General features: G+C 45.7%; 1 protein-coding gene and 1 pseudogene across 5 annotated transcripts; one reads left to right on the top strand and one right to left on the bottom strand.

Annotated features, from left to right (window-relative positions):
- Window positions 1-24,535: 24,535 nt before the first annotated feature.
- Window positions 24,536-25,153, top strand: LOC140221606 (uncharacterized; annotated as a pseudogene).
- Window positions 25,154-27,846: 2,693 nt separating this feature from the next.
- LOC117860712 (uncharacterized) lies at window positions 27,847-39,142 on the bottom strand. Of its 5 annotated transcripts, XM_072292752.1 has the most exons (10): window positions 38,775-39,139; window positions 38,286-38,413; window positions 31,427-31,484; window positions 30,892-31,001; window positions 30,035-30,103; window positions 29,887-29,967; window positions 28,891-29,016; window positions 28,429-28,587; window positions 28,215-28,295; window positions 27,847-28,123 (listed from the first exon to the last, which is right to left on the bottom strand). In XM_072292752.1, exons 1-10 carry the CDS (start codon window positions 39,037-39,039, stop codon window positions 28,049-28,051), a joined length of 1,152 nt encoding a protein of 383 aa, XP_072148853.1. In that variant the 5' UTR covers window positions 39,040-39,139; the 3' UTR covers window positions 27,847-28,048. The 5 variants fall into 5 exon arrangements, with proteins under 5 accessions (XP_072148853.1, XP_072148858.1, XP_072148862.1 ...); XM_072292757.1 differs by lacking the exon at window positions 30,035-30,103 and having other exon boundaries at window positions 38,775-39,141; XM_072292761.1 differs by lacking the exon at window positions 28,891-29,016 and having other exon boundaries at window positions 38,775-39,140.
- Between the last annotated feature and the right edge of the window lie 27,565 nt (window positions 39,143-66,707).

Raw genomic sequence — 66,707 nt, forward strand, 5'->3', positions numbered from 1 at the left:
TCAGCAGCAGGCACCGCGGTCGACCCTACCATTGCCGCCTCGACCTGCCAATGGAAACCGCTGCTTCACTTGTGGTCTTACGGGACACTTCACCAAGGACTACCCTAGAAACAAAGATCAGCGCCCAGGACAGAGCAATGCGATGATCAACAAGGGGAAGAAGCCCAAGGTGTAGTTTCGCCAGGGTCGGCTGAACTTCACCAACGCAGTAGAGCTTTCCAAAGGTCCACCAGTGATGACGGGCACTGTAAAGACTTGCATTTCGCCACCAGGTGAGAAAATCTGTAGGATCCACCTTTGTTTGATATCAACTGGACCTTATGCGAGAGCTGGTAACACTTTCGATATGAGTTCGGTTGGTATATTGATTAATATACCATTCCCTCGTTGTAGTGAAGTGAGGGAAGGAATTATGCCCTAGCCCCAAACAAAAGTACTTGTTTTGACCGACCTTTGCTTCTTCTTTCGATTGGATAGAAGCTCATACTCGACTTCAACAACTGGTTTCTTATCCACAATCACTCAGCTTTGATTTTGTTTGACTCAGGAGCATCACATAGTTTTATTGGAAGAAAAACTAGTGACAAATATGGGTTGAAAGAATGTCAAACAAAATGGTCTTTTATGATATCTACCTTGGGTGGGAAAATCATATCAGATGAGATGAAGGTCAATGTGCCTATTATGCTAGGCAAAACCCTCTTTAAGGAAAATCTCATCATCCTTGGTCTAGAAGGGATTGATGTTATCTTGGGTATGGATTGGAAGACTAGACACCAAGTCATGCTAGACGTCTCAGCCTGAGCTGTCCATATTAACTCACCTCACCAGGGCAACTCTATTGTCCAATTACCTCGCCAAGAATGTGTAAGTTCTTGTGCGTATCCTGCAGTTGAGACACGGCTAGAGGACATCCCTATAGTCTATGAGTATCCCAATGTGTTTCCTGATGACTTGCCAGGCATGCCGCCCGACAGAGATGTGGAGTTTTCTATAGAGTTGATCCCCGGCACAACCCCTATTTCCAAGAGACCTTATAGAATGCCACCGGCAAAACTGATTGAGTTAAAAACCCAATTGCGTGAGTTATTGGAGAAAGGTTTCATAGACCCAAGTACTTCATCTTGGGGTTGTCCAGCCTTGTTTGTGAAAAAGAAGGATGAGAGTCTACGAATGTGTGTGGATTACCAACCTCTCAATGCGATGGCTATCAAGAATAAGTATCCTCTTCCCCGCATTGATGTCCTGTTTGATCTGTTGGCTGGAGCTAAAGTGTTCGCAAAGATTGATCTTCGCTCCGGTTACCATCAAATCAAGATCCGACCTTGTGATATTCCTAAAACTGCTTTCTCCACACGGTACGAACTATACGAGTATCTAGTTATGTCATTTGGGCTCACGAATGCACCTGCTTACTTCATGTATCTCATGAATTTGGTGTTCATGCCCGAGCTCAACAATTTTGTCGTGGTCTTCATCGACGACATTCTAATCTACTCGAAGGATGAGAAGGAACATGCAGAACATCTTCGCATCGTTCTCCAATGCTTACGAGACCATCAGCTGTATGTGCTCTCTAAGTGTGACTTTTGGTTGGAGAGTGTGAAATTTTTAGGACACACTATTTCTCGAGACGGCATCACGGTTGACCAAAGCAAAGTGCAAGAAGTCATGGACTGGAAGCCACCTACTTCAGTCCATTAGATTCGAAGTTTTCTCGGTCTAGCAGGCTACTATCGCTGATTTATTCCGGATTTCTCCAAGATAGCAAAACCTATGACTGAATTGCTGAAGAAAGGAGTTAAGTTTGTGTGGAGTGACAAGTGTGAAGAAGCTTTTCACACCTTGAGACAACTTCTGACTTCCGTCCTGATTCTAGCTCAACCCGACACTAACCAGCCATTTGATGTTTATTGTGACGCCTCTAGCACTGGACTTGGATGTGTTCTTATGCAAGATAACCGAGTCATTGCCTATGCCTCCCGAGCATTACGGCCGCACGAGCAGAATTATCCTACACATGATCTTGAGTTGACAGCAGTGATTCACGCTCTGAAGATGTGGAGACACTATTTGATGGGCACTCATTGCAATGTCCATACTGATCATAAGAGCCTCAAGTATATCTTCACTCAGTCAGATCTGAATATGCGTCAGAGAAGGTGGTTGGAGCTAATCAAGGATTATGACTTGGAAGTGCACTATCACCCCGGCAAGGCAAATGTAGTTGCGGATGCTCTTAGCCGCAAGGCCCATTGCAATTGCTTGTCGTCAGTCAATTTCGAGGAAACTCTATTTCACGAGATGGCTAAGCTCAACTTAGAGATTATTCCTCAAAGTACCCTAAGTAACCTAAGCCTCGAGCCCACCTTAAGGGATCAAATTATTCTAGCACAAAGGGAAGATGAAGAGCTGAAACTCACTAGGACAAAGATTGCTTGGAAATAGATGGATTTAAACACTTCCGACAGGATGAAAAGGGAATCATATATTATAAGAATTGATTGGTTGTTCCTAACGACCCTGAGCTTAAGAAGCAAATTTTGACTGAAGCACACATGTCTAAGTTCTCTATTCACCCCAGCAGTAACAAGATGTACCATGACCTTAGACAAAACTTTTGGTGGAATGGCATGAAGCCAGAGATTGCACGTGATGTTTCGGAATGTGACACATGCCAAAGAGTTAAAGCCAGTCACTTGAAGTCAGCAGGCACTCTACAACCCCTACCTATTCCATCATGGAAATGGGAGGATATAAGTATAGACTTCATTGTTAGATTGCCCCTACCTCTCAGTGACATGATTCTATTTAGGTTATCGTGGACCGCCTCACCAAATTTGCACACTTTCTTCCTGTTCACACCACCTACATAGCCAAGAAATATGTAGAGTTGTATCTCGACCGCATAGTTTCCCTGCACGGTGTACTAAGGACGATCATGTCTGATCGAGGTGTTTAGTTTGTAGCACATTTTTGGGAACAGGTACAAACTTCACTTGGCACCAAGCTAATCCATAGCTCAACATATCACCCTCAAACATATGGTCAGACAGCGAGAGTGAATCAAATCCTAGAAGATATACTACGAGCTTGTGTCATCCATTATGACAAAAACTGGGACAAGTGCCTGCCGTTAGCAGAGTTTTCTTATAATAACAGCTACCGGGCTAGCTTGAAGATGGTACCATTCAAGGCCTTGTATGGTCGAAGGTGTCGGACACCCTTAAATTGGTCACAAGTTGGGGAAAGACAAACTTATGGTCCTAATCTAGTAGTAGAAGCCGAAGAGCAAGTTAAGGTGATTCAAGCCAATCTTAAGGCAGCCCATTCTCGACAAAAGAGCTATTTTGACAGAAGAAGACGACCCCTAAAGTTTGATATTGGTGATCATGTCTACCTCCGAGTCTCGCTGACCAAAGGTGTGCAACGATTTGGGATCAAAGGGAAATTAGCTCCCTGATATATTGGCAAGTATGAGATATTGGAAATATGCGGACCCGTCGCATATAAAGTCAGCTTTCCCGAAGCCTTGCAGCAATGCATGATGTCTTTCATGTATCTCAGCTCAAGAAATGTGTCCAAGTTCCCACGGACGTCATCGCACAAGAAGTGACATTGGACATGGATCTTTCTTACGCCGAGCATCCGGTTAAGATTCTTGACCGTAAGGATCGAAAGACCTGGAATTAGAACATCAAAATCTTTAAAATTCAGTGGAATCACCACACTGAGGATGAAGCCACATGGGAAATAGAAGAGTACCTTAACACTCATTTCCGAGGTTTTGTTTTCGAGCAAGGAGGTATGTTGCATAGAATCACCCCAATCTTTTCATCTGAATCTCGGGACGAGATTCTTTTTAAGGGGGGTAGACTGTAACGATTGAGCTCTCTAATGAACATCATTAAGATCAGCAAGATCATTAGAGTCTTATTGAGCTAATGAATTAGCAGCTTTCACAGCAAAAAAAAAGACCACAATGACCTTAAGGAGTTAAACTACTATTTACATCCTAAACCATGTTTTTGCACAACAACTTTAAGTTTCACCAACAAGAAAGTTGTCCAACTACTTAAATACTAGCAATCTTGGTTCTCAGCTTTTGTTTTTCCTTAGCCTGCCAGAGCTCTAAATCTATCAGACAAGTTCAACCTTGGAGCCTTTTTACTCCAATCCGTTGCGATCTTGATCTAACTTCTTTTGGCAAAGTTGTGCACGGGTTAAAGGACAGAAACTTGTTAAAGGGTTCCATTGGCGCGCGGTTCAAATTTTTGGAGAAGAGTTGCAAAGCAAGTAACTGCTCTGTTCTCTTCGTGCCCCAAACGACCTTGGATAATCAGCTGAGTTAATCTTCAACTGAAGTCCCTAATCCCGCTGACTCAGCTTTCCTGAGCTTAAGCGCCCAAGGTCCGGTTCTCAGTCCCGACCCCTGAAAAACCCAACCAAAACCGCCGGTTCATCTCTAAGATTCAGAGGCAGTGTTCCTTCCAATCTTGAAGCAGTGGGGAACCCGAGACTGACTGGTGGACCCACAATCTTTTTCCCCGGTTCTCTCGAGACAGACGCGCCTAAGCAGCATGCACCGTTTCAGAGCTCCCCCGCCGCGTGGCTTGATCTCTCCGACGCCTGCCGCCTCGCCCAGTCACCGGTCGCGACAGGATAGATCAACGCGCCCTCCTCCCCAATCGCAGCGGAAGCCCCCTTCAACCCCTTCTGCCTCGCCTCGTCTCGCTCGCGCCCTCGCCAGCCGCGCCAAGGTGCCCCGTCGCCGCTGTGGCAGAGTTTTGCCGCTGCTGCGTCAGACTGCCTCGCGACCCGCGCCCATCATCTCGCCCGGATCCCCGGCTGCAAGCCCCGATGCCTTCTGGTTTTTTCGCCTCTCCTTAGTCGCGCCGCCCATGAGCTCGCTCCATGACGATACCTTCCTCGCCAACCCCGACTCCGGCCGCGACAGCTCCTTTTTTCCGCCTCGCCAGTAATATGCCCCGGCAAGCCGCTGTTTCGCGCTCGCCCGCGTCGCCGCTCGTCCTGTCACTTTGCCTACTGCAACCTCACTGATAGCACCTTCCTCCTTGTCACACGCCAGTCAAATCCGCCGCTCGACGTGACCAGACCACGCCCGCCTCTGCCAAATCTAAATCCCGGCAAAGCCGCGCCTGCGCCGGCCTTGTCTCCAGTGCCCAATGGCCGAAGACCCTGTCTCCAAGGCTCTGTTCTGCCGCCCATCGCCGCTCAATTGCCACCATGGCAACACACTTCATCCTTTTCTTCCCGGTATTCGTGCTGCTCGAAAATCTCTCTTTCGCGCAGCTATAAAAAGGCATACGAGAGTCCCACCGGAGTTCCTTCGCCACCGCTGTTTCGCCACCCCAACTCTGAGCGCACTTGAGCACTCCCGCTGAGCTCTTGAGAAGTTCCCTTCTCCGCTCAAACCCGCTTCTCCTCAATCCACCAAGCAGTCTGCTCCTCCACGCTGTGCTAGAGCTTTCTTGTTACCCACAAGAAGCACCGCCGCTGCCGGAGCACCGTCAAACCTCGCCGCCGCCCAAGCCTTAGTGCTTTAGTCTTTCCGCCCAAGTTTGTTCCTTCTCGACCCCAAAACCTTCACCAGTAAACCTGAAGGTAAGCTGCCAACCCTTTTCCGGTTCGCTCGATCCCTTTCTCCGTCTCGCCCAACCCTATCTGTTCACCGACCCTTATCCACCTCGTCCGAGGGCTCGGCTCTATCTTTTTCCTTGACCTGAGGGTATCTGTGTAAAATATCAGGGACTTCTCTGTGTTAGGTCTGAGGACCCCAGCTCAGTTATTCCTTAACTTTAAGGGTCAGATCACAAGTTTACCCCCCATCCGACCCTTTTATACTGTTCTCCACCAACTAAAGTTGAACTCCCCCACCTTTTCTGTAGCTTTGCTACAAGTGTCTGAGCTTTAACTTGCAAGTGTTGTTGAAATAACCGTCTATACGCTAACTCCTGCATTTGCATTTGTGTAGAGTTACATCTCACCGACGGCACCTACGAGCTACACCCAGCGCCTCAAGACGGAGCTGTAGCAGAGCCACCAATCCCAGAAGCCGAAGCAGCAACCGCTGAAGATCAGTTTCCCTCCACCCCGCTTGAAGGCAAGCCCCGGAGCATGCACCCAACTTTCTAAACTTGCACATGCCTTCCTTCTCATGAATGTGCATTTACGTATAGGAGTTGTTTCAAACCATAGATGCATGACTCAGTTCCTTTGATCTGAACACTAGTCTGTTGGGTCGAGTAGTGGCAATGCTTAATAGGACTCGGTAAAAGTCGAGTGATTTCCTGTCACTCGCAAGTTATAGGAGTTGGTTGTTTCTCTTCTGTTTACAACTATAAGGACAATGGACGGGGCAGGGTTTTGGTGAACTCTTTTGGTGGTCGGCTGATCGCCCCGTCTGTTTATGGAATCTGTTAAGGCCCGACAGTGGTGGTGTTCGTGATCAAGTGTTTGAAAGTACTAATCTCATGCCCATTATGGGATGGGGAAGCCTAGTACCTGATTGAACCTAGACGTGAGTGGTTCGATCCACTGTCTCTGGAACAAAGTTCCCCTGCGGCCGCACGTGGTGGCAAGTGTGATCACAGAATGGCAGAGGCCAGGTCTGTGGAACCTTGCACCAAGGGAAGTGGGCTCGACATGGGTTAGGGGATTGATGGGGAAGGCCGACACAGGAAGCGACCCTCGGTGGTGCGTGGATGTCGTGAGGTTAGGTTCACCATGCATGGTTAAAGAACTCGAATCGATTCATCTGCCTCTCATAGTTTGAGACTGCTTGATCGCTATGCTACACTGAGTAATGAAGGAGTCTGATGATGACATGGCTTTGATGTTAAGCTTATATACACAATGTTGGATCTATGCTTGCTTAGTGTAAGTTGCAAATGTAGACTGGTTAATGAACTTAGAATCTGAGCTAAAACTTTGGAAGTAAGAACCAACATAGTTGCGTTTGGCAAACAAAACCCCTCAGTGAAAGAGCCTTGCATGTCTAGACGTGGTAGAGTAGTTTTTCCCACCGGTCGGTTAAGTCTTGTTGAGCTTAGCAGCTCAACCTTGTTTGTGGCTTTTCTTTTCAGATGAAGTTGAAACTTCAGAACTTGCTGTTGGCACTTGGCTGCCCCAGCTTCCTCCTGGGTGGACGGTCGAGTGGGATCCTTCCTCGGACGGCGGGGAATAGGATCATTGATGTCCTTTCTGGCCTCACCAGGGACATCCGACCCCGACGCTAGCTTCCGCGATGCTTTTACCTTTTGTTGTTTCCTTCAGAACTTGTAAAACTCTGATTTTTAACCATTGTGTCATGAATTGTTAATCAAATGGTGGATCTGTTGTATTCTCTGAAACCACTCACCTTCGTGTGAGCTATGCTAACTCGGTCCTATTAAGTGGTTAAATTGGATGAAATCCGACGGCAAATCAAGTTAACTTGATTAAGGCATGAGTATCGCGTGTCAAGCGACTTAACCGTGCTTTAGTTAAGTTAATCTGAGGTATTCCGCCACAGCTGGTACCAGAGCTGGTTTAGCAGGACAGAGAACACAATGGGTCCCAAAAAGCGTTCTTTTTGAATAAAAATTTGCAAGAAAAAGGTTGAAAAATCTCGTACGATCGTTAAGGATGACTTTAGTACGAGAGGCCCTAGGGGATTTTGGGGTTATTTTAGGTGGCTATTACTTATTGGTTATTTTGCTAACCCCCAGCACTTCGCCACGTGTATCATACGTGTGTCGAGTTCCGCATCACGAGTATGCGAGGGTTGATAGGGAGTTCTATGCAAAGGACCCTATCATCGTGGTTCTTTCGCCCACGTTTATCATACATGCACAGGTTCCGTATGTTAATTCATACGAAGGGTGGTATGGTTCGATTCCAACGAGCCTATCATCACGGTTGTTCGCCCACGTCTATTATACGTGCGCAGATTCTGCATCTCGAGTATGCGAAGGGTTATATGGTTTCATTCAAAGGGGACCTATTTCCACGGTTGTTGTGCTGTCCATGCAGCATTAAACGTATGGGTGCCGTTTCTATAGTGAACGGTAATGCTTGGGGACACTTTCGTGGGTGCTGGCATGAAAGGTTCAGGTGGCTGTGTTTTCTGCAGGTACACTAACCGCGTTCGCTTAGGGAGACGCTGTTAGAAATCGACTAGCTACTATAGGAAGAGACGTACTGGTTGCCTTGCCACTGGCACTGACTGTGTAAGACCAAAGTTTTGGCAGTTGTTTTGGTTAAGAGGACAAAGCAAGTCGTGCATGTGTCATAAACTAAAATCTGTGAAACCACCTCCCTAAAACAACCTTGCCATGGGAAAGCTCCTCTTCGCTTTAAGGATTTCTAGCTACCTTTCCAGTTTGTGCTCTGGTGAAAGTCCGAGTGCTTTTCCTACCCGATCTATTCTTCTTTTGGGGTTTCTATCTCACATTGTTTCGGTTCTTGGTTCCAGATGGCTGCCCCCGGACACGTGTTTTACGGTGCTGACGGCACTTCCCACTCTACAGGACTACACTTTGAGGGTTTTCCTGCTATTTTGTGGGATACCCTTAGATGGTTTGGGTATCAGTCCCCGCCTCTGTATGTGGGATGGGAGTACCAGGAGCACGGAGTGCAGAGATGCAACGTGCAGGTGGTTGTACCTCCACCCCCTGTACAACCCGAGTGGCCCCCGCTCGAGGTCTTGACCTATGGTCATGCTTTGGAGGACACCTGGGAGTCAGCTGCCCTGCAGGCCCTCACCCAGTTTTGCCGGCTACACCCGCTTGAGGTCACTTTGGACCCAATGGGCTTGTTTCCCGCCAGGGATCGGCTGGACCCGGCCTGGCTTGACCGCGTCAACAACATGGAGGTGTTGGCAACCTCCCACTCGTTGGTCACCCTCTCTACCACCACCAGGTGCATGTCAGCCCTGTATGGGCTGATTGAGCTTCAAGGCCGAGCTATGGCTGTTTTGGCTCGGATAGCCATAGACACCCAAGGGCATTTCAACGCCGCCAAGAGAGATTTTGTGGAGCGGTCATATCAGCTCATCCAAAGAGGCATACAGATCCATGACATGCAGGCCAGGATTTCTGAGCTGGAAGAAGAAGTGACAGGCATGGAGGATGACATGATCCACCTTGCCGAAGAAAAGATGGAAGCTGAGATGGAGCTCGCAGTTGCTAATGCTCATTTGGACGAGCACCACGCCGAGCTCGATGCTATCTATGCCATTGAGATGCAGCTGGACGAACAAGAGGATCCTGAGGAGGTAGTAGGAGCGTCCAGTATGGACATTGAAGATGGCAACGCCCCTTCTCTGACTCATAGTGTTCCCTCGGTCGGCAACCTAGCTAACTTTTAGGTTGGAAACTATAGGAAGCTAATCTTTTGTTGTACTCCTCGGCAACCTAAGTTTTGGGTAGTAATGTAATAGGTTAGCCTTGAGTTGAGTATTCCTCTTGTGCTATGAGAACAACAATGAAATGGTCTTGGTGAAATCAGTTCTTGACTTGACTTTTGACCCTGTGTGACACGCCTTGGATGCCAAGTTGTGTGAGTTTTGTGCCGTGACCACACGCAAGTTCCATTATGTGGGTCTGTCCAAAGCTTGGCCGACCCCGAGTCGCAAGGTCGGATGCGCTCGACCCCTTGAGGCAGGTCTCCGCTTCGCCCGACCCCTTGTTGCTCGGTTTCGCTTCGCCCGACCCGAGCGCCTAAGGTCGGATAAAGTGGAACACATGGGATACGATTTTGGTTCGCCCGAGGTTGTGTGCAGAACCAAGCCAGTTGCTAACTAAGATGGCAAGAAGAAGTGTATATCTCCTTAATGAGAAATATTGTTGTGCTGCACTATCGGCAAGAGTCGCATTTGAGGATTTAACGTATACGTTCCCGCATGATTGGAATGCTTTTGAGCTTTTGGAATTAATGGAACGTTGACTCTTGCAGATGGCGCACCACACCTGATCTGGCTCTATGTCCAGTGGCAGTGAGCAGAGGCAGGACCTTCCTCCACCTCCGTCCCCACCTTCGCTGGAAGGCATCTTGGCAGCTCAAACTGAGCTGCTAAGGCACATTGTACAAGGGCAACAATAGCAGCCCCATGGAGGGAGGGCTCCTCAACAACCACAAGTTGCTCGTTATGAGGACTTCTTGAGCACGCAGCCCCCGACCTTCCACAAGACTAAAGACCCGCTCGATGCAGATGCATGGGTTCGTACAATCGAATCCAAGTTCAAACTCCTCACCACCCCGTGCCCCGACCAGAACAAGGCCCGGTTCACGGCTCAACAGCTACGTGGTTCCGCCCGGCTTTGGTGGGACCACTACCATGCCATGCTGCCGGCCGACCATGCTATCAGCTGGAACGAGTTCAAGACCGCTTTCAGAGGGCATCACATTCTAGAAGGTCTTCTGGAACGCAAACTCAATGAGTTCTTGGCCCTAACCCAGGGAAGCCGTGACGTCCTACACTACGCACAAGCCTTCAATGACCTGTGCCGCTACACCGGCTATCACGCGGATACCGACGAGAAGAAGAAGGAAGGTTCCGCCGAGGCTTGAGCCTGGAGCTCAAGGAGAGGTTGAATCCCATCAAGGTGGATACCTATAATGAGTTGGTGAATCTAGCCATCTCTCAAGAAGACTGCATGCAAGCCCTCAAGGCCGACCAGAAGCGGAAGGCCTCAGTGGCATTACCGAGCCCGCCCGCTCGAAGATTCAGGATGGTTCCCCCTCCGGTGCCCCACAGGCCACAGCAATCGGGACGGTGGATTGCTCGCCCTCCACCGCCAGCGGCACCTCGTTTCCCCGGTTTCCAACCACAGGCGCCCTGGTCGACCTTATCGCCACCGCGCCCTGTGAATGGCAACCGCTGTTTCACCTGCGGAAATGAAGGGAACTTTTCCAAGGACTGCCCCAGAAACAAGAATCAGCGGCCTGTCCAAAACACCACGACCAATAGGGGAAGAAGGCCCAAGGTGCAAGTTCACCAAGGTCGGCTCAACTACACCAGCCTGACTGAGCTCCCCGAAGGTGCGCCAGTGATGACGAGTACCTTCCTTGTCCATAATCAAATTGTTGTTGTTTTGTTTGATTCGGGAGCGTCCCATAGCTTCATCGGGAATAAGACTGGTGAGAGATGTAAGCTGAGCGTTGGCCACACTAAAGGGTCATATGTGATCTCTACCCCGGTAGGGAGGATAGCCTCAGACAAGATAGTTAACCTTGTACCTATCCAGCTAGGCCAAACTCTTTTTAGGGAGAATCTCATCATCCTTGACCTGGAAGGAATAGATATCATCTTGGGGATGGATTGGATGACCTGACACCAAGTGGTTCTAGATGTAGCTGCCCGAGCTCTCCACATCAACTCACCCTTGCATGGCAGCTCTACCCTATCCTTGACCCACCCTGAGTACGCAACTCCTTGTGCGTACCCTGCATCAGAAGCCTGGATAGAAAACCTTCCTGTTGTCTGCGAGTACCCGGATGTGTTCCCAGATGACTTACCCAGCATGCTGCCAGATAGAGATATCGAGTTCACCATTGAACTGCAGCCAGGCACTGCCCCGATATCCAAGAGACCCTATCAGATGCCACCCGCCGAGCTGGCCGAGTTAAAAACCCAGTTGCATGATCTGCTGAAGAAAGGCTTCATCCGACCCAGTACTTCACCCTGGGGTTGCCCAGCCCTGTTCGTGAAGAAGAAGGATGAAAGTCTACGCATGTGTGTGGACTACCGACCCCTCAATGTGGTGACTATCAAGAACAAGTATCCACTTCCCCGCATTAATGTTCTGTTTGATCAATTAGCTGGAGCCAGAGTGTTCTCCAAGATTGATCTTCGTTCTGGTTATCATCAAATCAAGGTTAGACCCTGTGACATTTCCAAAATTGCTTTCTCCACAAGATATGGACTCTACGAGTACCTAGTTATGTCTTTTGGACTCACCAATGCACCCGTCTATTTCATGTATCTCATGAATTCGGTGTTCATGCCCGAACTGGACAAGTTCGTGGTGGTGTTCATTGATGATATTCTGGTGTACTCTAAGAGTGAAGAAGAACATGCCGAACATCTTCATGTGGTTCTTCAACGGTTGAGAGATCATCAGCTCTATGCCAAATTCTCCAAGTGTGAATTCTGGTTAGAGAGTGTCAAGTTCTTGGGACACACCATCTCTCAGAATGGCATAGCAAATGACCCCAGCAAGGTACAGGAAGTCATGGACTGGAAGCCACCCACTTCAGTTCACCAGATCCGAAGTTTTCTTGGACTAGCAGGCTACTATCGGCGTTTCATCCCGGATTTCTCCAAGATAGCTAAGCCGATGACTGAACTGCTGAAGAAGGAGGCCAAATTCGTGTGGAGCAACAAGTGTGAAGAAGCTTTCCACGCCTTGAAACACCTGCTGACCTCAGCCCTAGTTTTAGCTCAACCCGACCCTTTCAGGCCGTTTGACGTATACTGCAATGCCTCTAGCACTGGACTTGGGTGTGTTCTTATGCAAGACCACCGAGTCATTGCCTATGCCTCGCGGGCGTTGCGACCTCATGAGCTGAACTATCCAACCCATGATCTTGAGTTGGCAGCAGTGATTCATGCCTTAAAGATATGGAGACACTATCTGATGGGCACCCACTACAACGTCTACACCGATCACAAGAGCCTCAAGTACATTTTCACTCAGGCCGACCTCAACATGCGCCAGAGAAGATGGTTGGAGTTGATAAAGGATTATGATTTGGAAGTGCATTATCACCCCGGCAAAGCCAACGTGGTGGCCGATGCTCTTAGCCGCAAGACCCATTGCAATTGCTTGACGGCAACCAACTTCACAGAGACCCTGTGCCAGGAGATGGGAAAGCTCAGTTTGGAAATTGTTTCCCATGGAACCCTCGGCCATATATCCCTTGAGTCTGTTCTAGAGGACCAAATTGGGTCAGCACAATTAGAGGATGAGGAAGTAAGGCGAATCAAAAGGAAGATTTCATGGAAGGATGAAGGGTACAAGCAATTCCGACAGGATGAGAATGGGAGAGTGTACCATGGAAATCGACTTGTTGTACCATCCGACACCAATTTGAAGAAACAAATTCTAGATGAAGCTCATCTCTCCAAGTTCTCGATCCATCCTAGCAGCAATAAGATGTATCATGATCTCCGTCAAACTTTCTGGTGGAGTGGAATGAAGCCAGAGATTGCACGCTATGTTTCGGAATGTGACACTTGCCAGCGTGTCAAGGCCAACCATTTGAAGGTAGCAAGTACCCTGCAGCCACTACCTATTCCCTCTTGGAAATGGGAGGACATGAGCATGGACTTCATTGTTGGACTGCCCCTTACATCACAGCGACATGACTCTATTTGGGTTATTGTGGATTGTTTTACCAAGTCTGCCCACTTTCTTCTTGTTCACACCACCTACCTGACCAAGAAATATGTGGATTGTATCTGGACCGCATTGTTTCTCTACATGGTGTGCCTAGAACGATCATCTCTAATCGAGGTGTTCAGTTTGTAGCGCGTGTTTGGGAACAGCTACAAGCATCACTTGGCACCAAGCTCATTCGTAGCTCTACCTATCATCCTCAAACCGATGGTCAGACCGAAAGAGTAAATCAGATCCTTGAAGATATGTTGAGAGCTTGTGTCATCCATTATGACAAGAATTGGGATAAGTGCTTACCCTTAGCAGAGTTTTCCTATAACAATAGCTACCAGACTAGCTTGAAGATGGCACCGTTTGAAGCCCTATATGGTCGGAAATGTCGGACACTGTTGAATTGGTCATAAGTTGGCGAAAGACAAACCTATGGTCCTAATTTAGTAGTAGAAGCGGAAGAGCAAGTGAAGGTAATCCAAGCAAATCTCAAGGCCGCCCAATCTCGACAGAAGAGTTACTCCGACAGGAGAAGGAGACCCCTGCAGTTTGACATTGGTGATCACGTATATCTTCGAGTCTCCCCGACCAAAGGAGTGCAACGGTTTGTAGTAAAGGGAAAATTGGCTCCCCGTTACATTGGTCCTTATGAGATTGTGGAAATTTGTGAACCCATTGCTTACCGGATCTAACTCCCAGAATAGCTCTCGGCCATACATGATGTTTTCCATGTATCCCAACTGAAGAAGTGTGTCCAAGTTCCAACTGAGGTCTTGGAACAGGAGCAACTTCAAATCGAGCCCGACCAGACTTACACTGAGTATCCAGCCAAGGTCCTCGACCGAAAAGAGAGACATACCTGACGACAGACTGTGAAAATGTACAAGATACTATGGAACAACCACACAGAGGAAGAAGCAACCTGGGAAACAGAAGAGTATCTGAACAAACACTTCCGAGGTTTTCTTTCCAACCAAGGAGGTAAGGACTGCACACCCCCACTGGTTACCCTTACACCTGAATCTTGGGATGATATTCTTTTTAAGGGGGGTAGGCTGTAACGACCTTGGATAATCAGCTGAGTTAATCTTCAACCGAAGTCCCTAATCCCGCTGACTCAGCTTTCCTGAGCTTAAGCGCCCAAGGTCCGGTTCTCAGTCCCGACCCCTGAAAAACCCAACCAAAACCGCCGGTTCATCTCTAAGATTCAGAGGCAGTGTTCCTTCCAATCTTGAAGCAGTGGGGAACTCGAGACTGACTGGTGGACCCGCAATCTTTTTCCTCGGTTCTCTCGAGACAGACGTTCCTGAGTAGCATGCGCCGTTTCAGAGCTCCCCCGCCGCGTGGCTTGATCTCTCCGACGCCCGTTGCCTCGCCCAGTCGCTGGCCGCGACAGGATAGATCAGCGCGCCCTCCTCCCCAATCGCACCGGAAGCCCCCTTCAACCCCTTCTGCCTTGCCTCATCTCGCTTGCGCCCTCGCCGGTCGCGCCAAGGTGCCCCATCACCGCCGTGGTAGAGTTTTGCCGCTGCTGCGTCAGACCGCCTCGCCCCTGTAGGGATACAAGGTAGGCTACACTAGCGCAATTCAAAAATTCTACCGCGTATAACCAGGAAGAACTGCCGTATAAGGATCACGGGATTACCACTCGACGCACTACTGGTGCGGAAGATGTAGATATGCGTCGATGCAGTGAAGACGATCACGTAGTCGTACGTAGTCGATCAACGTAGTCGTACGTAGTCGATCACGTCACGTCTAGCAGCTCCTCAGCAGCTCGTCCATGTGCAGCAAGATCGCCTCCGGTGCCGCGGCTCGTCGTCGGCTCGTCGTGGCTCGTCGGCGGCTCGTCCAAGTGTTGCAGGCGCAACACCTCCAAGGTATCCACACGTGCAGGGAGGAAGCGTCGCAAGCCGGACTGCTAGATCCACGAGTTGCAACAGGCGAGGATGTGGGAGGCGCGACAGGTGTGTTTCGCAAAAGGTGTCAACCCTAGGGCGCCCCCACCCCTCTATTTATAGAGGTTCCTAACGGGCCTCTAGGTCCGAGGCCCATCAGTACTTCTAAACCTAATCCAACTCGGATCACATCCGAATTGGGCTTCCAGCCCCTTAAGTGTGTGACCCTATGGGTTCGGATACGTATAGACATGGCCCGAGTACTCCTACTCGGCCCAATAGTCGGTAGCGGCCTCTAGCAAGACGTGCCAACTCCTATACGCACACGAAGATCATATCAGATGAACCATCACAACATAATATACATGCTATTCCCTTTGCCTCACGATATTTGGTCTAGCTTCAAGCCGACCGCTCTTTCTCGATCCTGTGATTCGGAATCCCTTTGTAGGTTAACTCTTAACCGTACGTAGCATGGTCATGCATTTTCGGATCCGATCACTCGAGGGGCCCAGAGATATCACTCTCAATCAGAGAGGGGAAAATCCCATCTTGATTGACCATGTCTCATAGCATGCTTCTTGACAAACCCGAAAGCTACCTTTATAACTACCCTGTTACGGTGTAGCGTTTGATAGCCCCTAAGTAGGTCGATCCACATCTAGAATACATGTGACAATCTCAGGTCTAAGGACAAAGCGTATATGTTGTTTAAAGAGAGAACTACTTCTCGTGTTAAGTCAGTCCTAGCACATGTCTCCACATGTGTCCACATTATTAGTTCAACATCTCCATATCCATGACTTGTGAAACATAGTCATCAACTAATGCATGTGCTAGTCTAATATTCATGTGTGTCCTCACATGAACTCCGACTAGGGACAACTTTAGAATAACCATACAAGTAAAGAGTTTCACATACAATTCACATACTTGCAAATCAATTCAAGTAGCCTTTAATGGATATTCAATGAACACAATATACAAATCATGGATACAAATGGAATATCATCATCTCTATGATTGCCTCTAGGGCATACCTCCAACAGCCCCATCATCTCTGGCTCCGCTGCCGGGATAGTGGCGAGCGGCCGGGCGCGCATCGAGGGGCCTCCTTCGGAGGAGCGGCCCTTCGGGCTGCGCAATGCCGTGGCGACTTATGGTCGTCTCCCCGCGCAGCCCATGACCATGCCGCTCGCGAGCAACGAGCTCGTAGGCGTGGCGAGAATAGCCTCCGACACCGGCCCCAACAACGGGAGTCACCACCCCTCGCGCGAGTGCTTCATGGCCTACGTGCACTCCAAGGGATCCAACGACAACGGCGCCGAAGAGAAGCAGCGCACTCCCCCACCGCGTGCCACAACTACGACTGAGGCCCTTGCCAGGGTCCCGGTGTGGCCACGACAGCCAGAGGCGTGCGCGGCGCCCCACCGGGAGGACGAGCACCGCCGCAACGAGGGCGGGGCATGTCATCAGGCCCGCGACGTCCAGCGGCGCATTTGCGGGAACGAGGGTCATCCTCAACTCTTCGCACACACCAGCCAGAACGTCGCCGCCACGGCAGCCCTACTCCGATGACTCCCCAAGCCGGCAACGCCCGAGGAGCGATAGGCCCACCAGGAGGTACGCGACTTGCTTGAGTGTGCAGCAGTCCAGCAGGCAGAAAGCTCCGCGTCCTGACGGCGCACACACGGCGCCAGCAGGGTCACACCCTACACGCCTCTTGAGAGGCGTGGAGGATCTGTCCATCAACCTTCCTCCCACGGGGGAAACCGGGCCTCACCCATTCGACGGACTCCACCACGCGTGGGCGGCAGGGTTCATCCGTCCACCACCGCGTCGGCCCCATCCACGACGCTCGTGACACCTTGGACGCGTGGAGGCCCTCCCATGTGGACAGGGAGGACAGAGCCGACCGCGGCTACCGCGTACACCGTGGTGGGCGCCACGACGGCGGAAAAGATCGGAGCCCGAGCCCCGACCCAGCGGGGCCCAGGGCCTTCTCCGCGCGCATCCTTAGCACGCCGTTCCCAGCGCGCTTTAGACAGCCCACCAATGTGGCCAAATACTCTGGGGAGGCGAACCCTGGGTCTTGGCTCAGCGACTACCAGCTTGCCTGTCAGGCCGGCGGAGCGGATGACAACCTGTTCATCATTTGCAACCTCCCACTGTTCTTGGCCGACTCGGCGCGAGCCTGGCTGGAACAGGTTCCGTCAGGTCAGATCCCTAACTGGAAAGACCTGAAAGAAATCTTTGTAGGGAACTTCCAGGGCACATACATGCACCCCGGGAACTCCTAGGACATCCGAAGCTGCCGCCAGGGGTCGGGTGAGACTCTCCAAGAGTACATCCGACGCTTCTCCAGGAAGCGCATCGAGCTCTCCAACGTCGCCGACACCGACGTCATCGTGGCCTTCCTAGCAGGGACCTCCTGTAGTGTTGGGATACGAGGTAGGCTACACTAGCGCAAAACAAAATTTTCTACCACGTAAACCAGCAAAATTGTCGTATAAGGATCACGGGATTACCACTCGATGCACTACTGGTGCGGAAGATGTAGATTCATGTTGATGCAGCGAAGTGGATCAGCGTAGTCGTATGTAGTCGATCACGTCGACGTCCAGCAGCTCCTCAGCAGCTCGTCCACGTGTAGCAAGATCTCCCTCGTGCCGCGGCTCGTCGGCAGCTCGTCATGGCTCGTCGGCGGCTCATCCAAGTGCTGCAGGCGCAACACCTCTAAGGTATCCACACGTGCATGGAGGAAGCATCACAAGCCAGACTGCTAGATCCGCGAGTTGCAACAGGCGAGAGCGTGGGAGGCGCGGTAGATGTGTTTTGCCAAAAGGTGTAAACCCTATGGCGCCCCCACCCCTCTATTTATAGAGGTTCCTAATGGGCCTCTGGGTCCGAGGCCTATTAGTACTTCTAAACCTAATCCAATTCGGATCACATTCGAATTGGGCTTCCAGCCCCTTAAGTGTGTGACCCTATGAGTTCGGACACGTATGGACATGGCCCGAGTACTCCTACTCAGCCCAATAGTCGGTAGCGCCCTCAAGCAAGACGTGCCAACTCCTATACGCACACGAAGATCATATCAGACGAACCATCACAACATAATATACATGCTATTCCCTTTGCCTCACGATATTTGGTCTAGCTTCAAGCCGACCGCTCTTAGTCTAAACCCCGTGTCTCCCACACCACCATCCGAAGCCTTACGCGCATAAAAGAAATTTACTAGTCTTAGTCTTGATCCACTAATCTTGACAACGAAAGAGGGAATAGTAGAGAATCTTCCGGTGAAAATTTGAGGTTCTTACATCCCCGCAGATTTCGTGGTCCTCGACACGGAAGGTGATCCGGGAATGCCGCTCATTCTTGGGCGACCATTCCTGAATTCCAAGGCAAGGATCGATGTTGGAGCCGGAGTAATCCGACTCCGCATTGGAAAGAGGAATAAGATGTTCAGGTTTCAACCAAGGGAGGAGCATTGCTCCATGATTGATCAAGACATATAGAGTGGCACGGGGACTGGACGGACCCACAGCCCCAATCCAAGAAGCTACCAACCGCACCACTAAAGCCAAAGAAAACCATGAAGGTATGGAGAAGGTAGAATGAGCATCCTCATCCACTTCTCCAGGAATCGACGCCGAGTGGTAAACATGATGGAGAAGAGTCCTGCCACGACGGAGAAGAGTCCTGCTCGTCGGACTCAAAATGGTGAGCCCTTCGCCGACAAGTAAATCGGCCGTTATCTCATATTTGCTTTCCAAAAATTTTTATTTCCCCATCAATTGATTTTTCCCATTGCATATTTGATTTTTCTCAAGCCTCATTTGCATGCTAGAATTTTTTTGGCCATTTTCCCTTTTCACAAAAAAAATCTAAAAATGATCTTGAGATTAAAAATTTCCTTAAAAATTCTTTTGAGCAATTCGGGAGTAAAACTTTGGCCGAGGCACCCAGGCATGACATCATGTAGCCGTTAGGGAACCGTGGCCAAAGAGGGCAGCCAATGGGGCCTACCAGGGGTCAGCCGACCCCTGGGTTTGGCCGAACTAGGGGCAACGGTCCCTAGGTCCCACCAATGCCAATGGCTAGTAGCCATTGGCCACAGTCGGAATCCGACCGTTTGTTCCCCTTGCTCTATAAATAAGAGGTCGAGAAGGGGTGATATTCATCCATTTCACACATTTCATTCACTCATTCCCTCTCTACAATTTGCTCTTGGGTTTTTTTTTGAAGTTTTGATCAAGTGTAGTGCAAGCAACCTCTTTCTCTTGATTTCTTTGCTGCAAGATTGGCCAAGCATTGGAGGAGCAACTTTCAGGTAAGATTTTCATTTGATTATACTAACGTAACCCGTTTCGAGTAGATCTTGTGTTTCCTTTGCTTTGGGGTGGCAAGCATGAAGAAGGAAGCGCGAAAGGTCGTCGGTGTGTTCAGGAGAATGACGGGTTCAAGCTCATCCCGTTTGTGGGATAGCGAGAGCCCTCATCACTCTGCTGAACCTACACCAAGCACAACCTTGATGGACTACGAAGAGGAGCAAGAAGAGCAAGCTGAGGCTATGGAGGTGGATGAAAGTGATGCCCCCTACCTCGACTTGCGTGATGCTTGAGAGAAGCAAGCCTACGCCATCCTCAAGAGCCAGGCCTTTGGTCACACCAAGGCCTACGACTTGGAACTTCTGGAGAAAATAGGTATGGACATTGACTTTGCTCTTGTTTGGCTTGCTATTGGGTGGGATGATTTCGTGCCCGTTGAGGAGGTTGGTTCTTGGCCCCTCACCATCCAATTTTTTTGCACTCTTTGGAAGGTGAAGGATGGTGTTTTTTTTCGACTTTTCGGGAAGGAATACTATTCTACTTGGAAGGACTTTAGCCTTCCCCTCGAGTTTGGTTCTCGCTGCTCTGTTTCTCTTGACAAAACTTGCCGCGGTTTATCTTGACATGATTTTTGGGCTAAAATATCTAGTCAAGTCGTCAATGGAAAGTTTGCACCTCGGTGCAATGAAATTCAAAATCCAACTCTTCATTCGATGCACAAGTGGCTAGCCATCACTCTCTTTCCAAGGAATGATGTTAGGCCTGTGCACAACGATGAGTTGATGATCCTATATGCTATGGTCAACAAGATCAAGATTTTTCCTATTAGAGCTATGGTTAGTCAATGGCTTGAGAATTTTAAGATGACGGGTCCCATTGAGTGCACTTCTTTGATTACTCGCATCGCTTCGAAGATCGGGGCCCTAGATGGGAATGCTATTCCTTTCATTGAGGGCCCTCATCTCATCATCGGCGAAACGTATGGTTTATGGCCACACACTCAAGAAAGGTCCAGATGATTCTTTGGTTTTCTTCTTTCCTAGCTATACAAATGAAATCCCATTACCTAACCCGGAGTTTCATTTGTATAACTGCCAGTCGCTAACCAAACCTCTTGTCCCACAAGAGGAAGATCGTAGAAGCAATGCTTCTGGTGTTCGTGGCAGGATGACATGAAGCATGTCAAGGAGTGCAGCAATGCAATAGCCACCACCACCACAGCCGCAACCACAGCCACAACCTCCCGTGTACCCAGCTCAGGCACGATGGGCCACAGCTAGATATGTGCCTGTGGTAACACCCGAGTACAGTTCTGGTTCAAACCGACCCTCCTATCAGCACGAGGCTAGTGGTTTGGCGTGGCAGAGCGCGGGCAGTGATGAGTGGGCACAACCGATCCATTGGGATCGATCCACTAGTTCCAGCTCAGCTGGTGTTCCTTCCACGTACACCGCTCGACGCTCGTTGTCCGCTCGAGACCACTCCGGTCTTGCTCAGTAGCTGAGTGAGTTCACCGTGTGCACCGACGACATGGAGTAGTCGCTGAACCAGCACATCCAGTCCACTCAGGTTTGGCAGTGCTAGACCGGTGAGAGGATCCCTGCCCTGCAGCAGCTTTAGCAGCAGGAGGAGGAGTTGAGGGCTTACTTTCATTGGACGGGGTACAACCCCAACCAGGGACAGTGAGCCTGAAGCTAGCTTGGTGGAGGACCCCCACGAGAGGTAACTTGTATCTTCATTGCTTTCAGAATATGCATGCTAAAAACAAATAAAAATCTTAAAAAATAAAAAGATCAAAAATATTTACTGCTTTCCTATGCGCGGTAAGAATGCCTTAATTCTTCATGGTTGGAACAATGAATATAGTTGCTCTGTTTATTTCCTCTCATATGTCTAGCTACAACTTAGTATCCTACCAAGTTTTGAGTTTGTTGGCTTGCATGATGAAACCTTAGCTTGAAACTAGTGGGTAGCAAAAAGCATGATCCAAGTCTAGGTTGTTGTGAGATATGATATGGTAGAATAGAGTTGCTATGATCTTATTCTACGTGATGATTGGTATCCGAAGTTTTATTTTTTGAAAATGATAAAATGATAAGTTCCTCAATGATGAAAATTCCCATCCAAGGCCATATGTTGATCCAATTGAATATCCTCCAAATATGCAACTTGTTTTCTCATTGAGCTTTGTCAAATTGTTGTGACCCTTAGTGAAATGCTTTTCATACTCCCATGATCAAGATCACGTACACGCCACCACCACATGCTAAACTTCTACACCAGAAATTAGCAATCATGCCATCCATCCATCCACAAAATAAAGCTCCATGTTGTTTTATGACCTCTCTCTCTCTAAAGTTATCCTTGCAAAAGAGATATGGGCAATGCAGAAAGAAAAAAAAGACATGCTCATGAAAGCATGGTGAAAAAAAGAGAAAAAGGAAAAAGATAGCCCATGTCCTAAAAGAAAAGGCAAAGGAGAAAGATGGATCATACAAAGGGAGTTCATATACCATCCACAATATCCCATCCACACACAAGCACATCTTGATCAGGTTGTATGACTTGCTTCTCCAAATGATCCGGTCTTTGACTTAGCAACAAATGAGAAATAGGCATGCCTTCATCTTGCCCACCTATAGCTCCACATATAAGCCCATTAGGAGTAGGTTGTGAAATAAAGGCAATCATATGCCTTGGTGAGGAATGATACACATTGAGTGATTCGAGAGTATCATTTGAGGAACTTTGATTTCTTTTGAAAAACTTTGCAAAATCTCCAGATTGATAGCTAATCAAGGGATGAGTGAATGGTGCCCTATGAAACTGTTCTATCTCTCAACTGCCCAAGACAAGGTGAAACTACATGTCCCATAGGAGTAAGGTAAGAGATAAGATCAATGCCAACTTATTCAAATCATGGAAGAATACTTTGTTGTAGGCATGGCATAAGTTAGGAATATAGCATAGTAGCAACTCCTGATCAACCAACCTAAGTCTTAGCATTTGCTCAGGATGAGCAAAGGGCTAGCTTGGGGAAGTTGTTGATGGTCGTTAAGTACCAAATATGATCGTCAATATTCTCATGAATAAAGGAGGATTGACATTTCTTACATGCATAATTAGTTAAGAATAATGTAGTTCCACATGTTCTTGGAGATTATTTGAGTGCAAGTGAATAAACACAAAAGGAAGGAGAAAACACACTCCCATGATGAAGAAACACAACTCCAACCAATGAGAGATTGTCACATGGGAAGCACATGCATTGGAGGGCCCATAAACGGTCCCAAACCGCCTCAACACCGTGTCAAACACCGAGCACCGCCTTCAGGACCCACATGTCAGACTCCCAGATGAAGACGGTTGCGAGGGGGGCCACCAGGGATTCAGCCGAACCCTTGGATCGGCCGAACCGCCTCTGTCTCCTCTGGTAATCAGCCTCCACATGGTGATGGTTGATGGTGTCCCTTGGTCAGTTAGGGTACATTTCCCAATTATTCCTTCATGTAACCACCTCTATGGACCTATAAATAGAGGGGTGTGCTCTCTCTTCCAACACACACCACAAGTTGAATCACTCTCTCTCTCTCTCTCTCTCTCTCTCTCTCTCTCTCTCTCTCTCTCTCGTAGTTTCCAAGTTAGTGGAGTTAGGCTAGAGTAGCTCTACTCAAGGTTCCAAGTCTTCTTGGGAGTTCAGGGTATGGCTCTTGTATCTTTTATGCTATTCAAGTTATTCATCTTCTTCATTTAGTGTTGTGCTTGGTTCTTATATGCATGAGTTAGTCTTATACCCTTGCTATGTTGATAACGCTCATATGCTAGTCATGTACCCTTGCTATTGTAGTATAGGCTTATATGCTCTCATGTGTGCCTTTAGACCATGCTATAGTATATACTTTGTGTGCATATATACCATGTATAGGCTAGTTCGTCTATGCCACGGCATCGGTTCAATGGCCATGTCTATGGTAGCTCTAGCCCTGGTCACAATAGCTCAGGATGGTTGGAGTGTTGTTAACAATGCAAGCGTGGTGCTTGGAATGCTTAGCTTCGTTGGATATGAGTTTGTCCCATGGGTTGCTAGGGGTAGACGGCAGGTGGTGACAGTCCTGTCCATCCTTCATAATCCCCCACATTCGGGTACATTGTAGGAGTTCGTAAATTAGCAGCAACTGCGCCAGTAGACCGGTTGGGATGCTGTCTCCCTGTAGTGCCTGTGTGCATAGAACTAAGTCCTATACAATGTGTATGTATGTTATACTTGTATGATCTGTGCAGTATATAGGAAGTACATATGAACCTAGAGCTGACTCTTAGGCCTTCTCCTTAGCTTAGTTATCTTGAGATGATTCTTCTGTGTGTGTCACACTACCTTATCTATCATTATCCTTACCCTGTCTTGTGTAGTGCATCTACTCATCTATTGATATACTCATATGCATAGTAAACTCTTTTGACCTACCCGCCTTCCTTTGGGAAATACGATACCCTTAGGAATACTCTTGGGTGAAATGCTACAATGGTATATCCGTGCACTTGCGGATTTATTCGTGATTGTTAAATATACCAACAGTGATAGTGCACGCCGGGTTGACAATAAAAATGACATTGAAGGGCCTTCGCATGATGTTAGTCCTATTGATTCTCTTATGATGGTGAAAGCTAGGAGAAGATTGCATGGGAATGACATGCCACCTGGGGAGAATGATTATCATCCTAAAAAACCAAGCTATTTAAGAAGGAAAAGTATACCAATCCTACTATGTTTGTGACAGACTTATTTATGGATGATCCTCTCTCCTACAATCTTTTCCACATTGATTACTATAACTCTTCAAAATTGGATCAGACGTAAATGATCTTGATCTCAATCATGCATGCCTTGAGCAATCTTTAGAATGCCAACATGGATAGGGTCATGACATTTAGGTATGATTGGAACAATGAGGCCATTGCTTAATTCTTTACCACTCTTTGGTTTTCTCGGGGTGTTAAAGATTGCTTTAGTTTCATGATTCAAGGTGAATTGTATAGATGCTCCAAGGCAACGTTTGCATGTGTTCTAAGCTATGGTAATGATGATTTTGGCAAGCTGAAGGTACACACCTATCAAATGCCACCTAATGAGTATGTGGAGGATTTGCAGTGGGACACACTATGGTCAATATTGGAAATCTAGCACTTTAGAGTCCTATTACAAGGACATGGGAACATCGTCATGCCAAAAGAAGAAAATGAGACTCAAGTTCAAGTGGTGACCAAGATACTTCTCAATCTTCTTAGTGATTATAATTTTGAGTTTATTGTCTTTGAGATCATTTGGTAAGATATAATCGTTACTTCTTGCATGTCTACCAAGAGTTGCACCCATGCTCCATATATTATGAGGATGATTGAAGTGGTGACCAAGAAGCATTTTGTGAAGGATTTGCCTCAAGCTAGCTATGTTCTTATGAGGGTTGATGTGACAAACCCCACTCATCGCACTTGCAAGCCTAACATCTCGTCATGTTCAAGTTCTTAACTGGTACCTTCTCCACTTATTGATCCTTCATCATCTAGAGTTGCTACTACTAATAGCTCATTTCATCAATCTGATCGTGGCTCTCACGATGTGGCTAACATGCTTAAGAAATGGTTCGCCACTCTCTTTGGCTACATTAAGAATGTTAACTATGATGTCTATGACCAAACCGAGAGCGTAAGGAGAGATCTTCATAGAGTGCAAGAAAATCAAGATCGCTTATCTCAAGAAGCAAATCTTCAGCCTCCCATTCCTCGTGTGCTTCCTTATATGCCACATCCTTGTGCCATCTGCAACACTGATAACATGTTTGATTGGTTAAATGATTATATAGATACTACCAACACACCCGAAGCTAGTATGAGCAATGATGTTGGTGGGAGTAGCAGCATTTATGGAGGTTGATGTTATCGTGGGGGATAACATAGTGGTGGTAGTGGTTATGTGCAAGAAAGGATAGTGGTCGATCATGAGACACTTGATGCTTACTATGAGCAATGGAAGGCACAACAAACTTCCACAAGTCACTGCAATGATGACAACATGGATGAAGACTAGACTTCATAGTTCTTCTCCAATTTTTGGTGCTTGATGCCAAAGGGGAGTGTCAGCATCATAGGATATGGGGTCCCCACACCATCGAAGAAGATAGGAGCGCTTGGCCTCCACATAATATGGGGGTGTGGAACCACGACCGTGGTCCTGCTCTTGAACTCCATGTCACCTGGGGTGCGGGACCCCACTATACTCCAACATGGCTACGTGAAACCAGGGGTGTAGGACCCCACTATAAATACCCCTTCACCCCTTCCTCTCAACTCTCTTGACCATTTCTACCTAACCTGGGATAAAAGCTTCCCTAGCATTTAATCTCCCTCTCCCAACCACACTAGAGCACATCTTTGACTAAGATTTGAGTGGAACTTGTGAGACACCTTGTGAGCATCATCTGCATCTTTGAGCTTTGAAGTCATCAGTCAAGCATCGCCTTGGGTTTATTACTCTTGGATTTCTTGAACTCCTAGATAGATAGGCATCACCATGGAGCACCCAACTCGTGTGGTGTGCCCCAGACATTTGTATCACCCATCCTTGCGGAGAATTTCATAGTAAGTAACTCAATCTCGATCATCATGGTTGATTGAGAGAGGGAAGGATTGAAAGCAACACCGCTCTCTGTGGGCTCATCAACGGAGACGTAGCTCCCTTCATTGGAGTGAACTTCGGATCTAAATCTTGTGTCTCATTGTGTTCTTCACGCTCTTGTCCTTGTGGGAATTGACTTTTGGGTTCCTTCCTCGATCTCTTTAGTCAACATGTTTTGAGCACAAGTCTTCGCTACATCTGCAAGTCTACTCTCCTACTATGCTGTGGTAACCCTTGGATTGACTTTTGCTGGTTAAAATAGCTTGTATTTTGAATTCAAGCTTTAGACCTAGCTAAGCCGACATTCTACTATCCACTGCACTTTAAGTTTGATTTGTAGGAATGCCTATTCACCCCTCCTAAGTGACATCAAGGGACCTTTAAAAAAGCTACAACTAATCTGTATGCTTACGGATCAAGGGACCTTTTGAATGAGAAATGGTTTACTAGCTTATTTCTTTCGGGTTATCCTCAGAATAACTATTGTGAACACAATGGTAACACTATCAACCCACCTTACCATCATAGATGTTGATTGCTAATATGGTTCTTACTAAGTACTCCTTCCGTCCCAAAATACTGTTCATTTTGACTTTTCTAGATATATAACTTCTACTATGTATTTAGACCTTGTATATATCTATGTGCATATCAAAAGCTATATACCTAGAAATGCAAAACGAATAGTAATTTGGGATGGAGGGAGTACCTTACAATAGGGTGAGTGTAGACAAGTAGATGCATGTGGTGATTCACAAACCAAAAGTCCAGATGGGGGTTAAGGGGGTTCAAGACCCGGAGCATGTGGAGTAGGATAAATAGAAGTTAAGGATTGGGACTTGTATGTTATGTTTTTATGACTTCTAATGAGCTTCAACTAAAACGAACCTTTGTACTAGCTCTTTGATGGTCCTTCGCTTATCAAAGTGATGATGACCGTAGACGTGATGTTCCTTCTTAGTATCCAGTTGGATAAATAGGAGTTAAAGGATTGTGACTTGTATCTTAAGTTTTTATGACTTCTAATGAGCTTCAACTAAAACGAACCCTTGTACTAGCACCTTGATGGTCCTTCGCTTATCAAAGTAGTGATGACCGTAGACGTGATGTTCCATCTTAGTATCCAGTAGTTTCTCCAATATGCAATGTGCTTTTCAGTAGCAAAACGGCTATGGCTACTTTAATCACAAGCTGGCAGGCTACACCGGTGCAAAGGCATTTTGGCATGCCAACCAATAATCCAAACTTGGGTAACTCCCCCTTCCATATATATTAACACATAAGTTTTCTGTGTGATTTCTAAGGCTTTAGTCAAGGACATATTAGTCTTTTACATGCAACCTTAATCTTAGAAATCCTTTTATCTAGGGGCGTGTTAGTCTTTTACATGCAACCTTAGCGTATCTATACAGTGGGAGTATGTTGGACAACATGGTTGGGAGGAGCAATCATTAATTCATTAGTAATGGAAAATGTAGAAGTGTACCCCTTTGCGCCTTTCGGTTCCAGGAAACAACCGGCTGCTAGCATATTTTCACACTTTGAACTGTGCTATATGATATGTCCATATTGCAATTGGGTGAAATGGTTTAAATAGTTCTATGACAGTTATAGATATACAAGATATTTTTCACCCCATGATGATTGCATATTTTTTCACATGTTTTTTCTTGGTTACACTCTTCTATACCTTTTGCGTGAAAAATAAAAGAGAACCCAGGACTGCACAATTCTTTTTCTGACAAATTTTCATTTTCTTGAGCCAAATCGCCATGAATAAAGGAACCAAGCGATCCACATTGGTGAAACGACAAGAAGATATGCCTGCAGTTTAACCCAAGGAAACTCTGATGATTTCAGTTCGGTAGAGTTGCAGAGGTAATACCAACAACCATAGAAGTTGAGAAATACCCACCAAGACAAATGTAACAGGCTCATTCGCTAAACATCTGCTGTATGTGTTTGATTCCAGAGCATCATGGAGAAAAACTTGGACCTGCGAAAGTCATCAATGAATTAGTCTCGCATCCATGCATAATTAGTGATGTGAGGTGCGCCATGTCAACTCACAGAAAGACAGCTATGCGGTGATATATTTGTTTGAAGAGATGATAATGCAAGACAGACACCTTATGATGAAACTTTTGTGTTGATGAAATAAAAAGCTTGAATTGGTCATATGGAATAGAAATGCTTGATCTTGAAACGGAACCACCCAAGAAGAAGACGTCAGGCCTGTCTGTGTCAGGAATATATTGGCGACGGATTGCTTTGCGGAATCGATATGCCTACAGAAAGAGGAAAACACTTAAGAAAACCAATAGCCAAAACAGTTTTGTTACTAGACATTGGTTGCTGCCGGAACAGCTGGAGGAACAATAGAAGATATTTTTGACTGCATAAATTAATAAACAAAACAAACGACATCAGAGAGGTGGTTCCGGTTGTTATTTCGTCACCATTCAGTCAATTCAATATACTTTCTATTACTGGTACCATTTTTTCTTTGTTTAATACAATTAGATTCATGATGATGCACTTCATGCTTACAAAAATATTAGTGACATAAGATAGGGAGCAATAGCAGGTACCTCATGATAGTATCTGTTTATTTCTTGTCGAAAACTACTGGACTGTTTATATGTATGAGAAAAACAGGACCATGCATATGATGCCCCTCTAAGAAAAATATCTTTGAGATCGATATCCCCAGCATACTGCAAATGGAAATATCAAGAAATAGTACCGAAAAAACAGACGAAAAATTGTAGGTCATATATAAGGACATAATAAGGGATTAATGATGCGCAGAGTATATATGTGAGCTAGTGAATGTGTTTAGATCCACATTGCCATTCTAAATTCCCATGGAAATTTTCTTTATTCAGTGCAGTGCATTCTGATACAAATGGCCGCATATTTTGACATTTCTAAATTTAAAGCAAAATAATACCAAGTTTTCCTAACTATCATAAGCTCACTACATTACATAACACCTTGAGTGAAAGGCTGACTTTGGTACCAAATGGATTGTCAGGTCCACAGGGTAAGTTCCACAAAAAAAAGGTAACAAAAAATGGCATCAAAGAGACTGGAGAAGTGGAAAAGGGGCCCAGAACTCAGAGCACAAGTTGGAGTGACAGCAGAGAGATTATTTGCTTGATCACCAGGATGCAAAGTGTGCCCTTTTTTGTGGTATGGAGTATGGACTCAGCTAAATAACCCTATCTCTAGTCAATCTAGGTCAATCTTGGACTGGATCAGAGGCATTGCAACCAAATTGGCTATAATAGGACTTGTCTACCTCAATATTGATCTGAGTTCTAGTAAGTGCTCTGTGTAGATGATTTGCAGTAGGTGACAAGTAGGATGGGGGAGGAAAATTCCACCAGAATCAAGGGCAACGGGTATCTATAATCTTGCACCAGATCTCAAAGAGACAAAAGGTTCTAATTTGCTGAACGGCGCATCATTTAATGCAGTACCCTATTTGTACCTAGATATAGCAAGCTTCAACTAAATATTGCAACATGTACAACATTCAGAAACCAATGCTGCTTGCAGTTGGAGGTGCCAAGGTAAGGTACCTTAAGAATTGTTTCTTTTCCAGGCCACTTGAAAACCATCTGCAATGGCCTACTTCTCTCATGAACTTTTGATGCCATCATCTGTGTTCATTTCACTCAATGAAAGAACTGCGTCTGAATAATGTAAAAGATATGCATGATGGATTACCTTAGTTAATACAAATGCTTGTTCAAATTGTCGAATTTGGATCCATTGCTCCGCAATTATATCCTCTATCTGGGAAGTTCCAAAATTAAAATAGTATTCTATTTTATACGATATCTTCATGAAGTCTAGTGGCACAAAAGAACAATGAGTTCAATCAGTAGTGCTGTATGTCTGTTTAATGTCAAGCAGTTGTTTCAAGAGAAAAAAACTGTTATTTTCCGGATTGTCAAGAGTATGGCAATCAATTGACATATTTCGTGTGAGTTTTCCATGTCATTTGAGCTGCCAATTTCCAGTAATTAGGTTGTGCTTTACATTGCAATGAATTTGATGTAGGGGTCTGTGAATAAGATAGGTAGAGGGTCATACTTTTTTTAGTATTACTGGGAACAACTCCATGGTCAGTTAAGGATCAAAATGTAGGAACTCATGGCAAGGATAATGTAATCGATTTTTCCAGGGGTGAAATGAAGAGAGAAAATGGAATACACAGACAGAGATGATAGCAACGGCATGGAGGGAAAGAAGATTGAAAACTGGCCATATGGAAGGAATAAGCATTTCCCTTTCATAGTACATTGCAGAACTCAGTGGAAAAATCCTAGGATTTTCTTTCGCTTCCATGATGTGTACCGGATAACTTTTGTACCTAGCTCCAACAAACCACAATATTTGGCTGCTTTTTAAGACAATCACCACCATCAAACTCATGAAGATGATTTTCTACTTTTCCAAATAGTTCTCAAACATTTTAGCATCTCTAATGCTCCCGTAACAACAGTTAACAATGATCATATGCACAAGTAAGAGTTGTAAAATGCAAATCCAAGGGCACGTGTAAGAGGCTCTGAACATACCTTTTTGACCTCCGAACTCAGAGTTTCCACCCTTCTCTCAGTATCACGTGCTAACGATTCTATCGTGTCAGAATTTTTGTTTATCTTACTGACCTCTTGCTGGAGTTGTTGTACCTATACAGCATCGATAACATGAATTCTATGACATGTGAAATTGATTAAGAACGGCCTCTTATGTATTTTACTAAACATTACACTTTAAAACATGCATGCAGGGGCAGAGCTTCTCACAGGCCAAAATGGGCCATGGCCCGCCCTCAATTTTTGCAAACTCCATTGATGTATACTGTACCAGCTTAGAAAAGTTTTTACACTAAGCACTCCTATTGTTCTTTGCTATTTGCCCCCCTGCTGCATTTAGCTGCAAGCTCCGCCACTGCATGCAGGTGACTTTCACCGCACATGATCCGTAGAATAGATACAGGAACATTTGTTTATAGCACTACTCAAATATCGAGATTAGTTTCTTATATATGACTTGCACATACATGTGTAACAAAAAGAAGAATGACACACACTATGACATAAAGAGGAGGTACCTCATCTTCCATAGATTTAATGTTGCCAGCAGAATATGATTTGCTTTTGGAATCCTGCAAACATAGGAAACAAGTGTTTATGTGCAAGAAAGCTTGTGGACATAATCTATCTGTTGCCAGACAATTATACAACCTCAAAAATAATTCTATAAATGAGAAAATAAAACTGTCAAGTTTAGAAGAATTAGCCCGTCTAATGACTAAAGCTCATAAATTTAGGTCAAAACTGAATAACAAAAGTTGGCATATTACACATTTTGATATAAGTTGGGTCTAAATTCCCAATTGTGATTCAGATTAATATGCCCTTGAAACTGTTAGAGAAGGGAAGAATGACCAGACTGCCCTCGTTCCATTCAGTCTAGGGTTACAAGTATACAAAGTATGGGCCGAATGGGCCATAAGGTCAACATGGGCCAGAAAGGGATAAACATAAATCTGTACATATTAACAGCCCCCCTCAAACTAAAAGTGGCTGAGAAGAATCTAAATTAGACACATTTAGTTTGAGAATATGAAATTGATGTTGATCTCTAGTCTGAGCCTTGGTGAAGAAATTTGCAAGCTGAAGTTCAGAAGGTGTGTACTGAAGATCAACAGTAGATTGTTGACAGTGAGATCGTATGGAGGCATCAACACCAATATGCTTAGTGAGCTCATGCTTGATTGGATTGTTGGCAGTTTGAATAGCACTAGTGTTGTCACAACAGAGAATGGTAGGATCAGCACAAGTAACTCCAAAATCAGCCAACAGCCAACGGAGCCAAATAATTTCTGCTGTTGTTGTGGCTAGAGCTCTTAGTTCAGCTTCAGTGCTAGAACCGGAAACTGCAGTTTGCCTCTTGGACTTCCATGCAATTGGTGAGTCACCAAGGAAGATACAGTAACCAGTCACAGATCTTCGATCAGTATGATCACTAGCCCAAGTAGCATCAGAGTAAGCATGGAGCACAGGCCGACTGGATGCGGCATAAAACAGTCGTTGAGAGATTGTCCCCCGCAGATACCGCAGAACACGAAGCAAATGAGCATAGTGAACTGTGGTAGGTGCACTGACAAACTGTGTGAGAATGTGGACTGCATAAGTAATGTCTGGTCTGGTAGCAGTAAGATAGACCAGGCTACCAACAAGATGGCGATACCGTGTCGGATCTGCAAGAGGAAGACCATCTGATGGCTTTAGATGAAGATGAAGCTCCATAGGAGTAGCAGCACACCGAGTGTCAGTAATGCCAGAACGAGCAAGCAAGTCTTGAATATACTTGGCTTGAGAGAGATAATAGCCATCAGTAGTGGAGGTAATTTCAATGCCCAGAAAATAGCTTAGGGAACCCAGATCAGACATCATAAATTGTTCACAAAGGCGCTCTTTAACAAAGGTAATGTATTCTGAATCATCCCCAGTGATCAACATGTCATCAACATATAGCAGAATTAAAGTGTGACCTCGTGGAGAGGTATGAACAAACAGAGCTGGATCATGGTCACACGGAGTGAAACCTGCAGCAGTAACAACTGAACTGAACCGCTGAAACCAAGCTCTTGGTGCTTGCTTGAGACCATAAAGAGCACGCCTAAGATGACAAACATATCCAGGAGGAACCTCAACTCCCGGCGGTGGATGCATATAGACATTCTCTTGCAGATCACCATGAAGAAAAGCAGTCTTAACATCCATTTGAGAGATAGTCCATGAATGAATGGCAGCCACAGCAATAAGAGTATGGACTGTGGTCATATGAGCAACGGGAGCAAAAGTCTCCTCATAATCATGACCATAGGACTGTTGGAATCCCCGAGCAACTAAGCGAGCCTTGTACCTCTCAATAGAGCCATCAGCTTTGGTTTTAACCTTGTATACCCACTTGCAGGTGATGGGGACAACATCATGAGGCAATGGAACAACCTCCCAAGTACCCGTGCGTTGTAAAGCATGAAGTTCAACAGACATATCATCTTGCCAAACAGGAAGATGGACAGCTTCCTGATAAGAAGAAGGCTCACAAACAGCACCAGCAGTGGGAAAACCAAGTCGATCAGGGACAATAATAGTAGAACGATCCCTAAGGTTATATGGTGGAGAAGAAGGTGGTGTTGGGACAGGAGAAGAAGTATCGTCTAAAGGAGGACTAGAGGTATGAGAAGGAATACGGGCTCGACGAGAATAGTGAAAAGGAAAAGATGTAACAGATGAAGGTAGTGGTTGTGAAGTTGGAACAAACAGCGGAGGTGGAGGTGTTGGATCAAGAGATGGAGCTGGTTCAAGTGAATGGTAGAGGAATCAAGAGAAGATGGAGCCGTGTCAAAAGAGGAAGGACATGATGAACTAGATATAGGTGGCAAGAAAAGGAAGGAGAGGGACTCAACAGATGAGGAGGGTGGAGGAGTAGAAGAGTAAAAATATGGCTTATTTTCAAGAAAAGTGACATCACGAGAAATACGAATACAACGAGCTGAAGGGTCATAACACCGATAACCCTTGTGCTCAAGAATATAACCAAGAAAAACGCACTCAACTGATTGAGCAGTGAGCTTTGAGCATTCATGAGAAGGTAGAAGAACATAACACGGGCAACCAAAAACACAAAGGTGGGTATATTTAGGAGAAGACCCATGCAAGACTTCTCCAGGGCATTTGGCCTGATGACGAGATGATGGCTGAAGATTGATGAGATATATAGCAGTAGATACAGCTTCAGCTCAAAAATGAGAAGGCACAAAAGAGGAAATGAGAAGAGTTCGTGCAGTTTCAATGATATGATGATGCTTACGCTCAGCAACACCATTTTGAGCATGAGCACCAGGACAAGAGAGCTGAGGCAAGGTTCCTTCAGAAGAAAGAAGCTGACGAAAAGCATTAGAAAGATACTCTCCCCCAGAAATGGAACGAAAGATGCGAATGGGAGAAGAAAATTGAGTATGAACCATTTGAACAAAAGACTTGTAAATGGATAACAATTGAGACCGATGCTTCATGAAATAAATCCAGGTGTAGCGAGAATAATCATCAATGAATATGACATAATACTTGTGGCCACCTTTGGAGGCAAAAGGAGCAGGTACCCATACATCAGAATGTACAAGAGCAAAAGGTTGTGTAGTTTTGGAGTCACTAGACGGATAAGGAAGTTGAATCTGTTTCCCTAGTTTACAACCAGTACATTCAAAAGAGCGATCAATTGATACATGACCAAGAACACCCTGCTTGACTGAGGTAGACAGACGTGAGCCACACAAATGACCTAAGCGATGATGCCATTGAGGGAAAGTGGCCGCAATAGAAGCTGATGACGATGATGTTAGTAGCTGAATTGTTACTCTCATTGAGAGGATGACACTAGAGGTTGGGGCGATTTTTCTGGTTTACTTCTCACACAATGCCATGACCAACCAAGGGGTTGGGGATTCATATATATAGGCTGGTGGGCAGCCAAGCATATGCTAGATGCTAGTCTAAGATGCTATCCTAAAAGCTAGTCTAAGATGATGGCCTAGTGCTGCAGCATGCAGGAAGTGCTGCAGCCCCACAAAGAACAAAAGTACAAAGAGCCCCACAAAGACCAGCAGTACAAAGACTTATCCATCAGATGATGCAAAATAAGGTGATGGCGGCAACCGAAGATGATCAAGGATGTGGAGACCTGATGAGCTTTTATGGCGACGGCCAGTACCAAGAAGTGCTCAGGTTTGCCGATCCTGAATAAAACAAGAGGTGGCATCAAACCCAATAACACAATTCATATCAGCTAGTTGGCCAACAGAAATAAGATTCATGGAAAGTTTTGGCACAAGAGAAACATCAAAATCAGAAGTGACAAGATTTCCCTGATGAGTAACTGTGCAAAAGTTACCATCAGCGGTCTGAACAGAACGAGAACGAGTATCAGCGATTGGCTGACAAGAATCCAAATGAGAGGAATCGGAAGTCATATGAAAAGAAGCTCCGGAATCCAACACCCAAAAACTAGTACCTGGGTGCAATGTGGAGGACAAGGAGCTAGCTGACATGTATGCACTAACTGGAGCAGAGGTGGTGCTGCTAGATTGCTGTTGGAACTGAGGTGCTGAGTGAAGTTGGAACTGAGATGCTACTGCTTGTTGGAACTGAGGTGCTGTTGCTTGGAACTGTGGTGCAGCTACTGCTTGGGTGCTAGAAGAAACTGCAAGTGGCCCCCGGCATGAAGCAGCACGCTTTGCTCGCATTTCAGCCAAGAGGTGAGGATACTTCTTGAAACACCATTCATCTGGATGATTCGTCCTGCCACATTGGCTGCAAGGAGTCTTTTGAGAGGTGGCTGGTGCTGCAACCGAAACAGACAGGGAAGGAGCAGCTAGCACTGAATGCTGAGACACTGGTGCAGTAAGAGTTTTAAGGCGCGTCTCCTCAGCCATGAGGGCAGATAGTGCTTCAGACAATGTAGGAAGAGTAGGTCTCCCCAAAAGCTGAACACGAATGGGTTCAAACTCAGACCGCAGACCCATCACAAAGTCAAACATAGTATTCTGCTGATCATACTTGTCTCTGTCAGTCAAAGATGGGACACAATCCTTGCATAAGGGAGAAGGCTTGGGAACCATTGAATCAAGCTGGCGTGATATCTTAGTGAAGGCATTATAATACTCCTCAACCGACATGTCCTGCTGTTGGAGATGATGAAGGTTCTGGCGAAGTGAATAGCGAAGGACCGAGCTGCTTTGTTGATAGCGACCTTTCAGGTAGTCCCACATCTCTTTTGCAGTATTGTGATCCTCAAGACAGGAGCGAATGCTCAGATCAATACTCATGCAGATAGTTGTCATTACCCGATCATCTTCAAGGTTCCAAGCTTTGACCTCTTTATCATTAGTGGCTGGTGGTGGGGCATCAGTGAGATGTGAGGCAAGATCAGCAGATCGCAGCAGCATTTTGAGAGAGAAAGCCCATTCTCTGTAGTTTGATCCATTGAGCTTCACATCCATGACAGGGGCACCAAATGAAACGGGTGCAAGAGTGGTAGAAGGAGCAGCAGATGACCCCATGACAGTAAGAAGAGGGACGAGGCTGACGTTGGAGAGGTGGACGCCACAGCAGCACAAACAGCAGCACGAACTCCCTCTGTTGCTGGTTAGATGGAGAGGAGAGGAGGGGCGGCAACCGAATCGGAGACGTAGACGTACAGGAGATGAGGAGCGGCACCTCAATCGGCACTGCAGAGAGGGAGGGGCACTGCCTCGACCGGCGACGCAGAGGGTGAGGGCGCTACCTCAATCGGCGACGCAGAGGGGAAGGGGCACCGTCTCTACCGGCGACGCAAAGGCCGCGGGAACAGGCGGCGCAACGAAGGGAGAGCCACAATCAGGCAGCAGGGAGGGTGTGCCGCAGGATCCTGTCAGCAGCAGGCTCGCCGGCGAAGAGAAGCTTGCCGGCAGAGAGAGGCTGCAAGCGGTGGCGGCGTTGGGGAGAACCAGGATCTGTTACCATGTTAGAGAAGAAGGGAAGAATAACCAGACTGCCCTCGTTGCATTCAGTCTAGGGTTACAAGTATACAAAGTATGGGTCGAATGGGCCATAAGGCCAACATGGGCCAGAAAGGGATAAACATAAATCTGTACATATTAACAGAAACTATACATAACTTGAGATTGTGAGTCAGGAATTAATGAAGATTCAATATATCATGCAACTTGTATCGTTTACTTTCAAAACGTATATTTCAGAAGAAATCTCCCCTGCAGCATTTCTCTATTTTCTGCTGCTAGCTAATGCAACACCTATGGCTTTCCCCGATAGCCTTATGTTACGCTACTGGAAAAGCAAGTCGAGTTGCTAAAAAATGAAATCTCCAAGAACTTAGCATTTTTTATTTTATTGGGAAAATTATATTGTCATTTATAATCTTGCCACCACCATTGCTTTTGTAGTATTTAGGAAAAAGTCCATTTTACTCCCCTCACCTATCCACTTTGTCCGCTTAACCCCCTGAACAAAATTTAGGCTCACTTTACTCCCCTAAACTATTTCATTTGGTCCAATCTACCCCCTAATTAGATTTTTCTTTTTTGTTTCCCCGTGCCGTGTATGAGTTGAATTTTGAGTTCAAATTTTGTGAGCAGATACAAAATATAATGCCTTATGTTAAAAAATTATACTAAGAATTTTTCATGATTATTTTCATAGATTAGGAATATTTAATATGAAATTGATCTTAGATATACAAAACTGTATGAAAAGTAATCATGAAAAATTGCTAATGTATTTTTATAACTTAGAGCATCATGTTATAAGTCAACTAGCAAAATCTGAAATTAAAACTCAACTTGTACGTGAAGAACCAAAAAGAGAAATATAATTAGGGGGTAGATTGGACCAAACGAAATAGTTTAGGGAGCAAAGTGAGCCTAAATTTTGCTTAGGGGGTTAAGTGGACAAAGTAAATAGGTGAGGGGAGTAAAATGAACTTTTTCCTAGTATTTATAATCTTGCCACCACCATGTAAAACTTGTTCCATTGCAGTACCAATTTTAGTCAATTCCTGCCATTCAAAATTGTACAGCCATGGCATAAATGAAACAAATTTTACACAATGGTAGCATGAGTCTAAAACTCTAAGTATTACAAAACCAATGACAATACCATGAAAAATGAAAAAAATGGATTATTGTAAATATTACAAAAGCAAATCTAGTTCTCCCATTTTATAGGTAGTAAAAGGCTTTCTTAAAAGAAAAATGAAAAAAATGGATTATTGCACAGTCCAAATTAAATTTTGTTTCACTAACAGTGAAAACAGATTATGATTTTATAAAAAAAAATCACTTATGTTGCAAAAGCAATGTAATACATCATCATTCTTACTGATCTAAACACATGCATACCTTTGTACTCTCTGGTCCATCAATTAAAAGCTGGATGTCACATTCCATTGCTTCAATGAGTTTGTTATCCTCCTCCAAAATACTAGCTTTACTGTTCAACGTTTTTGTATTTTCCTCCAGCAAAGATTCTGTTCAAGAAATGGGTAAAATAAACACTGAGGTACAGTAAACTAAGTAAAATGCATAAGATCCGATTATATCATCCAGCAGCAAAGAGCTACGGATGCAACCTCACTTATATGCTTTGTGACAAGAACAAGCATGTAAATTACTCTTTAAAGTTTAAAAAAAATAGGAGATCTGGACAAAGGTGCCTCTGGCAGGCCGGCTCCAACTGATCATCTCAAATTGCATGCACTACATTGGTCAGCTATCCGTTTACATCAGTACTTCCACAACAATTTTCCAACCCCCTGCTAATATGAATCGACACTACAGTTGCGACGAGGGTGGTCAAAGGGCTGCATTGAAGGGAGAAGGCAATCTCACCCAACTGCGCGATCTTTAGCCTGAGCGCCTCAATTTCCGATCGCAAGGCGTCGGCGTCGGCGTCGGCGCCGGTGGCGACTACAGGGCGGGTTCCGGCGTCGGGCACCGCGCAGATGGCGGAGACGAGCGCGGCGACGGCGAGCAGCGCCGCAGCGGCGCGGGCGCGGCGGGGCGCGGCGGTGGACGAATGAGAGAAGCACGGGCGGAGCGCGAGGGAAAGGAGGCGGACTGGGAGGAGGAGCGCCACGGCGGCGCGGGAGGCCATGGTTTAGGGTTTAAGGCGGCGCGGTGGCCGCGGGGAACACAATGCGGCGTCCAAATATGAGCGGGATGGAGGCGTGAGGGTGCTGGGAGCCTGTGGGAGGCTGGGACCTTCCAACTTTCCAAGGTGTTGATCCGCCATCTCGGGTGACGGTTATTTTTTTATTTGATGTCAATGTGTCATGCTTATAATAAGGTTTTAAATGAAATTTCCATGTTGCAGGCAACTTTTAAAGTCTTTTTGATTGAAAATGTATTAAAATATATTGTATATTCATTATATGTTTGGAAGAGAAATGAGTGAAAATTAACATGTTTCACAGCACGCCGCGTCAGCGAGGAAGGCAAGTTGCAGCTCAAAAAAAACTACACCACGCTAGCTCTGGGAAAACAATTAGGGTGCTATTTGATTCGGTTATGATAGCATAATTAATATTTTGCCTTTCCTAGATACATATAGTTTTTTTGTTATGCACGTAGATATATGTTATGTATAAATACATAGCAAAGATATGTACCAATTTGGGACGGAGGAGTAATAATGAAAACTGATAAAATAAAAGAATTTACAAAATGGTAGCTAACTAGCATATTGTTCGGTATACATATTTTGTTTGGCTAGGATAAATGGAACGTGGTCCATTACAGTCGTCGCTGAAGGCATTCTTTCTCATATGACCAATTGTTTGTAGTTTTGTGTATCCTACCAATAGCCACAAATAACTAAAAATCTCTGTAGCAAATACGAATGGCAAGGACCAGTGACAGAACCGCTCATAGTGCTGGTACCGACCATGATCAAATCATGGAGCATCGATTCACATGTCAACTGATGCCCATGCTTGTGAACGTTGAGCACACAGTTCCCTCGTTTCACTATGCAACGGCGGCCTTGGCCAGCAAGGCAGCAATAGCAATAGCACAACACAAGCATGAACCCGCCCTAGCCGCGCCTGTCGCTCTATTGGCTACACGGCTAAATCCGGTAGCAACGTCCAAGGAGAACTCCCATCCTCGCGGTGCTACTTAAGAAGATGGTCATAGGATGCTGTGGCAGAGCCGTCCAAATTAAACCAGCTTAAGAACGCTAACCATTCTCTTAATGATTAATCCGATCAATACGTACTTAAAACGGTGTAATCGGACTTTTGAAAGATCACCAGAAAACAAACGAACTGCTAGAGCCCGTCTCCTGAGCCGCTCACCCGAGCGACTCGGGAGGCGACCCGCCGCAGCCGCGAAAGCCCCACACCCAATGTCCGCTCGCCCGCCGCCGTCACTCCAGCTGCTGCTCGTGGCGGCAGTGGTGGGCTCTAGAGTCACAACAAGACCCTGAGCTAGCTTCCCCCCTCCTCTCTCCTCCTATTTTGCTTGTCCCAGATCCAGATCTACATCTCCGTGATTCAAAATCGTGGTCACCTCTGGTGGCTCCTGCTCCTCCCCCGTTAGCTCCGGCTCCTCTCCGGCCACGCCTCCTCACCTGGGCTGCCCCTGATGTGCCTCTCCTCCCACGGTCCCTGGCCCTTGCCCCCTTGCACTGGCCTCTTGGTCAGGGGCTCCTACCGGTGATGAAGGGTGAGGGGCGCGTGGTAGCAGCGCTAGACAGGGTGGGGCTCCTCGTCGGGCTAGGCATCCGTTGCCCACCATGCCGTCGGCGCACAGCTGGTGGCAGTGTTGTGGCCCTTCTGCCACTGGCACATTGGCCGTGGTGCCGCTCTGTCCATGAGCAATCCTAGATGGGACTCGTGTGCCGCGGCGGAGCTCAATGCCGGGACCGAATTGCTGCAAGCTGGGTCTACTGCGCTCGTCGTCTCCGGCGATTACTGCACGTGGCTGGGTGTGGCAGTGTTGCAAGGCTGGCTCTTGGGATCTGAGTGTTGTACAATGAAAGTAACGTGCTCAGTACGCTGGGATGCCAAGCACCTCTACACTTCCTCCACGAATTCCTGCCTGCTCCAGCAACCATCCCTTCTCTCATCAATGGCCGTGCAGCGAAAGTGTCACGCCCGGGGCACAGGGAGGTGTTCTGCCTCCGCACGGCCTGACCATCCGTGGCCAAACTTGGCAATTCAGATTGGTGCCAATGAGTCGGTTTAGGTGGGGCTTTGTCCTCCCCGTTGCAAATACTCATTGGTCTCGAGTTCGTTCCTCTTGGTGCTCACCTTCCTTTTGCAGTCCGGATGCCTTTGGATGTTGGGCTACTTTGTGATGATTCCTTCCGGTGATTTGCTGGCTGCTTTGCCCCGTGCGTTCGGTGTAGCTTGGTCACTCTCATTATGTGTTGTTTGCTTTGATCTTCTCCTTTGTCGACTGAGTGTGTGCTGCGAAGTAATCCTTTGTGGTTCCCTTTTCTCCTTCTAAAATTGTATCCATCCTGATCACCAACACCCATCATTGGGGTTGAGCGCTTGATCTTGTATTATCACCTTTGACGAAATGAATGTTCAGGTGGGCTTCCTTAGCCCCCCGTTGACTCTTCAAAAAAATGGTGTAATATGGCAGTCTGTCAAGTCAAGCCCAATGCAACCACTGAATATCTCGATCGAAATAATACACCACAAGTCTCACATGAAGGTGAGCGCGGATAGTACAAACATGGCAAAGTTTACACAAATTAAGGATACAACACAAAGGGTGATACGGAAGTTTACAAAAACAGTTCAAATACATAAATAATACATAGATTTTAAAGGTACATCAGAAGTAAAGTTTAAAAAAACAAAAGCTAATCGTCTATTTACACAAGCGCTAGTGACGCACAACAACAATCCTAATTATACTAATACTCCGCAAGCCTTACCCGACTACAGTATATACTTAGCTGACTCCTAGTATGCAAGGCTTTTGGCTGAGGGGTTTGTTTTGCTAAAAAGCAACTAAGAGTGAATCCTTACTTTCAAGTTTTAGCATCCAATTTATAGTTGAACTTTACCATTCTAAGTGAACAAGATATTCAAAACTTTTCAGTGTAGAAAAACAATGGATTGGACCACAACAACATCAACCTTCACATTTCCTTTCCTTCCACTTCTTACTACGATGCAACTCAGTGATCAAGGTTCTCTTAATCGAGAGCGGCGATGAATCGATCCGATTTTATAACCTTGCAAGGTGGGCTTATACACACAACATATGCATGCCCCGTCGAGCCGCATATGGCAAACGGTTCCCTTAGAGAGCGATAGCATTTGAGCCACCCTGCGACCCTCGAGTACTAATCCCCATCGGTACCTCTCCGGGCCAGACATGAGTTATAGAGTAGCACACGAATAGGAAACATGACCGAACTCAATCTACTATCGCGCAATATGGTACTAGGTTTTACCGGTTTCAATACCCTACTCCCGGCATGTGGATAGTACAGTTCAAAATCGATCAAAGGGGCCACAACGGATGGGCCTTAATCAACACATGCAGAGGTTTACTTTCCATCCCTTTCATATACTTAACCAACTCATCTTCGCTCGGTCTCCATTTTTCTTTCTTCTGTGATTCATTCTAAATTTCTCATGTGAACCGTTCATTTCAATGTTAACCATAACAAGTAAAGGAACCTAATCCCGCGAGTGACAACCAATCACTTGGCTTCTACCGTTCTTAATTAAGCATGGCATTTCTATCGACCTACACATGCTAGTATTTAACTTGGGACTCCTAGGAATCATGCATCTATGGTTTCATTCAACACCTAGGAATGTAAATGCATAGATACATAAATAAGGACATTATATAGTTTTAAAGGTAAGGGTTATACTCCGGGGCTTGCCTCCCAAGCGGTAGAGTTAGTGTCAACTAAGCCTTGAGCCCTTCCGACCTTGGGTCGAGTCTTTGAGATGCTATTGTTGGTCTTTTCTCCTTGATCACCCATGATCTAGTACACCACGTCCTCAGCTACGGAATCTACATGCATGCCATGATGCAATGCAAGTGAGTGAATAAATCGTAAACATGACAACCAACTTCAAGTTTTATGCAGCAACTCAAACATACATCAAGTTAACTTTGCAGCAACTCAATCATACCACATTTAAAGACCAAAAGAAGAGTATAAAAGTATATTATCATCTACACAAATAAACATGGTTGGTGTTAAAAGAACTAACTAGAGTTTCATGAGAGACATACAATTATCAAACTAAGCCAATAGCATTTCAGTAGTTTTGGTTGCAGCATGGCACGAATACTAGATACTAAACAAGGGATTAGCATGCCATGATGGTAGCAAGATCTAAGTAAACACATACTTATGAATGAATCTATAGCAATAACATACTAGAGGCCAAATAAATGACATATACAAGCAACCATCTAGATTCTTCCAGCAACATTTTCCTGGATGAACATGCTACTGATAAAGAGAATAAAAGTAATTTGCTAGGTCTTAATCTCTCTAGCAAGTATTTTTAATAAATCAAACTAGCTCACCGCAACAATAATTATTCAGGAAGCATTCTATGTTATATGAACATGAATCATTTACAGGAGCTTACTCATCACACAAACACATTATTGTAAAAATTTCAGGAGGATTGGATTACCACAGAATTTATTAAAAATCAAATATTGCAAAAGGATGAATTATAGCTAGAGTTATATAAGCAATTTGGTGCTACAAACTTCCCAGAATATTTTTCAACACTAAGCTATATTACTGTGAATTTATTAGAATTTTATGACAGCTGGAGCTATTTGTTCCAAATTAAGGAAATTAAACAACATGCATTTTCATCAGCAATAGAAACACATATCTCACATGAACAAGTATTTTTCCTAGGTAGAATAGAGCATCAGGAAACCAAGAAAAAATTATTTTGCATTTTTACCATTTTTCTATAATTTTATTTAGATTTTATAAGTTTCAGCCTTTTTAAACAAAACTAAGAGACGAAAGAGGAAAAAGGTACTTTGCGGATACACCCTCCGAAACAACTTTTCCTAGCGAATCCACCCCTTCTCTTACACTAAAGCCCCCAGATCTAACATTTAGGCCCCTTGGATACAACCCACCGCACACTTAACACCTTTTCTTTTCTACTTATCCCCCTACACTTCTATTCTCTTCACAACTCCACCCTTCTTCCTCCTCAGCTCCTGGTACGCACACAGCCGGCGGTGGCAGCGCAACGGCGCCGGTGTGGGGGCTCCGTCTCCCTCTCCAACAACTACCCCTAGCATCTTCCCACATTCTCGCGCACCTGCTCCACTACTCATCTTCGCGAATCCCTAACCCTAGCCTACCCCGCGACTAGCGGCGGCACGAGCCCTGCGGCGAGCGGCGGAACGCGCACGACAACAAGGCTAAGAAGGCGAAGTGGTGAGACCATGACAACTAGGGGCTCACCTAGGGTTGGTTTGAGGGGTCACACGGGGTCGGTGATGGTCGGAAGGTGGGGCTCCATGGGAGGGTAGCCATGGCGGGCGGTGGTGCACTGGCGGTGCAGGGGCTTCAATCCCTAGCGCCAGAGGTGATGGCACAGGACCAGGAGAGGTGGAGGAGGTAGTTGGGAGGGTGGACGAGATCTATGCTACGTGGATTTGAAAATGGCGGGACGGAGCTCGAGGATTTGGCTGGCGGGTGAGCTCTGCTTGGTTTCTTGGTTTTGGCCGCAGGGAGAAGAAAGGAAGTAAAAGGGAGGGGGATGAGGGTGGAGACCGACGGTCAAAGGAGGATAAGGTCGGGGCTTGGCGTCCGTCAATGCCGAGTAGTGGGTAAGAACGACTAGGACAAGCTCGAGCAGTGGTGAGCACAGGCAAGGAGGCACGGGTGTGGACTCGCGCGGCTGGCGTTTAGCAGCGCCTTGACTGGCACGCGCGGTCGCGGCATGGGCAGAGCGTGGGCGCGGTACGGCGAGGGATGGGTAGTGGCACGGCGAGGTGGGGCGCTGGCGAGAAGCTAGTACCAGTGTGACCTCGACGTCCGCAGGTTGACGGTGCTCAGACAACGGTCGGTGTCGTGGCTGGCCGTATAGTTTGGTTGGGGAGCAGAATAGGACAGAGCCGTCCCGTCATATGTCTCGGGAGTGTGGGGATGGAGCCATCTAAGAGCGAACATTCGTGCCAGATTCGGGATGGCTCGATCACGCAAAATCAAGTGGACCGAGCCATCCCACTTCGACGGCATCGCATGCCATGACTCGGGCGACTGGGTGGTGTGAAAGTGGCGGATCAAGATGCGAACGGTGCAGATCGAGGCTCAAGTGGCACGCGAGTGATGGAGCTCGGATGGTGGGGGAGGTCGAAGGTCGGGCGACGCGGGTGGTGGCGTCGAGTGGTGGTGAAGGTCGAAGCCCAACGGCACATGGGTGGGCGGAGCTCTATGGCATGCGGGACGGCGGAGCCCGATGGCATGGAGGAGGAAGGAGCCCGACGGCGTAGGGGATGGTGTAGCTCAGCGCGGATCGATTCACGGGTGGCACAGGGGTCAGCGGAGCTCGGCAGCACACGGGACGGTGGAGCCCGACGGCATGGTGGAGGAAGGAGCCCATCAGCGTGGGGGGTGGCGCGGAGCCTGGCGGTGTTGGGGATGGCGGAGCTCTGCGCGGATCAAGGCCCTGCGTGAGGGAAGGTGGAACTTCAGCAGCGGGTGGAAGGAAGAGGGAGGAGAAGGTGAGGTGGCTGACAGACAGGCCCCACATGACGGTAGTTAACAGAGTATGTGACTATTCTATCCATTACCACCAACCAAACTTGAAATGGAACCGTTCCATCCCTCCAACCAAACACATGCCATAGAACTGTCCCATTCTCAAAATCATGAATGAACCATTCCATCCTACCTCGCTCTCCAACCAAACGCTACCAAGTGAACCGATTGGTTCAGGTTCATCAGTTAAGCCATGGAAAAGCAGCAATTTCGATCAAAATTCTCAATATATTTGTGTAGGAAGTCGATGATCCTTATGAACCAAAGTTGGAGAGGACATCAGACAGGGCAAAACTTGTATTCAACCCCTGGTAAGATTCACAATGGTTTGAAGGCTAAGAGGCCTGAAGTTTGGCCAAAATCTGGCCCTCGAACTGAACATTCATAAGTGTTTGTTCACCAGGATTTTATTCCATTTAGTTGACTGCGATTCCATTTTAGGAGGCCTAAACGTGATCCAAAATTAACAACAAGCCCATGCACATAAAGTCCATGTATAGTACAACCCATTTTGATATAGTTTTTGGTCATCTGTTTAGGTAAAAACAAAAATTAAACTGCCCGAAACCTAGACTGTCAGCCATTTAAATGGAGACGGCCATTTTCAGGATAAGGCTGAAAACATGAGTTTGACCAGATTTTGACCGTATTTTTGAGTATGTAAACATTATTTTATTAGATCCACAACACACCCATGTTAAAATATACACATTAGAGTACAACTTTCATGTTGTACAAAAGTTGAGTGTTTAGTGAAATTATATTTAAATAGCACCTAAACATAGTTACGAAGCATTCCTATACTTTTTGACTTTTTTGAAGCAAACATTTGTTTAAATGCGGATTTTGAGTTTGTTTGAAAAACTAAAAGTGTTGGTGGCTCAAAAATGATTCATGTGTCATTTTAAACTATATTTGTGCATAATTTCATACTTTTCATATTTATACTTTTAATTTATTTTTAGCTGTAAAGATAACCTAAACACCTTAATAATCACATTTTAAAAGATAAATCATGGCCACATGCTCACAAGTTAACAAAAATTATTACATACATTTATTTATTTAATTTAAATGTTACAGATGCTGGGCATGGATAGCGGCGGCAGCGTGAGATGTCGCGGGTGCTAGAGGTGCCGCAGTGCCGCTAGAGATCACAGACGTGCCAATGAAAAGGAGAGAATTAGTGGCATGGTGTAGAAACTGTCCACTTTGCTGGAAGATAATATGTCCAAGGATGAATGGACCTATATATGGACCTCCCAAATTTTACATCGAAGCATGAATATAATTATCTTTGAGTAAATTGTACTCACCATACGACAACTTGTAAGGTGGGTGTAGATTGGTCCAACAACTTGTAAAATGCTTAATCTTGTACAATAACTTGATAGGTGCGTGCAGATTGGTCTAAGAACTTGTAAAATGCTCAACTTAATGCAATAACTTGATTGGTGCATCTTATAACGAACATTTAATTTCATACTCAATATTGACAAGTTCACCCTCACTATTTTTTATATGTTTGATTATATGCATTGTTCGATGAAAAAAATCAATATGTTAATACATACTAACATTACATTTCAGGAGTTTGCATAAATATTTTAAAGCCTCATGTACTTAGTTAGAAAAGAAAAATAAACTAAAATAACATAAACAAACATGCTTCTATACAATTATCAAATACATGAGAAGAAGCATAAAAAAACCTAATGTCTCATGATCTTTCTTATAAACTTTAATTTTTGGGGAATGCTAATGGTGTAATTTTAAAATTTAATGCAATTTTAACTAATGAATAAATAAGTTATGTACACAATTGAAAAGCAACAAACTGGCACTACAAGGTTTTGTCACTAATGCGATCAATTTTTTTTGCAACGGGCGACTTTCATTGCAATACATAGGGGTTATTATGACAATAGTCCGTTTTGGTTGCAATAGGGGTGTCATATTACCACCATTTGTGTAGCATTGCGACAACAACTTAATCGTTGCAATAAGCACGCTATATCACAACGAATATTTGTTGGTTGTAATTGCGGCGACGTATTGCCACGCTATTTTATAGTGGTGGCACTTAGTTGTCCATATCGCAACGATTATAACACGTTGTGATAAGTATTATCGTGCGTTGCAAAAGAGTCTTAGATATAGCAACGAACTCGGTGTTGTTGCAAAAGATATCTTGGTTATTACAACGAAAATAATGTGGTTGCAAAAGAAATCTTGGTTATTGCAACGAAAAAATACAATGTTGCAAATGAGTCTTAGATATTGCAACGCTAATATAAATCGTTGCAACTAGTATTAGATATAACAACGAAAATGGTATTGTTGCAAAAGAAATCTTGGTTATAGCAACAAATACTGAAACCATTGCTATACAGGAGGTGCTATTGCAATAATATATAGTCATTGCAATATAGGGGAACACATGGTTGCAATAGATGAGTTTATGGGTGCCGCCAGCTTGGTTATGTTTGTGGGCCTTTATTTTGGCCCACACATATGGCAGGCCTTTCTTTCACAAGCTGAGAGGCCTAATCCTAGTCTATGTCGTCCTAGCGTTGCCTCTCCTCCTTCTTCGCACGACTGCGCCCTATCCATGTAGATGATGTCGTCGCATGGCATATCAAAATAAAGAAGTTGTTGAGTTGCACTTGAATACCAGAGGGTTCGATCCGCATTACATAAAACAGCATCATACTGGCAGATCTGCTAAACGTTTTGTTATGAACGATGATGATCGGGACGTTTGTGAAGGTGAAGAAGGTGATCATGATGATGGCGTTGTCGGTGTTTTAGACCGACAACCCTCCTAGGGGGTACCCTAGGTGGTCTTTTGTGCGGTGGGTGTCGTCGAGAATCAAGGAGTCAATGGTGACACAAGGAACATGATTTAGACAGGTTCGGACCGCTATATCGCGTAATACCCTACGTCCTGCATGTTGATTGTATTGAACTTGGATGTGTTGAGAGAGTTATCTTTGAGGGGGTCCTTGCCCGCCCTTATATACTCGGGGAAGCAGGGTTACAAGCTAGAATCCTAGTCGGGTACGCTTACAGAGTTCTACTCGGTGTAGACCGAGTAGTTTCCATATGCATACCTAACTAGTTTTCGGGAGTCCGAGTGGGATAAGTTTCTTTTGCTGCGTAACCCCCTAGTCTTGATTACGTCCGAGTACGCCCCTTAGTGGGCCGCACAGGGCCTACTCATGGGCCTGGGATGCATGCCCGACAAGCCCCCGAGTACTTTGTAGTCGAGCGGCATAGTTCTGAGTACTCAGATTCTGCTTATCTGAGTAGTTCTCAGCAGCGGTTGTAGTGTCTTCGAGTACTCGAATACTGTCATGTGGCTGGAAGGTACTCTTCTTTTGTTTTTTTCTTCGAGTTGCTTCTGTCTTGAGAAATTATATGGTAGTGCGATGACAATCGCACTCCATATGGAGTAGCCCCCGAACCTTAGTTTGAATCAAAGAATTAGGTTGAAGGTCAATCCCGTGTTCTGGTTATTTCTTCTTAATAGTCTTCGAAGAAAAGAAAACTTTGTCCAGCGGATGCGGTATCCGTAGCCCCCGAGCACTTAGGTGATTTTTTCGTGGTCGATGAAGTGGTCAAACCTTTTGATTTGAGTAGCCGTTGGATATTATGGTGATAAATCCGGTTTATATCTGACCGTTGCGTAATTGACGCTTGGAATCCGGAGGTGATGGAGATATAACGGGGGGAGGGGGGGCGGTTAGGCTTACGTTTCTTTTTTAGCAGATCTGTTTTGTCCCCTCCCCCCCTTTTCATGTTCGTCGTTGAGCCATCGTGATTTCCAGTGCTGCCACCGCCATTGCTGCTTTCTTCTTGCTTTTGAGAGAGATCAGAGGTTGACTCCTTTCCTTATTGCTGTCTCCGAGACCGTCTGATGCGCATCAAGAAGATGGGGAAGAAGCTCGAGAAAACTCAAGGCCAGGCGGTGGCAGCCGGTAAGGTAAGATCAAATCAAAAAAGGGGAAGGAGCTGGTGCTACCGGCGCCAAAGTGTGACCCGATGAACCAGATTGCGCCGTCGCCGCCTGGGATTACCTGGCAGAACTCCGTGATGAGGGAAGTGGCTGTTCAGGCTTTGGTTGATGCTAAGCTTCTGCAGTCGAAGCTTGAACTCGAGTGGAGGCTTGCTTTTGGAAATGCATGGCAGTTCGAGGAGCACCCGAACAAGACTGTCATGCTTGCACACTTTGTCGAGAGAGGACTGGCAGTGCCTGTTTCCGACTTCTTCAGAGGTATCCTCGAGTACTACAAACTTTAGTTGGTTCACTTGAACCCCAATGGTGTGCTTCATATGTCTATTTTTGTACACTTGTGTGAAGTATACCTGGGTGTTCCTCCTAGTCTTGAGCTTTTTAGGAAGCTTTTTCGCTGTAAGCCGCAGCCTAGTGTGATTGGGACAGAAGTTTTTGGAGGTACCGGGTTCCAACTTAGGAACTCGGACGCTTATCTTGACTACAACTTGACTGACTCGCATGGTGACTGGAAGAGGAGGTGGTTTTATATTGGGAATCATGACCCTGCTTTGCCGGTAGTCACTGGACATGCTCCAAAGCACGCGGAGAACTGGGTTAGCGAGCCTGAAGACACCCCTGAGATTTCCAACCTGCTGAGTCAAATTGCTGAGTTGAAGTCATTGGGCATGACTGGCATCAATGTGGCTGCCAGTTTTCTCAAGCGGAGAGTTCAGCCTTTGTAGCAGCGGGCTTGCTCAGGCTCGGAGTACTCGGGTTTGTATGACCCGTCCCGTATGTCTCCTGATGACATATCCAATGATGATGTGGAGGCGCTGCTGGCGAAATTCTTCAAGAATTATCAGGGAGTACCGGTTATTCTAGGAGTCCTTTGTCAATTTGATAGTTGGTATAGGCCACAAGAGGTATGCTCTTTTGCTTGACTTGTATTTTTCGAGATGTTAGGATATCTTCGAGTAACAATTCGTTTGCAGTCCCGGGTTCTTTTTGGCTATCTGGCGCAGTCTGAGGAGGAGGAGTTGGTTGTGGCTGACTCTGAAGATGAGCCTTCTCCTCCTGCGAAAAAGCAGCGAGTAGTTCGAAAGAGGGCTACTGTGAAGTCTGTTTCGACCTCGAGTTTGATCCCTGACAAGTTGCAGAGTACCAAGGTACGTAGTCATGCGTTCTTTGTTTTTTTTTTGTAGAGTTATCCTGTAATCCTTGATGATTTTTGTTGACTGGGAAGGCTGTCGACGCGACTCTTGGTGGTGACGAGGCTACTTCTGGTGAGGTAGTCGCTACCGCCAAGGATGCTGTTAGCGTTGCGGCTGTTGAAGATTTGCCAATGGGGGTGCTGCTTGTAGACTCGGGAGCAGCCCCCGAGGCCGCGGTCCCAATGCCGTCGGCTACCGAGTTGCCAGTCCTGAGCAGGTAGTCGTGGGTGCTTCTTCTGAAGTGGCAGATGTTGCAAAGTCGCCGGTGATTGCTGCTGGCGCTTTGTTATCTGGTGCTATCGCCAGTGGTGAGTTTTTTCTGACTATTTTTGCTAGTCTGAAGCTTTTGTAGTCTTATCTCTAATTTTTCCAGGACTTGGCGAAAATATTGTACCTTTGGCTAACCCTGGGGTGCCGAGTACTCGACCGTCAGTCGCTGAGAAGAAACGTGTGTGATTACCGCCACGGTCATCTCGGTGAGTTCTAAGTCTTTCTTTGTAACACATTTTTGAGCTTTCTGAAGGACGTGTGATGACTTTGTGTTTTGATGTAGGGATGCGGAGGACACTATCCCTGTGGACACATGAGTGGAGTCTTGTCCTTCGACTACTCTTTCTGGTCCCTTGGTTGATTTGACCGTTGATGATGTACCCGAGGTTGACACAAGCCGTCTTGGTGCCACTATGTCCATTCTTCAAGAAATACTCTGCTCAGTGGAGAATCCTGCGGTTCCTTCGGGTTCTGGTGATGTGCCATCTTCAACGTCTATTGGTGGTACTCTGGCTTTAGTTGATGTGGCTAAAGCCAATGAGGTAGGCGCACCGGGTACGTAGTCGGGGTACAGGTGTTGAAGTCAATGTATTGTGTCCTGTAATGACTAATGCGTGTCGCTTGTCATGTACTGTCTTAGGTGGAGCTCCAGAGCCTCATGTTGTTAAAAATGCTGAAGGTCCAGTACTCGAGCTTCCGTCGGAGTCGGAGTTTCGGAGGGCTATCCAGAGCTTTCAGGTGTGTTGTCTTTTTGTCTGACTGTTTTTTTGAAAACTTGACGATTTGTTTTTATTTGTAGGATCTTTATGACAGAGCTCAAAGGAATGCCCGGGCCCTCCAGGAGCGAAATGATTCTGTGCAACGGCTAGCGCAATTGGAGCAAGAGTGCAGCCGTCTCACTGAGTCCTTGAAGGTTCATGAGGAGGCTGCGAAGTCTTTTGCCGTTGAGCGGAGGGACCATGAGGTATTGCAAGAGAAGTTGGAGAATCACTACAAGTCTTTGAACAAGAAGTATCAAGGTGAGTACTTGCGGTTTTTGAGTATTTCTGACTATAGTCGGGAGTTTTTGAATTTGTTGCTTTTTGCAGAGCTCAAGAGAAAAAAGGCTGTTGTGAGTAGCCAGCTTCTTGACTGGAGGAATGCGCATGATCGAGTAGCTAACGAGGCTGACCATCTCTGGGCATCTCTAGCTAAAGCTCAGGCTGCATGTGAGCATCAGAGGGATAGAAAGAACCAAAACGGAGTTATGCTCGCTATGGCCATGTGGCTTGTAGAGATCATGGTCGGACCATAGGAAAACTACGGGGTGAGCTCCAAGAGTTGACTGATGCTGCGCAAGATGTTGTAAATGCCATTGCTCCTCTTCAGGATGATGCAGAGCCCCATTCACTAGTCGAGCGGTTGAAGACTGCTCCGGGTAAGGTTGCTGGCCTTTGTAAGGCTGTTTGTAAACAAGTCATTGCGGTGGTCAAGTCTTATTACCCTAGGGCAGATTTAACAGCGGCTAATGATGGAGTTGCTCGGAACTGCATGGAGGATGCTTATGTGCAATATCTCAAGGAGGCTAAGCCAATTGCTTCGAAGATGTTTGAGTTTGTATCTTTGGAGGAGCCTTAGGCTTGTGTAACCTTGTAATCTGCCGAGTATTTTGTTTACTCGAGACAATCTTTTGAATTTTGTTTGAAGTCTAATGAATGATTGTCAATCTTTGTCCTTGAGAGTAAGTCTGAGTACTAGTCGAGTAGTTGTGCGGTTGTCAATTATTGTCGTTGCTATTTTGAAAGTACTATGTCCCTTTACTCTCCGAGAGAGGTGCACGGGTGTATTGTACTCTTTTGTCTTTTTGTGGCATGAATGCCTTCACGTGAATGGAGTCAGAGAGCATCTTGCTGACTCATCAATACTTTGTTGTCATGAGCGAATAGTAACTCCCAAGTGGGTAGTAGTTGTGGCGCTTGGCTATAAATAGACTGCCATGGGGGTTGATCAAGATCAGGCTTGAGTAGCAATGGATTGCTTTCGGTTGCTGTTATTTGATTGTAGAGAGCCTTCAAAGAGTACTCCAGTGCTAGAAGATTCCTCGTAGATTAGAGCCACCTTCCCTCCACAGACTCTAGCACTCGTAGGGATAGCCGTGATCCTAGAAGAATCCTCATAGGAGGGTTTGTCGTGTGCCTCATCTTGCAGCTCGTGATCCAGCTAAGTCCATGCTGGAACTCACGAGTGATGGGTGATGAGTGCCGCGGTCTTTATCCAGCTCTCTTATTAGAGGTGGAGGTGTGGCATGCAGTATGGGACAGCTCGTCGAGGCTACCAAGGGAGCAGTCTTGTTTTTTCTCCCTTTTGCAGCACTTGGGATTCATCGTTGCCGCTGTCAAGGTAGCAGCGGTGCAGGAGTTCCTGGTGCTGTTTGGGAGAAGGACCTGGATGTGGCTGCGTTTTGCGCAGCTTGCTTGCGTGTGGGCCCTTCCATTTGCAGTAGTCGTTAGGCCCGTGTGTCCTTGTGATATTGAAAAAAGCCTGAGACTTAAGTGCAGACTGCCAGTAGGCAATTGCTTGTAGTCTTTGTTGTGCTGTTATGTTGTATTTTGAGTACCCTTACTCTGCTATGAGTAATCATATGTAACTTCAAAATTTGTTCTTGTTTGAACCAATCTTGAGTAAAAATTTTTTTTTGGCCTTTGGAGTTTTGGAACTCGTACTGAGGCTTCAGTACCTATAGGAGCTGGTCTTGATAAAGTCTTGTTACCAAGAGTAGAGCAGCAGTAGTCGGAGTCAGACTTGTAAGCTCCGAGTAGCTGGTAATGAGTTTGTTTGAGAGACTTGGGACGAAGGTCCGAGTATGTTTTGTCTACTATGGGTAGTAGCGAAAGAGATGTTTTATATTTCAGGAATTTGGTATTTGTTCTGCTAAAAGTTCTTGTAGTCTGTAAGATCCGGGTCTTGTGACCTTGGATATGATGTAGAGACCTTCCCATAGTGAATTGAGTTTGTGCAACCCTGACATGTCCTGGATTCGTTTGAGGACCATGTCGCCTAAGTTGAAGGATCGCTCCTTAACATTGCGGTCGTGGTATCGTCTTAACCCGTTGAGGTATCTAGCTGATTGAACTAGGGCTGCGCATCTTGTTTCTTCCAGACTATCCAGATCCAGGCGTCTTGTTTCTTCTGCCATTCCTTCATCGTATTGTTCAACTGGAGGAGACTGCCACATGACGTCTGTGGGTAGGATAGCTTCTGATCCATATACAAGAAAATAGAGGGAGAACCCGGTAGTCTTGCATGGTTGGGTTCATAGTCCCCACAGAGCATTAGGTAGCTCTTTGAGCCATTTGCCTCCTTTTGTGTTGCTGATATCGTGTAGCCTTTTCTTGAGAGCTTCGAGTATCATGCCGTTGGCACGCTCGACTTGTCCATTGGCTCGTGGATGAGCAACTGAGACGTAGTGGACGTCAATTCCACTGTTCTTGCAGTATTCCCAGAAGTCATGGTTGTTGAAGTTGGATCCCAAGTCGGTGATGATTCTGTTTGGAAAACCGTAATGGTGTACGATTTCGTCTAAGAAGTCGAGGACTCGGTCTGCCTTGGGGCAAGTAACTGGTTTGACCTCGATCCATTTAGTGAACTTGTCGATGGTCATGAGTACTTGGTTGAAACCTCCTGGCGCAGTTGGCAGTGGTCCTATCATGTCTAGCCCCTAGCAAGCAAAAGGTCATGTTGGAGGGACTGTGACTAGTTTGTAGGCAGGGACGTGTTGCTGTTTAGTGAAGAATTGACAGCCTTGACATTTTTGGACCAATTTTTTTGCATCGGCCAACGCCATGGGCCAGTAGAAGCCTGCTCGGAAAACTTTGCCTATGATTGTTCATGAAGATGCGTGGTTGCCACAGATTCCTTTGTGAATTTCTTCCAGGATTTCTTGGCCATCTTCTCGGGTGACACATTTCATGAGTACCCCTGATGATGCGCTTTTCCTGTAAAGCTTGTCTCCGACTAGAACGTAGTTTTTTCCTCGTCGGGAGATTTGCTCGGCTTGAATTTTTTCGGATGGTAGCTTGTGGTCTTTGATGTAATCGATGAAGGGTGTCCTCTAGTCGACCTCTATCATCATGATTTCTCGATTAGTTTCTATAATCTTGACCACTAGTGGTGTGATTTGTTCCGGTATGGACGGTTTATGGAGTTCGTGTACAAAAATTCCTGCTGGAACCTCTGCACGAGTTGAGCCCATTTTTGATAATACGTCGGCGGCTACGTTGTTGTCGCGAACAATGTGATGAAACTCCAAGCCTGAGAACTTGTTTTCTAGTTTACGGACTTCTTTGCAGTAGGCGTCCATGTTGTCCTTGTTTCAATCCCATTCGTCATTGACTTGATTGACAACGACTAGTGAGTCACCGTATACGAGTAGTCGTTTGATTCCGAGGGAGATCGCGAGACGGAGGCCGTGTAGCAGTGCTTCGTACTCGGCTTCATTGTTTGAGACTTCCCAAAAGATTTGTAGTACGTATTTGAGTTGGTCTCCTTTTGGGGAAATTAAGAGTACACCTGCACCAGCTCCTTCGAGTTTGAGGGAACTATCGAAGTACATTACCCAGTGCTCTGGCCTCTCGGCTGGTGTTGGTACTTGGTTTTTTGTCCATTCAGCTATGAAGTCGACCAAAGCCTGAGATTTGATAGCTGTCCTTGGTTTGAAGTCCAAAAATAGAGCTCCAAGCTGTACTGCCCATTTGGAAACTCTACCCGTGGCATCTCTGTTGTGGAGGATTTCGCCAAGCGGGAAGTCGGTGATGACTGAAATGCTGTGTTCTTGAAAATAATGTCGCAGCTTCCGTGAGGTGAGGAGAATTGCGTAGAGTAGCTTTTGTATAGGTGGGTACCGGGTTTGGGAGTTCGAGAGTATCTCGCTGACGAAGTACACGGGTCTCTGGACTTTATAAACGTGTCCTGGTTCAGACCATTCGACTACTACTGCGGTGTTGATGACGTGAGTAGTAGCCGCTATGTATAGGAGTAAGTCCTCGTTTGGAGATGGAGTGGTGGGGATTGGTGGTTTTGCTAGAAAGTCTTTGAGTTGCGTTAATGCTTTGTCTACCTCTTCTGTCCATTTAAACTTGTCCTGTCGTTTGATAAGCTTGAAGAAGGCTAGTCCCCGTTCTCCAAGTCTCGAGATGAATCGATTTAGGGCTTTCATGTAGTTCGTGAGTTTCTGCACATCCTTGATGCTAGCTGGTGCGTGCATATTTGTGATGGCAGATATTTTCTTTAGGTTGGCCTCAATGCCGCGATGGCTAATGATGAACCCGAGTAGTTTGCTGGAAGGTACACCAAAAACTCATTTGGTAGGGTTAAGCTTCCAGCGAAAAGCTCTTAGGCTTGAGAAGGTTTCCTCCAAATCGATGATTAGGTCCTCCTAGTTTATTGTTTTGACGACTACGTCGTCCACGTAAGCTTCTATGTTGCGATGAAATTACCTTTCGAAGCACATCTATATGGCGCGTTGGTAAGTCGTGCCCGCGTTTTTTAATCCAAATGACATTGTTTTGTAGCAAAAGGCCCCAAATGGAGTGATGAAGGCTGTTTTTGCTTGGTCTTCTTCTTTGAGGCTTATCTGTTTTTAAGGTCTTTGACAGTGATTGGTCGTTGTCTGCCGAAGTCTTGGTATGTTTGACGATCGTAGAGGCCATTTTGGAAGCACTCGATGACGTCTGTTTCTGAAATGTTGACTATAGTGGCCTTCTTTTTGAAGAATCGTCGTAGATAGTCACGCAGTGTTTCGCCTTCTTTCTGCTTTACTTGACTTAGGTCAATCTTGTTGCCTGGTCTAGCCATGGAGCCTACGTAGTTGTTGGTGAAAGCCTTTGTCAAGTCCTCCCAAGAGTCAATTGTTCTAGGCTTGAGTGACTCAAGCCATGCTAGAGGCGCGGGTTCCATGCATATAGGAAAATGGATGACTTTGGTGTCATTATTTCCTCCGGCTGCTTGGACTGCCAACGAGTAGCATCGGAACCATTGAATTGGATCTTGGTTGCCATCATACTTGGTGATTCCTGTTGACTTGAATTTTTCGGGTAGTCTTGTCCTCATTACCCGAGTTGTGAAGGCGGGAAAGTGGTTGTAGTTGTCGACTTCTCGTTCGCGTCGACTATTGATTATTTCTCGTAGATCACTGAAGTTTGATACTTCGTGATTTTCCTGATATGGCGAGGACTTCTTGCGGAATTGGTGCAGCTGGCCTCTCCAACATCCTTGTGTCGTACTGGAGCTTCATTTTTGCTCTGTCCTTGGCTAAGTTGCCTTGGTTGGTTGATGACCTCGTTGTTTCTTTGGGTTTTGTGAAGGCCATTGTCGACTGCAGCGCCCCTACTACCCTCTTGATGAGCCGAGTTGCGAGGGACATATGGGATTGGTGATTCTTTATCGAGTAGTTTGTATGCTTGTTCTGCAAGTTGCACAATTAGCCCATTGCCTCGCTGCGCAAGTTGAGTTGTTATTTCATTGTCTCTATTTTGAGGTATGAGAGTTGATATGAGGTTGATTGAGGCAATTGCTGCAAGTAGAGTGTTGTGTTCTTGAGTTTGTACTGCATCAAACGCTCTTTCAAGGTTTGTGATGGGAATTGTTGTAGCTAGCAACTGTCGGCGTTCAGCCCGAGTAATGTTTTGTATCCTTCTTTGGTTTCTTTGATCGGAAGTTTCTTCTTGTGGAGCGTTAGCTGATGACTCATCTTTTGAAACGTTGTCGAGCTGCGCTATCCGTCGTGGGGTTCTCTGTTGGCTAGTACCCACATTATTATTTTGAGTGATGACAAAGACTTCTCTGTCTGGGTAGTAGCTTCCAGAGCTTGATGTTGCGATTTCTGTGGAGCTCTCCTCGCGGCTTGAAGTGAGCGGGACGCCTTCCTGGTACGGAAGGTTGTCTATGTGAGCGACAAGGCGTGACTCGTAGTCGCAGGCGAGGAGAGATGGCCTCATTCATGGCTAGTGAACGAATCTGCCTTGCGGTGTTGAAGTTATTACCAAACCTTGGGCTGGCTCTGATAACGGGATTTCTTGGACATAGTTCGAGTTAAAGTCGTAGTCCTTGTCTTCCCCGTGTTCGAGTTTACTTTGAGCGAGGAGACCTTGGTAGACTTCGGCTGTATTGCGGAGTCCATATGGGAATCGTTTTGGAGTCGAAGTCGACTTGTGAAGTGACTAGAGCTCCGAGTTGTGTCGACTAGTCGAAACTGGGGTCGAGTCCGAACCATAGTCGAACTCGGTGTTGTTGACTTTGAAGTTTTGGCTTTTCTTGACAAAATCCTCCGTTTTTGGCTAAGAAAAGCTTTTGTTGAGGGGTTTCTTCTCCTGGATGCTGATGATCTGACGCTGAAACGATCCAGCGCCGTCGGCGATGTAGAGCCAGGATCCGAAAACAAAGGTTGCGCCTGCCTCAAAGGTGAAAGCAGGCTTGATAATGATAGGTGCCATTGAACTCGCGCAGAGAAACTCGGCGACTGGCCCTACCTGGCATGCCAGCTGTCGGTGTTTTAGACCGGCAACCCGCCTAGGGGTACCCTAGGTGGTCTTTTGTGCGGTGGGTGTCGTCGAGAATCAAGGAGTCAATGGTGACGCAAGGAACACGATTTAGACAGGTTCGGGTTCGCTAGATCACGTAATACCCTACGTCCTGTGTGTTGATTGTATTGAACTTGGATGTGTTGAGAGAGTTGTCTTTGAGGGGGTCCCTGCCCGCCCTTATATACTCGGGGGAGCAGGGTTACAAGCTAGAATCCTAGTCGAGTAGGGTTACAGAGTTCTACTCGGTGCAGACCGAGTAGTTTCCATATGCATACCTAACTAGTCTTCGGGAGTCCGAGTGGGATACGCTTCTTTTGCCGCGTAGCCCCCTAGTCTTGATTATGTCCGAGTACGCCCCTTAGTGGGCCGCAAAGGGCCTACTCATGGGCCTGGGATGCATGCTCGACAGGCGTGTCATCCACTAAACTGCTTTCATCGCTAATTAGTGGTGCCATACATGGTGAAATTAGAGGTGATCAGGAGTCAAATGAGCCATACAAATAGTTACTGTGAGGAGCAGGTGTTCCATCAATGGGTATTTCTTCCGGGCATCAGATGTAGAGAAAAATCTATTAACACAGAACAGTGGTGTTGTCATCAAGGGCAATGATGGCATGGAATGGTATGGAGTGATTAAAAAAAGAGATACTCAACAACAATTTTGAGGAAAAACAGAGGTACTCAACAACAATTTTGAGGAAAAAAAGAGAAAAACATGCAAAATTTAGTAATTGATCATGGAACCTCCTAGTTAGGAACCACCACACTTACCACTAAGCTACAAGTTCTTTGGTTCAGATTTTAGGTATTTAATAGTTTTGACACAATTTGTTGCACTGTTGCTTCCGTGGCAACCCGGCCACAGCCACGCCATGTCACCAGGCCACCGGCCACGTCACCCAGCCACCCGCCACGTCAACCAGCCACGGCGCCCGGCATGCCCCCGCCATGTTACCCGGGCACTGGGCCGCTCGAAACACTAGCTCCGCTAGGCCGGCCTGGGATGCCTCGCCTGGGCCGCGAGCAACTTGCTGCCGCTGGGCTGGCCTGCCCTCTAGAACCAGGCGGAGTAGCTGGGCCGGCCTGGGCCGCGAGCACTTCTTCGCTTGCTGCTGCTAGGCCGGCCTGCCCTCTGGAATTTGGTCAGCAAAAATGAAAAAAGAAGAAGAACTATTGTTGCTCCACACTGGGTTCAAACTTGGGACTAGATTTAGTAAGGCAACAGCAAACCACTAGACTACAGCGACGTTTTAGAAGTTTGAAGCAAATCCTTTTATACATAGACGGATCAACTAATTTGGGTTGAAGAACATATGAATAGTGATCTTTCTCTATTTAATCTAGAATCAAAATTTGTACATGGTATTTCTCCATCATACATTATCCAAATTTGATGAGGTTTTTTTCTAAATTTTTATAAATCATCATATTTTCTTTAATGGCATTTGTTTGTATGTTAATTGCTATTTCTTGAATTTTTATCATTTGACATGTTTTCTTCCAACTAAATAGAGAATAGAAAAACATGTTTTTCATAACAATTGCTAATGTAACTTGATATTTTCTAATGTTATGATTAACATAAGGTTGTGTTCAAATTTGAGGTGCGCACGAGTTCAAAAATGTAACGAGGTATTCAAATCTCAAAGTTTGACTTGAGTTATAAGAAACTATACGAGAGATGTATCCATCGTGAACAATGTATATTGTCACTTTATCAAAATCATTTAATTTTTTTTGTAAACTTATGGGCCAAAAATATGTTTCTATGGCAATTTTTAGAATTTTTGGGAAAGTTTTAGGTATTATTACCATTATTTTATAATAAGGTTGAAAGTAGAAGTTTGAATTATCTCTTACAAAAATTTGCACATATCATCTATTTTTAATATATGGAATAGAATTGAACATACAAACCTAAATATAATTTTTGTGAATTTTTTGAATCTTATTGGAGGTACACATAGTTCAATTTGGAATTACTTTTGATAAGCGCGTAGAAATTCATTTAAACAATAGAAAATACTAAATCTGTTAAACAATTCTTGAAACTCCTACATGACAACTTAGATGTTGTCTATTACATATAAAAATGTAATTAGGGGTATATAAGATAATTATTTTGCAAGTTACTTCACAAGGGTGTATTAATTAGTTAGTTAAAAAATATAAAAATAACTTTTTTGCACAACAAGTGGAAATGTAAATCCACAAATGTCAACAACAAGGTAAAGGTAAGGTTGTGTCCAATTTTTAGGTGCATACGAGTTCGAATATATTACGAGGTATTCAAATCTCAAAGTTTGACTTGAGTTGTGTGAAACAATGTGAGAGGTGTGTCCATTTTGTGAACAACGTACACTTAAATTTTTATAAAATCTTATGAAAATTTTGTGTCAAGCTTATACACCCAAAATATGTTGTCATGCCAATTTGTAGAATTTTCTGACCAAATTTAGATATTATTATAATTATTATGTGGTAATTTGGAGATATAAGTTTGAATTATCCCTAGAAGACAATTGATTTTTTCATCTATCTCTAAGGCATGGGCTAGAATTTAAGATACAATCCTAAATATAATTTTTATGCATTTTTTGAATCTTATTGGAGGCACACATAGTTCAACTTGGAATTACTTTCAATAAGCATGTAGAAAATCATTTAAATGGTAGAAAATACTAAATCTGTTAAAAAATTCTTGAAACTTCTACATGACAACTTATATGTTGTTTATTACACTTTAATAATATATTGGTGTGTTTAAGATAATTATTTTTGTGTGTTGCTTCACAATGATGCAATAAAATGAAAAAAGAAAAAGAAAAACATTAAGTGAACCAACGCGTTTTGGCCCAAACGGCCCAACTGCGCTGCGCCTCATCTGGACCATCCATCCCAAATGTACGGCCACGCGTCTTCCTTGGGGGATCAAAACCCCCGAGCGCCGGCTCCCCCCAACCCTACCTCATTCCCTTCCTCGCAGCCGCTCCTCTCTTCTTCCCCGCAGCGCTCCGCCTCTCGATCTGGCGCTGGCCCCCTCCCTCCCTCCGTCTCCCGCCGGTGCCCCCTCCACTCCCTCCGGCCCGACGCCGCCCTTTGCCCTCGCCGCCGCCGCCCATAGCCCCCGCTGCCCCCTCCTTCTCCCTCTCCCTCCCTCAGATCCGCCACCACTCCCACCGCCACCCACTTCCTTGGGGCAGGGCAGCCTCCCGTGGTCGACCTACGAGCGGTGCAACCCAGGCCGGCCGCATATCCACCCCGCGCCTTGGGGCAAGGCCACCGTATCCTCATCCGGATCGTCCCTCCGCGTCGTCGACCTCTCCCGCTCCTGGGGCTTCAGCACCCCGGCGTCATCACTGAAGTGCCACCGCTTCCTCACCCATGCCTTGTTCTACGCCTCCCTCCTCACCATCCTCATCGCCCTCCGCATCTTCCCCCAGCTCCACCGCGTCGCGTTCGTCGAGCTGGAGGCGGGCGCCCCGCCGCTACACGTCCCCGACCCCGACAGCGACTTCACCGTCACCGCCTTCGACGCCAACCACTTCCTAGGTCTCCGCGCCTCTCCTCCTCATCCTTCCTTCCTTCCCCTCGATCCGGAATTTCGGATGATGCTGACCCCGTCTGCAGGCGCGGTGATGTTCCTGTTCGAGGGCTCCTTCGGTGCCGTCCTCCACACCGGCGACTGCCGCCTCACGCTAGACTACCTCAGCGCCCTGATGCCCCTCCTAGCCTGCCGCATCGACTACCTCTTCCTCGACTGCACCTTCGCGCGATGTCCCCTGCAGTTCCCCACCAAGAAGGACTCCATCTGTAAGGTGAGCTACTGCTTCGCCACATCCATCTGTATTTGGCGAATTGCTGCCCGATTGGAGCTCCTAGGATCTTAATTTTTCTCACCTTTTCCATTGTTCACTGAAATTTGTTGGTTTGTCAATTGCATGATATATTGCTTAAGTGTAGTCGTTGGTTCTGGATCCTAGTTCACCTTATCGGGTGGAATATGCTAATGTGAGAAGCATTAAGTTGATTTTATGCAGTGTACCAATGGCACATGTCTTGCTGCTAGTGAGGATAAGTTTTGAACCAGTTAATTAATGTGCCACACTAGGTCGATATGATAATGAAGCATGCAAGTAAAAACCAGTTAGTTGATATCCCTCATTTTTGTCAGCCTTTTCACTTTCAGATGTCTTGCTGTTAGTTGTTTTTTTGTCTTTGCAGTTCTCAAGTTTGTTTATTTTGGCAACATAGTAAACCACATGACATGATGCCATCCTGAGTTGTTCTACTCTAACTACTTGTTGGTTCTGAGCTAGTCTAATTTAAGTATCAGTTGGTTCTAATGTGCAGAAGGACAACCAGCTGCATTTCAACCTTCTTTGCCATGTCAATCACTAGCGATTGTAATAATGAATTTGGATCGGTCTGTGTACTGCCATTTTTGTTATGCTAAGTTGCTAACTCTCGGAAATGTTCGATGAATGCAGGCAGCACTTCAAGCTCCTAGGATTATGAGCCTCAACAACAACCCGTACTTCTCAGGACCGTACCGTAAGAACATAGTAGTAGTTGTGCTCTCTGATCTGCATGAACTTGATAGAACTTATACTATTTGGATATTATACTTCTCAGGACCCGTACTATTTGGATATTGTAGAACTTGAAGCACATACATACACACTAAATTTACATTGCTGTAGTGCATTATTCATGTTTTTTTCAAGTATTTAGAAAATTGTTTGTGCTTTGCATATCTTGTACAGTGACACCTAGGGGATTCATGATTTTCTGATGACCAGCAGGGTAAATAGTAATTAGTATGGTTTTCCTGACTCTGTAATGCTACTATGTCCTAATGCCATGCTCCTTATTTGCATTATCTTGCTGTTAGTTGAGAACTGAAGTTTGTTTGCATTGCAGCTTAATTTTTAAGCTATATAAGATTACTGTAGGCATCCTGTTTGCTGGCAGCATTACTCTCCAGATATACTTTGTTTCAAGAATCATAATGTTAATCAACAGAGTGTTATCCTGTTATTTCTGTCTCGTGCTTTTTATAAGGCAACAGTGGTAATTTGTAACAGTAAGTCATTCATGTCTTTTTTTATCACTGCGGTAGAGAATATCATGTTGGTTGCCTCAAGGAACATAACATGGCTGATCTGATGGTGATTTTTCTAACCTGAGGTATCTGTAAGTTTGTAGCAGAAATTTAGCACCATATTAATTAATAATTAAACAATGTAGGCATTGCCTGAGGTTCCACGGAGGTGCTTTCATGGTTCCAGCGGAGGTTCAATATATTGAGCAGGCTTTGGAGTTGTATAGAGAGGAGATGAGCAAGAAGCAAGCTGAGTTGGAGGTCAAGCTTGAGATTGTTCTTGGTCAAAATCGACCAAGCTGAGTTGGTGCTGTTGGTTTTTGGGTTTTTGGTAGCTGCTGTTCATGCTAACTGTTTATGCAAACATGAATGTATGTTGTTTTTGGTAGCTTCTGTTCATGCTAACAGTTTCTGGAAGCATGCTACCTGTTATATTTTGGTTGATGGGTTGATATAAGTTGCTATGTATTATGGGCTGAAATGATCATTGTGATATATGGGCTTAGATTGAATTTGCGGGCTGAAATGATCATTGTGATATCTGTGGGCTGAAATGCTCATTGTGATATCTATGGGCTGAAAAATGGCCCAATTGAGTGGCCTAGTTCTAAAATGGGCCGTGAATGCCACGTCATCAGCCATGTCAGTGTCCACGTCATCGTGAATGCCACATCATCATCCATGTCACATGTCCATTGAGCATATAGCGACGACCCATATTTCGTTGGAATACAGTTGACGCATATAGCATGACTACTATTTTGTTGAGATAGCCTGTTAGCGTATTGCAACAGCATAGGTCTCGTATTGCAACAATATCCTTGCGTTGCATTATCGCTTGTTTGCAACAGTGCAATATCGTTGCAATAGCCTCTATAGCAACAACCCCTACTGTTGCAATAGCCACTATTGCAACGACAATGGGCGTTGTAATCCACTTATTGCGACGACACACATCGTCACAATAACGCAACCTTATTGCGACAGTTGCATGTGTCGTTGTAATAGCATATAGCAATGCACTTTTACACGACGATATGATTTTTAGCGCCACGACACGAAATCGTTGCAATAGACCCCTATTGCAACGAAATGACCCCTATTGCAATGATTTCGTGCCGTTGCGCTAGTGACAAAACCTTGCAGTGTGGTCACGATCAACAATGTTTTTGACAAAAATTAAGAATTATTGAATGCAAGAAATTTCACATGTCCATGTACTTTGCTTAATAGGTGGTTGTTGTTGTTATAATATTTGAAGTGCGGATGCACCAATTTATAAGTTATTGTACTAAATTGAGCATTTTACTAGTTTTTAGATCAATCTGCACCCACATGTCAAGTTATTGTACTAGATTAAGCATTTACAAGTTGTTAGACCAATCTGCACCCACTTTACAAGTTGTCGTATGGTGGGTGCAATTTACTCATTATCTTTCTGGTATAATTTACCTACCTCTCCACTTTTTCAAATGGATGTGAAAATCTACAGCACCATCTAAAACACAAAATTTTCTTCTGACTGTTGCTTAGAGACCGGCTCAACACAAGAAATCTTTTTAAAAGGAAGCACATGCATCTGGAGTCCTACAACTATATCCTTTGTGTTGAACAGGAGGAGGAAACAATTTCACACCTGTTCTTCTCGTACCCGTCTAGCCAGGTTTGTTGGATCTTTTTGGAAATCACCTGGTGTAACATCCTGTATTTTTATGAGATGTTTGGATTTGCAAAAATATGGATTTCAAAAAAAATTGTGTTGTGGAGTGATATTTGCCAAACTATACGAGTGTCTTCAGTGAATCTCTCCCAAAACTCCTAGAATTAACTTATAGATTAAAATAAAATGCTAAGGTGTTATATGTGCTAGTGTGAATATTTGGAGTTTATTTGGATTTGTTTGAGTGGGATTTGTATTTGAATCAAATGCAAATCAAACTAGAAGAACTAACTAAACCTAACCAGGTCCAAACCAACCCGGCTAACCCCACCAGCCCACATAACTAACAACCTAAGCTAATGCTGGTGCAAAAACCGAAACTTCCGGTTTTCCAAAATCGGAACCTCCGGTTTTCTGCCCAGACCGCCTCCACAATGCAGTCTCCGACCACCTAGCCCCACATGTCAACCGCCCTACTGTTGCCCTTTCTTCCCTACGGCAATCACGCGCGCGGCACGGGCACGACAGCGATGTGCACGCCGCACACGACGTCGGCCGCGCTCGCCCCACCATTTTCACTGGCGCCCATGGATGCACGCCATGCCGCCCGACCGCATCCCCTGCCATCCATAGAGCCAAAAACCCTAGCCGCCACCTGTTTTAACCCCCACACCAACCACTTTTGGCCATCACCAAAATTGGGGTTTCTCCTTCACCGCCGCTGGTTGGAGAAGAGAAGGAGGAAGGAGGGGGCGTAGGAGACGGGGAGAAGAAGCCGGAGGAGGAGGAGACTGCTGCTGCGCCACCGGAGAGCCGCCAAGCCCGTGCCCACTCGACTTCACCTCACCACCGCACCGCCTTCCCCTCACCAGTAGGCCCACCAGGTGAGCACCACGATTTTTGCTCGCTTGGATGAACCTCCGTCGCAACTGTGACCTGAATCGCACGCTCGCGCACGCGCGAAGTCCATCACGACCGAACTCGTGGCAAAATGTTTTCAACTTCAAAAATTCACAACTAATTCATTCTAATTCCAAAAATTATGAAACCACTTTCATAATTTTTCTAAAATCATGCAGCACATGTTAGACTAGGCTTTGTTCTTGTTTGTTTCTTCTTTGGATATCTTTTGGATTTGCTTTGCAACTAGACTTCCGGTAATTATGGTAATTGCGTAATTAGGAGCTGCCGGAGACTCAGAGCTGAACCCGGAGCCGGAGCTGTTCGA

This window comes from Setaria viridis, chromosome 1 (assembly GCF_005286985.2).
Source record: "Setaria viridis chromosome 1, Setaria_viridis_v4.0, whole genome shotgun sequence".
NCBI lineage: Eukaryota > Viridiplantae > Streptophyta > Magnoliopsida > Poales > Poaceae > Setaria > Setaria viridis.

What these genes read in the sequence shown, in the direction of transcription:
- LOC117860712 (XM_072292752.1), bottom strand. Translation starts at nt 39,039, where the DNA reads ATGGCCTCCCGCGCCGCCGTGGCGCTCCTCCTCCCAGTCCGCCTCCTT. An exon ending in GCTAAAGATCGCGCAGTTGG is followed by an intron (nt 38,414 to 38,774) that starts GTGAGATTGCCT and finishes TTTCTTGAACAG; the next exon opens with AATCTTTGCTGGAGGAAAAT. An exon ending in CACAAAAGTTTCATCATAAG is followed by an intron (nt 28,296 to 28,428) that starts GTGTCTGTCTTG and finishes TGACTTTCGCAG; the next exon opens with GTCCAAGTTTTTCTCCATGA.